The sequence below is a fragment of the Haemaphysalis longicornis genome, unplaced genomic scaffold (assembly GCF_048455015.1).
Source record: "Haemaphysalis longicornis isolate Haplotype H1 unplaced genomic scaffold, Haemaphysalis longicornis Haplotype H1 scaffold_2, whole genome shotgun sequence".
NCBI lineage: Eukaryota > Metazoa > Arthropoda > Arachnida > Ixodida > Ixodidae > Haemaphysalis > Haemaphysalis longicornis.
Window position 1 is genome coordinate 155,828,524 of NW_027526295.1, and position 72,089 is coordinate 155,900,612.

At 48.8% G+C, this 72,089-nt stretch overlaps 1 protein-coding gene across 1 annotated transcript; it reads right to left on the bottom strand.

Moving 5' to 3' along the window:
* Nucleotides 1-18,828: 18,828 nt before the first annotated feature.
* LOC144168377 (uncharacterized) lies at nt 18,829-31,355 on the bottom strand. The gene is made up of 3 exons (XM_077697377.1): nt 31,061-31,355; nt 28,496-30,202; nt 18,829-19,625 (listed from the first exon to the last, which is right to left on the bottom strand). The coding sequence occupies exons 1-3, from the start codon at nt 31,353-31,355 to the stop codon at nt 18,916-18,918; spliced, it is 2,712 nt and encodes a 903-aa protein (XP_077553503.1). The 3' UTR covers nt 18,829-18,915.
* Nucleotides 31,356-72,089: the final 40,734 nt, after the last annotated feature.

Sequence of the window (72,089 nt, forward strand, 5' to 3'; positions counted from 1 at the left end):
TGTAAAGGCTTAGCTTGTTCTTAGGAGATGGAGATAGGAGCTCGGTGAGGATGTGATTGCATCCCCTCTGTGGAGTGACATGATTAACAGCAGATATAGTGCTACGAATAAGCGTGAGCGTTGAGTAGTTGTCTGAGGAACCGTAGGCGATGTATCCTGGGAGTTTCATATGACTGTTCGTTTCCTGCAGGGCAATGACCGCTGGTTTCGAATCAAGGGTGGTGAGGAATTGAGTAAGGGATGCAGCTTTTTGTTTGATGCCTCTACAATTCCATTGGAGGATCGTCGTAGAAGTTGAATTAAGTTGCTTCCGGTTCATCAGGTAACGAGGCAGAGATGGTGTTGTCTGTGTTTCGGGCGTATGGGACGGCACGGGTGTGGTTCCTTAAGGAGCCTTTTGAAGCTCTGTCTTGTCGGATGGGGCCGAGGTCATTGCTGTGGTCGAGGGAAGTGGGTGAAGTGTTCACAGAGATTGCTTCCTGCCTGAATGTGTGATACTCCGTGCGGAGGGACTGAATATCTTGTTGTAGTTTCTGGTTTTCTTGCCGAATATTCTGGAGGTCTTGGTTTATGGAAGCAAGCTGCTTAGCTAGGTTAGTAAACATTTCTTCGATCTGCGGTGGGGGCGACGGCGGCTGGGTCTGTTTCTGCGGCGTCCAATTAGGCAGTTCGGGTGTCTGAGCGGGGGGGTTAGGTTTTTTGCGTTTTTCGCCGGCTGTAGATTGGTTGTGCTCTAGTGCATCGAGACGAGCATTGAGTGATGCTATTAGAGCATTTTGTTGTTCCAGAATTCGGGTAAGATGCTTACATTCCATGCAGGGAGTTGTATTCTGGGACTGTTGTGGGGGCGGGGGCGGAAGGGAATTAGTTTGAGCTGCCGGAGAGACCCTTTGGGCCCAGCTTACTTGTTTTGGCTGGATGTCGGGTGACAGCTGTGGATCCTGCGGATCCTGGGACTGCGTTGGTGGTTTGCTTCGAGAATGGCTGCGTTTTCTTGACGAAGGAGTCATTGAACGGTCCCGTCCACGCCCACGAACCGGTATGGAGACCCGGGCTGTTTCAGGAGTGCTTGCCCGGGCTTGTCTGAGCCGCCTTTGCCGGAGAATAAACGGTTCGACATAACGCTTTGAGCATCCTGGTGCTCCCGAAAGGTGGGAACCACCGCAGAGGTCACAGGTGGGCGAGCACGTGTGGTTTAGTTGAGGTTGCTTGATCCCACATTCATGGCAGACCGGAGTGGTAGGGTTCGGGCAAGCCGTGGACCTGTGACCTACGGTATGACATGTAGCACACACGGGAACGGTTTTCTTGTAGATTGAGCATGGATATTCTGCGCCGTAAAGTCGGACTGTGTAAGGTACCTTGGGTCCCGCGAAAGTCAGAACTACTGTAGATGACGTGCCAAGTCTTCTAGCTGTGTACACTTCATCCGTAGTCTGATCAATGTTGTTGAGAATGTCTGCTTCAGACAGTCTAGCTGGGACACCACTGATGACGCCTTTAACAGAGTCGTCGGGTGCCAGGCCGTAAAGTTGGACGGGGTACTGCTTGTTATGAAGTGTTACGTATTGGACTTGACCCAGAGCTCGTGCGGCCTCGGAGGATGGAGTACTGACAGTGGCCGTGTTTTGTGTTACATCAACTCTGAGGCGCAGATTTGCTTGACGCCACGTGACCTTGATGGCGTTCAGTAGCGCCAGGGACAGCTCAGCGTACTCAATGTTGCCGAGCGCCAGCCCGCCCTGGGGACGCAATACTAGTTTAAAGTCGTCCCTCGGCAGGGGCTTAGGCCTGAGGAATGGTTTACAAATTAAAGAAAGCTGACATCAACGCATGGCATCTCACTTCTCCGTTTCTGCCGTCGATCTCGTCGCCTCCATCGGCGGCGGCAGAGACGCAGAAGCGATATCGTCTAACACCACGTTTGAGCTTCCTTTAAAGGAGCCATGAAGACAAAATACAAGTTGGGTTTATTAGAAAGACTGCTTAGTCCCGATAACAATGATACCAATATCATCGCAATCTTCGAACAAATAACGGAGATACCGAAGAAAACGCGTGAAGCAGTCGCGACCCCCTAGCCAATTTCCCGCAACTTTTCTATGACGTCACGGAACCTTGTTTGTGCGATTGGCAGCCGCCTAACTGACCTATCACGACGACACATGACTGGACGTCTGTAATGGGGCCTCTAGTTCCATTTGACCGCATCACTTGAATGCTATAACGTGCAGTTAACGCACTGACAATTATGTTTTATTGTTGGTCCGTGTGACGTCATTCTTGCTCATAACACGTCACTGTGGCGCAAAATTTGAAAGTTTTTAAATACTTCTTGCTTTTTTTTAATTAGAAACATCTTTTGTGGCTGTAATGGAGCTGAGTGAGATACTGCATTCGAGTTCTTTCAAATTAAACAAAGTTGTTTTTTCTCTTCATGGCTCCTTTAATTTTATAAAAAAGAGTTTCCAATCATGTGCTTCACCAGTACAACTACACTAACCGCCGTTCATGATTTATGCATTGATTTAACATTAGCCAATAATACCTCTTTGAAGGAATAAAGGGTGTGGTTAACTGCATTTCACTTGTTTCCGGTTTCACTTTTTTAGAGCCACGTGTGTGAGTTCGAGTGACGTTGCATGGGTAATCGCTGTGGGCGTCGTTTGCAGCTTTGCTTTCCAACCACCTTCACAGGGTGGATTGGTCCGCATTTTTTTAAAAAACAAGTTTTTTAAAAAATCGCGCGCATTCACATATCCGGTGCGGGGTTGAATCATCGCTAGTGATAATTCCAACATAGTAAGCACAGTTTTACGTGCAGGAGCACGCCATCGAATTTCATCGCGAAGCGAACGCGACTACAACATACAACTTCGGCCGCCGGCCTGGGTTCAAAACTTTGTTAGGGCAGACAGCGCTACGTGAGGGAGCAGAAAACGTTTTATGAGAAGCAAATTACTGTCCACAGAAGAGCGGAACCGTGGAACATAGAGTTTTTTACTGTATACTTACTAACAAACTCTATGCCGGGGAAGGTTGAGGAGCTACTTGCGGCCATGATGTAAAGAGGGAGATAACTGACATGCGACTACGCCGAACCTGCAGTAACCATCGCAACCGCCACCGGCGCCGTGGCTTGGCAGCTCGCGAATGTCGGCACGAGTTGAATTATGCCTGTACATTTAAAATTGTTTACAAACGACTTATGAAAGTTAACGAACAAAAAAAGATTTTATGTATTTCTTTGAGAGCTTGTGTGCGTGGTTCTCGTTCTGTTGTTCGTCACGTGACTCTTGGCACATTCGCTCAGTCGCCGTTGACGTCATCTCTGCTGAGCGACTGATAGCTTTATTTTTTTTGTTTATTTACTCGATTATTGTCAAGCTGCAGCCCCAGAGACTAGTATATTCGTTTTCTGCGGATGCCAATCTATCTATCGAGACCAACTTCGGTTTTGTCTTCAGTGTTTCTTTAAACTAAACCGACCAAAAATGTTACGTGGCAACATACAACATAACGGCCTTCAGCAGTAGGAGCTCAAAGCTAGCCGCACTGGAGGTGCCGACCACCCGGGTCCTGGAAGTCGCGGAGGCCCGGTGAAATTCCGCCACCGCCCCCTTTCTGAGCCCTTTGGTTTTAACGAAGTGTTTTCCTCCTCCAGCAGCGACCGGAGCGCCACGGGTTCGTCGTGTCGAAGAATACGACGAAAAAGGCGGGAGCTCATCATTTGGCGGAAGCCCACGCACGAGTCTGGGCGACGCCGGGCGCGCCTCTCGAGGCGCAGGGTCACGTGCACCCGGTATTTTTTTCTTTAGCCACTGTTCGAAGGCCGTGCCGAGCTCCTTTTTTTCTTGGTATTTTTTTGCTAACGCCAACAGTCCAAGATCAAGCTCAAACAGCTCTGCTGTTAAAAGCGATTCTTGATGTTTCTGGTCAAGTGACGGCTACCCATCTCATTGTAATGACGCAGAAAATAGACAGAGAAGGTTCAATTTGCGGTTCTTTGCACTTGATGATGATCATGGGGAATATTGGGCCAAAGCGGAAGGCAAAAATCATCAATTTCTTCTCCAACAAATTAGAGCGACCCACAACCGGCACACATTTTGAAAGCGCCCATAGACTAGGCAAATATGTAGAAGGATAAAATATTCACCTAAAAGCGAAATTTACATTCTTCAAAAGGGTCGAAAGTTGGGCGAGTTGGTATTGACGCATCTTAAAATTCAACTGCGCGCAAATTAACGAGGACGTGAACACACTGAAGACACCACAAGCGCAGACTCACAACTGGTTTATTGTTACAAAAATCAGAACATTAAATACCCAGGCGCCCCACATACGTCACATTCTCAGCGCTATCGGCTGCACACACAAAAAAAATAAAAATAAAAATAAAAAAATAAAAACTCAGAAGCACACGAATGACAGATAATTCCGCGACGATAACACCATCACACATGAAATATCCTCCCCCTCTTCACCACGCATGCCCTGAAGAGGCTTCAAATTCATGTTTAGTGCCCATCTATGTAGGCGACTTCACGACTAAGCAAGGCAATAGATGGGTGACTAATACAATCTGAACCAGCTTTTAAAATGTGTCTGGCTTCGACAATTTCTCTTGTCTGCTGATTCTTATGCCTGAATAAAATGGATGTGCGCTCAAACACAGGGGTACATTCAGGGGTACATTCAGGAACGCATGCGCGGCAATGGGAAGACATGTGGCTCAGGTCCCGTTTCTCTTTCGAATAGTTATGTTCCTTAAGTCTTGTATTTAAACAACGCCCGGTTTGGCCAATGTATACCTTACCACATACAAGCGGTATGGAATAAACAACCCCCGTAGCACATTGGACGAACTTCTTTTTGTGATTAATACCACATGCTCCTTGACGTTTTCCTGCCCTTTTGTTCACTTTTGGGCAGATCTTACTTAACTTATTAGGAGCTGAAAACACTATTTTTACGTCATACCGCCCAGCCACTCGTTTTATACCGTGTGACATCTTGTGAACATAGGGCACCACGGCAAAGTTTTTCGGCTTTTCTTTTGGTGGTATGGCCTGCGCCATACCACCAGTTGTGAGTCTGCGCTTGTGGTGTCTTCAGTGTGTTCACGTCCTCGTTAATTTGCGCGCAGTTGAATTTTAAGTTACATTCTTCAAATACAAACAGGAAGTACTCACTTCAGCGTGAAAACTAAAAGAAGCATAATTTGCTATCAGTGGCGATTTCTCTTGAGCTACTGGACAAAACGAAGTTGTACGAATTTGCCAAGCGCCCAAACGCCGAATTCTACCCAGCTGTGGACATCCTATGCGTGGACAAAAAGAAAAACCTATGTCGTCGATAGTGTTAGGAACCAAGTGGTAATGTCGGCGAGATAGCGCTTGCATGCCCCGTTTCTTGAAGATCATGCGATACTTTCGATAAACGCTTCAACTCTTTCAACTTGGGGTCTGAAAGCATTGTAAAATCTATTGGTATCGCCAGCATGGAGCGGCCCTGCGTGGTTGGCTCGTCGCACCAGAACTATCCGCCTTGTGTTTCTGCCTTGGTTTGTGGCTTTTTCTTACGTGGCTATCGGATGCGTTTATTGCTGCCACAGAAAGGAAGCGGCCAATAGCCGTTACATTGCTGTAATGACGTATTTAGAGCGCTCGAAAAAACGCCAAGACTCGGGAAAGAGACGGACAGAATAACTTTAGGTAGTGTATATTATATAATTAGATAGTGTGTATTTAGGTAGTGTATATTAGTGTTGACTCTAAATAAATTTGAATTGAACGTCAGAAAAACAAAATTGTTATTTTTAAACCCAGAAATAAGCTCGATGATTATGGCCCTTTGGTAGAATTTCGGAACACTTCTATCGAATGGGTGCCCGTTTTTAAATTTCTAGGAATTCTTTTTGATGAAAACCTCAGTTGGACTCTTCATATTAGTAAGGTACACACCGTTGTGTCACGGTCTGTTGGTTTGCTTTATAATATTAGATGTCTGGTCCCGACCTGGCTCATGCGCCAAATGTACTTTGCGCTAGTGCAGTCTCATCTTCATTACTGTCTTTTAGTATGGGGAAGCACGACGGTAACTAATCTAAACAGACTTCTAGTACTACAAAAAAGAGCTCTTCGCTGCATTGAGAATGTATCAAGTACGTACCACTCTGTCCCGTTATTTTTGCAGCACGGCGTTCTTACAATACATCAGTTGTTTGACCTTGGGCTTAGTCTTTATATTCGTAGGGAAATATCGAAGAACTCATTATTTTTAGAGCAATATATACCAGTGAATGTGCATTACGATCTTCGCCCGAGTTGTTTTAGGACGCCAATGATCCGAACAAACTATGGTATGCAAACATTAGGCCACCAAATTCCCACCTATTTAAATAAGCACCCCGCTGTTGCAGAATTACTGCAACACACCACATCTTGGCTCGCGCTAAAGAAAAAAATTAAACATTACTTAATGTATGGAATTCTGTAGCGCTACTCCATGTAGTTTGTATAGCGCTACTCTGTGTAGTTTGTTATAATTTTTGCTGTGCGCCTGTTGTGCTTACTGCTATATTACTTTTGATAAATATACAATTTTGTTTTTTTCTGTATTTTATTTGAATTAAGTGTGGAATTGTGTAGCCTTACGCTGTGTAGTTTGTAATTATTTGTGTTGTGCGCCTATTGTAATTGCTACAATATTATTACAAAAAATGTATAATCTTGTTTTTTCTACATCACCTTTGTATAGCTAGTTGTGTTTTGTTTCTACCATTTTTGTGCAATGTTGCAATGTTACATGTCCGGGGTCGATGGCCGCCGTAAGGCAGAGTTAATCTGCCTTTTGCCTCTCTTCCCGAGACATGGTTTGTTTAAATAAATAAATAAATCACGGCAACCGTGAGAATTGCCGTCAGAAATTTCTCCTGGCGGTCGCCTCTCATTGGCTAAGCACGCTACTCGGAGATTCTATGGGGTAAATATTACCTAAAAAGCCGTTTTTGCAGCTGCCCCTGTTGCGCTGTGGTAAAGTACTTGCTTTTAAACGAGATGGCTCAGGTTCGAGTCCAACATTGCGATATTTTTTTTTAGATGCGGAGCATCTTATGGTCGGGGCTATGTCTCTCCCTCTTCCGTGCGGCGTCCACACCCCCACTGCGAATGCCTGGCCAGGCACCGCTGATGATGATTGCGGCAGGATGCCCCCAGGAATTGGCCAACCAAATAATCCATCACGAGATACTTTGCGTTCAACCACCGTCGTCATCTTCCCGTAGGGGAACTCTGAGTTCCACACCCCCACTGCGCATGCCTGGCCAGGCCCCGCTGATGATGATTGTGGCAGGATGCCCCTAGGGATTGGCCAACTAAGGAATCCATCGCGAGATAGCTTCGCGTTCAACCACCGTCGTCATCTTCCCGTATGGTAACGCTGAGTAGTTCCCGCTGATGATGATTGTGGCAGGATGCCCCTAGGAATTGGCCAACCAGAGAATCCATCACGAGATAGCTTCGCGTTCAACAACCATCGTCATCTTCCTGTAAGGGAACCTTGAGTAGTATGCGAGGCATTCCTCCGCTCCTTTCCGACGCTCCCCTCCTCTTCGGCATTCCTCCTCTCCTCTCCGAAGCTCCTCTCCTCTCCGGGATAACACAACGAATGGCAACACCTTCGGTAGCCGCTGCATACCCCGCTGGGGGCACCACTGTAGCTCCGCGGTATGAATGACTCATTCCGCACCCCTCATTCTCCTCCCGCAACGCCGCGATGAGTCAGCGTCAACACCAGTGTCAGCCCCGCGCACAGCGCCGCGGAGAAGAGTGCTCGAGCTGCTCCCACGGAACGGCAGCGGCGACAGGCCGATCCCGAACTTCGGGCTCGCGAAGCCGAAAGGAAACGTCAACGCCGCCAAGAAGCTGATTGATTGATTATAGGGTTTAACGGGCCGACGCAACGCAGGCGATGAGGCGCGCCGTAATGGAGGGCTCCGGATTATTTTGACCACCTGGGGATCTTTAACGTGCACCGAAATCTCGTACACACGGGCATTTTAAGAGCGAATGCTCTTTATAAGCGACCCCAAACCATCCACCGCCGGCGGCGGCGGCGGCGTCGGCGGCGTCCGCAGTCCTCCTCTACATTTAAAAAAGAAACAGCATCCGGGGCCAGGTTTCGATCCGAGGACTTTGCGGCCGCAGCGCGACGCGCTACCGACTAAGCCACGGAAGCCACGCTGATATCAGTGTGAGTAACGCGCCTTATATCTTTAACGCATTCAAACTACGTCGTCAGCGGCGTGCGTTGGCGACTCAGCGGCGTTATAGCGGCTTGATAACTGCGTGGTGTACACGTGATACTACAAACCCGATGGAAGAGATGGAAGAGAAGGCGGCGAGGCGGTGGGCTGCGGGGGCCGAGCGCAAGCGCCGCAAGCGGGCCGACAACCGTGCATTCACACTTTCACATGCTCCCCCTCGGGGAAATGCGGGGGAATTTTTTTGCTTTTCGCCTCCATCAGAAAAGCGACCGCCGCGGCCGGGAATCGAACCCGCGACCTCGTGCTCAGCAGCGCAACGCCTTAGCCACTGAGCCACCGCGGCGGGTGCCAAGAAGCTGCTACTGATTCAACGAGGGCTCGCGCAGCTGAACTAATACGAACTTGAGTCAACCCCATGGCTGCTTCGCATACTACTCAGGGTTCCCCTACGGGAAGATGGTGAATTTTTTTTTTAACTTCCGCAATTTTTTGGACATCGTGATTTTGTTAATGCCTTTTTGTAGCGTGAGCTACACTGGCCGAGGTTAAGCAGTTTCGCGTGGCTCCTGGAGAGCCATGCTGCGCTTGCGTGAGGAGCAGTGACGTCACACGGCGCACAGAACGTTGCTCGCTGCCCAGCGTCTCTCACACACCCCACGCGCCCAGCGTCTTCGTCGGCCTCCGTTCCGCACGTGGCGGCCCGATCCACTTCATGATCATGTGAGAGGTGGCCGGCTGTGGAACCGATGGCTCGTGCGTCGCAGCATTACGGTGTGCGCCTGTGGAACCAGCTTAGCTCTGGGGCCATTGTTGACGCTGCGCCGGAGCAGCTTGATAAATATACATGTGTCACATAATACGTATACCGTGCGTGTGTCATTGAAGCAGCAGTAAGCATGATAATCAAGCTAATCCAAGACAACCAGGAAAGCTAAGAACAACGAGCTGAACCTTAGTTCACGCTACGTATATCCTGGCATAGCCGAGCTAAGCCACTGCTAATTTTTTACTCTGGTTTTTACTATATCAAGAGATCGACGGGCAGGACTTCTAGAATGGGTTGAATTACGGTTAATATAGGTTGTGTTCTGTGTCGGTGGGCTGGATTAGATTAGGTTTGTTGCAGTTTGGCTGGCTTTGGGTAGGTTACGACGCGTTCGGTGAGGTTATGTTATGTTACGTTGGGACGTAATATTATTCAGGAAAGTTTAGAACATCCAGTTTTCATGGAAACTGACGTGAGAATTTCCAGGAGGAAATTTTCAAAATTGCCGTGAGATTAGACGCAGCCATAACTTCAATATGCCACAGCCGGGGGGATTAGGCCGGCGATGTCTTTGCCGTCGTCCGTCGGGCAGCGGGGCCCCTTTTGGGCACTGGTCCGATGCCGTCGGCCTTGGACTTTGGGGTTTGGGTCACGCAGGTCGGCCTCCTAGCCCTGCTCGCTGGTGATGGTAAGGAGAATGGGATGGGATCTGTGCCCGGGTAGTTGGGTGCAATCACAGGTCTATATATAACGTGGGATAGCGATGCGCGAGGGGCAGAACAATACGGACATGCGAAATCTTCTCAGCAGGTTTTCAACTTATCTTATGGTTTTCAACATATTCAATTTATTTTATGGGCACGGAGCAGTAATTTTGGGATGAGGCGCTTTGGGACCCCCTATTCTAGGTACTGAATGTGTTTGTTGGCTACGTTGTGAAAGTATTTGTGATCTAAAAAAAGTTGAAAAAGTGTTGCAGGATGCCTTTGAGAATCGTGATGTCAAAAGCGGTAGCAACAAGTGCCCTCAAGAATGTTTCAAGGTAACCCCTTTTCTAACAAAACTTCATTATCTTTTGCATTTACTAACACGCGTAGCCTATTGCCTGAGTGAGAAGAAATAGGTTACCTTCTTGACGACAACGAATCTGACGACCTCGCGCTTACTGAGACGTGGCTGCCCGCTGATATTATCGATAACGCACTTTTGCCAAATATTAACGCTTTGAACTTTCTCGAAAAGACCTCGCTGACAGTAGAGGCGGTAGTGTTCTTTTCGGTATGAGAAAAACAGCACGTTTTTACGTTCTCGACGCAAAATGGGCCCTTGCGATAATTTGGGTAGCATGTAACACAAACCCTACGAATGTGTTTCTTATAGGAAATTGTTACCGCCCCTTGATGCCAATAGCAGTTTTACAAGTGAACTGCCACAAAGTATTACCAATACCTTGAAGTTGAGTTCCACTGACAATGTCTTACTTCTTGGGGAGTTTAACCTTCAGAAGATTAACTAGAACCGTTTATAATCCCTTTGTAATTTTATCAGCATAACACTTGAGTTTAATCTTGTAGAGGTCGTCACTCGTCCCTAAACCCACCCGTAGAAATGATTTCTAACACTTGATACTGATCTCGGTTCCTGAAGCTGTCGCGGAGGTTCTACAGCTAGAAGGGCTTAGTGACTGACGACTTCTTCAAAATAACCCTTGACATTCCTTTAACTTTTGAGGCAAAACTACCAAAAAAAAAATCCGAGACGCTAAAAAAAGCTAACTATTCTGATATCAACAATGAACTTGAAATATTGCTTAACGCGGGTGTTGTTGCAAACTTTTCATAACCCGCTGGTTCACAACTGGGTACTTTCCGTGACGAAGTGGCTGCCGTGATTAACTAGTACACCGCAATAATTTACTTATTAAACGGCAGAACTAATTCCTGGTTCACTAAGCTACTCAGCCAGCTAAAAAATAATTAGAAACGTTTCTACCGAAAAGCTGAACGCCTCCGCACAACCAGAGCTTGGGAGAAGTATAAAGAGTGTTTAGATGCGTGCTCATCTGCTGTACGTTCCGATAAATTTAAATATTTTGTAGTGTGAGTTACACTGGCCGAGGTTGAGCAGCTTCGCGTTGTTCCTGGAGAGCCGTGCTGCGCATGCGTGAGGAGCAGTGACGTCACACGGCGCACAGAACGTTGCTCGCTGCCCGGCGTCTCTCACACACCCCACGCGCCCAGCGTCTTCGCCAACCTCCGTTCCGTACGTGGCGACCCGGTCCACTTGATGATCATGCGAGGGGTGGCCGGGTGTGGAACCGATGGCTCGTGCGTCGCAGCAACACCGGCGTGCGACTGTGGAACCAGCTTAGCTCTGGGGCGATTGGTGATGCTGCGCCGAATCTGCTTGATAAATATACATGTGTCACATAATGCGTATACCGTGTGTGTGTCGTTGAAGCAGCAGTAAGCACGATAATCAAGCTAATCCGAAACAACCAGGAAAGCTAAGAATAACCAGGTGAACCTTAGCTCACGCTAGGTATATCCTGGCGTAGCCGAGATAAGCAACTGCTAATATTTCATCAGAGCGGGGTTCCAACCTAAATACTAGTCCGACTAAATTCTGGCGCGAAATACCTCGCAATCGGGGTGCTAACCGATTGCGAGATAGCTTTATACAATGAGAATCATGAACCTCTTTCTAACAGGCAGGGTTGTTCTGCATTTAATGCATTTTTTCCTCAGTGTTTACTCGCGAAGACCAATCCACTATAGCTAGCGGGCCGGATTAGGATTACCAGTACATGCAACCCATTAAAACTAAGGCCGAAGGTATAAGATGCCTTATTAGCAAGCTGCAGATGTCCAGCTCAGCTGGCGCTGACAATATTAATTTTAAAGCATTAAAACGCCACTTCTACAACAAGTAAAATTCTGTGCTACATGTTTTAACAATCATTCAAGTATGGTAATACACCCTATGACTGGAAAATTGCCCAACTTACTCCGGTTTAAATCAGGGGGTGCAAACATCTACCGCAAAATTATCGCCCAATCTCACATACGCCCAGCTAACATTTCACCAAATATTCCCCTGTTTGCAGATGACTGCGCCATGTACCGCCCAATAAAAAACCCCACTGATATCGCTACACTTCAATACGACCTTAACCTCATTGTATCCTGGTAAAACGACTGGCTAATGTCTTTAAACGTACATAAGACATCGCTAATATCATTCCGCCGTAGGCAACACTATCAGCATGCGACTTACACCATTTCTGGCTCCATAATCTTAACAAAAGAATCATATAAATACCTCGGCGTAATATTCTCAAGCAACTTCACCTGGTCCACTCCCGCTAACAATGTATCATCCTCTGCTAATAGTACGCTGGGTTTACTTCGTAGGAATTTAAAACTTGCTCCCTCATCAGTGAAGTTGTTAGCTTATACCACATTTTTTTCGCCCTAAATTAGAGTACGCATGCTTGGTTTGGGACCCTCATCAATCTAATCTATATAACTTCCTCGAATCTGTACAAAATCGCGCAGCCCGGTTCATATACTCTGAGTACTCTTATCATTCCAACGTTTCCGAACTTAAAGCTCGTGGCCACCTTCAACAACCTAGAATCACGTCATCATATATCTAGACTCTGTCTTTTTCACAATTTTTATCACGCTCCTTTTAACGTTCCAGCCATGTTGCCTGCTCATCAATTATCCAGCCGAACAAACCATCACCGAGCCGTTTATACACCGCCAGCACATACTACGGCTCATCTTCGCTCCTTTTATGTTGCAACCGCCTGGGACATGAACAACTTGCCTGACTTCGCCATGCACCCACATCTGCGACCCACATCTATTTAAGACCGTTGTTGAATCGCTAATCTGTTGCTAATTATGCCCATTCCTCATGTAATACCCCGACTGGGGCCTTTGAGGTATAATTAATAATAAATAAATAAATTTGCTGCAAACTTTTAGAACACATTATCGCTTACCACATGGGTTCAGAAAAGGTCCGTTATGTGAGACGCGTTTGCTTGAATTAACGACTGAACTTCACTTTAACATGAATAACAACCTTCAAAAAGATGGCATCTTTCTTGACTTTTAAAAGCACCCCATTGCCGCCTAATCTCTGCGCTTCATTTAGACTCACTAACATTATCCTGGCTCCAAAATTTTCTTTCCCTACGGCAACAGTTAACAATAATCTAAAATGATTCATCGCTCATGTGTGATGTGATATCCGGGGTGCCGCAAGGCAGCGTGCTCGCCCCGCTCCTGTTTCTTATCTATATTAATGATTTCACACGTAGAGTTACACCATGCATATTAATATTTAATGACGACTGCATAATCTACCAATCTCTTAAAAATGTTAACGATCATTATGAACTGCAGAAAAATGTAGACGTAATTATCAAATAGTGCAAAACGTGGCAAATGGTAATAAACGCTCCGAAATGTAAAACATTCTGATTTGGTCGTAAGCTGGACCCCTACATTTTTTCATACCATATAAATAACGATGTGCTCTCGCATGTTTCCACATACAAGTATGTAGGCGTACACTTCACGTGAAACCTTTCATTGTTTTCTCACATTACTAATATCTGCTCAAATGCCTCGAGGTCACTGGGATATCTACGCCGTAATCTACCTTCTTCCCCGCTACCGTCCGCAAACTGGCTTGCGAAACATTTGTTCCTCCCAAACTCGAATTAGCCTCACTAATCTGATCCCCCCCCCCCCCCACACAACCACGTAACCAACGTTACCTCGGTTGTTCAAAATAAGGAAGTTCGATTCGTTTCTCGTAACTATGATTTCTACTGCAGCGTAACACAACTTAAAAATTATGATTCACTTTATTGCTAGACACTCACCGAAATATTTCTTTCATCACTCTTTCATAAATACGTAAAGAGCACAAAATTGACCAGACTTCCTATTGAACGACCCTAATACTTGTTAACTAGGTTACACAACCGGTTCAGTTTCTAGCGTATGTACGGTAGGACAAATTCTTTTACCGCATCCGCATTGCCTCGTGCCATCAGGCTGTGGAACGATCTTCCACATAACTTAGCATCTGACACCGACCCAGCCTTCTTCCATAATCATTTACTCTTGATTACTTGATAACTTTATGTTTCGATACATTGTTCTCGTATGTATAGGGCATATACATATAACGTGTCGAAAAATACTTTGCAAATAATTTTGCCCAGTGATGTTTTTTTTTTTTTGCGCTTCGTTTCGCTTTGTTTTGCGCAGTCTGAATGAACTGGGTTCAGACTTCCTGCAAGTGCTGTTACGGCATCCCCTGTTTCTATGCCAAATTCCTATGCCAAATTCCTATACCTGCCAATTTTCGGTTACGCATTTTGTACGGTTTTCAAAGTGCCCTGTGCTGGGAACTGCATCTTTTTTGTTGTTCGGTCATGAAGTATTATGATCGTTTATATATACAATGGAACCCCGCTCGTACATTCCCCGGACTTACGACGACCCGCTTCTTACGACGGATCACCGCTGTTTAGGCAAACTCCCCATAGAAACAATGCATTAAAAACCCCGATGATATGACGCTCGGGCGCACGCGATCCGCTTTATACGACGAAACCTGGGGCGGATAAACCAACGTTTTTCCAATATTTACACCACTTCGCCGCGTCATCCCGACCTTTTTTCATTCTGAACTCCCGTTTGACGCTGCTTGATGTGCAGAGGCCCGAAGGCGGGCCAGGCCACTTGCTGAACATACGCAAGCAAGCAGGCCGGTACTCGTGAGCGGGAGTTTACCTTCGATGGCCCAACGTGGCAGCAGTACGCCAACACGCCAACCGCGGAAGTCGAAGTTCATGTGCCAGGCGGACCATCAATTTGAAGCTCCCATCGATCCGCCGACGAATGCGAAAACATACGACGCAACCCCACGGCGATGACCGAACGCGCGCTTTCCCCGTCCGCTCGAACAAAGTTTATTTCTTTCACGACACTCTCTCCCCCTATATCTCTGCTCTCTGCTTATCAGTGTCTTCCAAAGCCGCGTTCTCACTCCACTCCTTTCTTTGCTAGGGTGCTTGTACTAACGCGAGTCCGCCGCAAGGGTGGAAACGTGTATACCCTGGCGCCGCCATTCCGGGTCACTCGCTGGTTTCCGCAAGTCGCTGTAGCAAGATCGCGCTATCATTTTCGCCGCAAAGCGATTTACTCGCGAGGTTTGAATCATCTTATCTATTTCGCGTTGCTGAGTCTTGTGCGAAACGAAAATAAGTATGCGTTGAGCACTTTGACCCAGTAGCGGCAGCACGGGACCGTTCAAAGGGTGTCTCCACCCTGTACGGGAATGTTTTTGTTTATATCTCCACGTAGTACTTTCGTTCGTTTAGCTTAGCCTTGGCAGTTTTACATTCGTTTTTCCGCCTCTCGATTTGCTGGCCCACTTCGGACTTATCTTGCTGGACAACTTCGGCTGGCGGGGTATCGCCGGACGGCACGGGGGGCGCAGCGCGCAGCGCTTGGCTGGCGGGTTAGTTCGGACTGTTTGGATTGGTAGGAGGCACAACATAGGCGTTTTTTTTTTAAACTTGGGATCTCAGCTAAAGGTTCGCAAATCACGCGAGAACGCAAAAATATAGTAGTTTAAATAAGTTCTTAGCCCACCTGTCGCATGACACCGCCTGCTGGCCGGCATTTACCCACACCCCGATCGTACGACATCCCGGTAATACGACGCTTTCTCGCGGTCCCTTGAAAGTCGTATTATCGGGGTTCCACTGTATTTAGTTTTTCTCTCTATGTAATTTGTGTTCATCGCTTATTTTTATATTACACCTTTCACATTACTTGCTGTATGCGTAAAACTTGTACGCGTGCCTTTTGTTATCCCACCTTACTTATTGCTCATCCCAAGGGCCCGTAAGGTACATGAAAATAAATAAATAAATAAATAAATAAATAAATAAATAAATAAATAAATAAACTTGCGTCAACTAGACACACTCACTGTTGTTACGATTCAGCCGCCGCTACCTTGTGCGCACGTGCTACAAGCTTGTGCAGTGCGGGGAAGCTTCGTGCGCTTCCCTGTGCCGCTTCGTCGGAAGCGAAACGCAGGAGCGTGTCCGCCGCGCGGGCCCTTGCTGGGGATAATCACTCCCGCGGCAATTGAAAAACAAACTGGCCTACCGGGGATCGTGTTGAGACTTAATTTTGCGATCGGATGCCGCCTGCGGAGATCCCTTCTTTCCCCCCTCCCTCAGACTCGGCGTGCGCCGGCTATCACGAAACCGGGAAGAGAGTTATTGTGGGTGTGCACTTCGTTCGGGCCGTGTGCAAAGCACTGGCAAGGTGGTGGAGCCGTTGACGCTTCTGTGTAAAAATTCAGCACTTTTAGTGATAGATGTGAAATCGCTTCCGGCCTCCGTAAGGGCGATTCGCTCTGCCCGGTACCTGCTGCTGAGCTCGCCCGGAGGGTTGCTGTATCGTCGCTGTTCATCTCTCGCCCTGCAGTAAACCAGTTAAGTTTTGCTTGCGGCTCTTTGTCGTAAACACCAAGGCAGCACTTATGCTCGCCGATCATCCACCACGCTACCGTTACATGACAGCGGTGACGTAGCTCGGTACGGGGATGCCTTCGCCAATGTAACACAGCTCAGAAACGAAAAAAGTACGCTTTGCAATTTGAAACCTAGAATGACTGCACCTTGGCTGCGGCGGGTTCATCCAGTGTTTGTTTTCCACCTATAGTTCTGATAGGATGAAGCTAAACGCACTTTGCGAAGTACAAACCCTGCACATAGGCTTTGAAACGAGTGTGAGACAAAGCGTCCATTTTTAAAGAGCTTGTCTTCTCTTGTCTGGTTGGCGAAATTAGAAAAATTGGCATCAAGGCTGCTCATTTTTGAAACAAAAGTTCATATTTCTGCTTGCTGAGGGACTGCAAAGTTTTTTCAAAGCTCAGCATATTGACAAAGGCGCCTCACACCTCGCTCACAAAATGTCGTCACTTAATAGGTAAGACAGTAGTTGAGGGCCGACACTCCAGTGGTTCGTCGCTAAACCGTCCTCACCAAGCCTTTTCAAAAACACACCAGCGTTACAGAAGGTCAGTCGCCTTCGAACCTCAAGGTCTTAATGGATTTCGACGAGTGCTTAGACAGGCCGGAGTCCGATCGCATCAGCGCACTAGCATCGGTGGTTGACGGCTTTCTGTCAAGCTTATGTAACGAAGACACTCTTTCTTGGCGTGTCTTGCTCGTTCTGGTGCTAGCAACCGGCGGCCAGGAAGCCGGGTCGTCCTCCAGATTACCGGGAAATTCGCAAAGCTCCGGCACGGAACCCAAGCCCGGAACTCGGCTCACTGTCCGCGTCGGCGAAGGAAGCCGGCGCCCCGGGCGGGACGCGGCACGGTAACAGAAGGTCGGCGCAGCGGCCGACGAGGGACACGTGGACATCGGCCGTGGTCGCCGGAGATCGCTGCTCACCAGCTCCTCCGTCGTAGTTGCTCCGCGGGCCGGGGGCGTTGCTTTCGGGGCTCCGGCCCTGGCCGTGCAGGCTGTACCGTCGAGCATGGCGGTGCTGAGCCCTCGGATCCTGATGGGGCTGGGATAGGATATGCTGGTTCCTCCGACGCAGCTGGGCGATTTTGACGGGACGCGAACGAACGACGCTGAGGATGGCCTCGATGACGAACGGGGCGTGCTTGTCGCCATGCTGGCGGCTGAGCGGTGCGTGTCTAATAGATGAATTTCGTTTCTGTCTTGCCGCTATATGGTGAATTTGAGGTTCGTTGCGTTTCCGAATTGAAATGGTTCACCGGATGCTTGTGACGATGGGTGCAGAATGGGGGATTGGTCCTTCGGCGGTTGTAACTTTATATAAAGTGAGTACTTGCAGAACCGTAAGATTCTTAAACGTCAGCAGCTTTTTCTTTACCCCGCGCCGTTTCTTTCCTGCTCTTATTTTTTTTTCCGCAGTAGTTTACAACGACCTGTTTTATTACCTGGTTTTTGAGCTTAACATAGAACAATTCCTGTTTGCAGGCATGCGGCAATTTCAATTATAAGAAGAAAAGAAACAAAAAATGTTGTGGAGAAGAGGAAGCAAGAGTAGGAAGTCTGGGAGCCCTTTCCAAGAGTTACTGCCCTTGCTTCGTTCCCTTGCCTATAGAAATAAATTGCTGCTGATTTTTATACAGTTGATACGCCTGTAAAAAACGTCCTAGGAAGCTTCACCTCTTGAACCTGTTTTTTTTTTGTTTTAGTTTTTGCTTCTTCCCTCTTTGTCTTGTAGGGGAATCATTGGCATTGTGCAGGTCATAACCATCCACGTCATCAGATGCGCGTGACCTGCATGTCATGTTGAGCTATGTGCACTTGCAGGTTATGTTTGCTTATGTTTAAGCCTAATTTTGGAAGGAGCAGATGCAAGTCTACGGGATAGGCCATCGTCAGTCAGTAAACTCTGTTGCTGCGAGGGGGGAGGCCATCGTTCTGCAGTGCACATAAATAGGTTGACGACGACGATCAGTTATGTGATTCAGCCATAAATCTTTCCTTGGCCCTTGTTTCCACTACTTTTGAGCTCTGCCTTCAGTGAGAACCCATCCTCGAAATTACAGTGCACTCCCTAAATCATGGTGGTGCGTGTGCAGCTTAGTTTGCCGTGCAGGAAGAGAAGGAAACACTCCTCGAGAAATATCGCAGTGAGTTTATTTTGCGTCTAATTTAGGGCGGATCGAATCGCTGACCAGTCTGGCCATCCCCGCGTCTGATCACGGGCCATCGGGGCGGCGAAAACGTTTTTAAATCCTCGCAATGATGGCGCTAAGTTGCGAGGCAGGTGAGCAGCCGAGCTTAGACCGAGGTGAGGCACACAATCCTCCCGTAGCTGTGCACGGGCTCTCTCTTGGTGTACACCATGCTCCAGGGCTTGAGCTCGCGAGCGTTGACCTTGTCCAGGATGGGCCGCGTGGCCACCGAGCGCAGGAAGAAGGTCGCCAAAACGCCGATGTCGTCCTCCTTGCTGCACGAGGCTACCAGGCAGGACAGCAGCGACTCGGCCGTCTCGCCGTCGTCCGCAAACAGCCAGCGCAGCACCAGACGCCCCGCGTCGTCGCGCTGAATGCCGCCGTAGCCGCACACGTTGCGCTCGTTGCGCGTGGCCACGCAGATGTAGAAGCCCGCCTCGTGCACCGAGGCCGCCAGGAGGCGCCGGCGGCTGAAGCCGAACACGTGCTTGTCGTAAGAGACGAGCGCCTCGAAGTACTTGTCCTTGTAGTCCAGGACGAGCACTTTGCGCTCGAGCGCCGTCCACGACACCCGGATCGGCCCGGACAGGATGCCCGTGGCAGTGGACGAAGGCAGGTGGTACAGGCTGAGTAGCTGCTCGCTCTCGGGCAGCGGCATCAGGGTGAAGAGGTTCTTGCCGCTGGTGGCATGCAGCACCTGGTTCCACAGCAAGGCGCCCACGTCCTGGAACGAGTAGTCCTTGTGGAGGAAGAAGAAGCCGCATGAGGCGACCTCCTCGTCGAAGAAGATGATGCTTGCCGCGCCGCAGATATGTCCTGTTTGGGAGAGAGAGATGCAGCGTTAGAATTGCGAGAGAAAATCTTGTTCTTTTTTTACACTTTTTCATGGCCAATAACAGGGTGCTACGAGCGTATTTAACCAGCGTACAAGAGCGGGCTACCTCACAAGGTAGCTAGGCGTTCCGGGCCAATAACCGCTAAGTCAGTGACGAGGTACCACTCGACAGAATAGCGTTACTACTGTACCTGCTTATCTGATGTGGCGCCTTTCCGATTGCAGTTCTGACAAGGCCTTAAACGAGAAGTGAGCATCTCGAAGCCTACTTGGAACAACTGTTTGTACCGCCAAAGGAAAGTTATTGATTGCATATTAATCCGGTCAGTTACTTATGAGAAACATCATCCTTGGCATTTTGTGCGCGAATCACCTGAAGTAGTGACGGTAGCCTGAAGTTCTTTTCGGACTATTGAACCATTGGTATTGGCGCACTGATAAAACACCGCTAAATTAGGCATGCTTCAGTGAGGACACTCCATTCCCTCCGACGAGGTAGCGAGGCCACGGCACTACTATCATAGATTATCTTAACAAGCATGTTCACATTTGGGAGGCCGGTCACGACAGAACGATTCAGTGTCAGAAGAAACATTGCGTATATAGGAACGTATTCCGGCGGCATGGATGCTTACTGGGTATCTTGCGCGTACTGTGAAGCGTCAAATTGAAGTTGCTTAATAGAGGAGATATCGCACGTTACGGCAGAAAAATGGGAAGTGTCAGTTCGATAGTCAGAGAACATTCGCTTACTCCTGTGGGCGCGGTTAGCTTCGCGCTGCACTCCACTATGTCGAATTCCAAAACAGTTGAAACAGTATGTTAAAGAGACTCTGCAAGACTGCCGATAAAACGCTTTCCCTCTTCCCCTCGCGTCTGGAAGCATTGTGAAAGCTATAGTTACCGCCAGCCCGGAGCGGCACTGTGTGATTTGCTCGTCGGAGCAGATGCGCCTTCCATTCCTTCTTTGCTTTTGTCACATTTTTTTTAAAGTGGCCATGGGATGCGTTTATTTCTGCAACTGAAAGAAAGCCGGCCAATAACCGATACACCGCTGTAATGACGTCATTCGAGCGCTTGAACAAGGACAAAACAGGGAAAGAGGGAAAATGCTTTTGAGCAAGTTGCTAAGTTATCTGAAGGGCATGGAGCCGTAATTTGTTCCAGAAGTACTTTGTGACCCAAATTACTAATACTGATAGTTTTTGTTGACTATGTTCTCAAGGCATCTAGGATATCAATAAAAGTAAAAAAGAAGTTGTAAGGTCCACTTATGCGGTCAGTGGCCAGGCGCGCAGGCTGCGCGTGGGAACCCGCCGCTCTGTCTGGCGACGTAGCACTGCCAACACTGCGCTGCAGCCGTCGTCAATTCGTCACGGCGTGCACGGGAGACGGATTGTCTGGCCCACCGCATACCACAGGGATAATCCCCCATTGAGAGAGCAGACAGCGCTGCCGGATTCCGGGAACGTCTCCTTAGCCCCGTGTACATGGACGCGACGGGGGCGGGGTTAGTTGAGTGGCGGGTTCAGCTTACCTCGACGCGTCCGAGTTTATATGAACCCCTTCCAAAGAATCGAGGTGAGAGGAGCGGCGGGGTTCACGGAAAAGGGGCTACCGTATTTTCACGATTCTAACGCGCACCCTCTTTTGCTAAAAGGTAGCCTTAATATTTGTGTGCGCGTTACAATCGGGCTCAAAACCGAAATAGGCTTTAAAGCGACCAGCAGCATTGCCATGCGCAACGGACACGAAGTACCCGCAAAATACAACTCAATCCAATAAAAACAATCCGTCAACACCACGTGAGTGAATTTCGGCGCACTGATTCCTCAATGGCATGCCGCATACCCTGGTCAGCTGTTGCACATGTTTTTGTGCTTCTGCTTAGCCCCTAACGCTTAGAATTATGAAGATCAAGGCACTTGAAATCGCAAGCAACTTCAGTGTTCCCCGCTATAACTTTTTTTCCAGCAGCAGCTGGATAAGCAACCTTGTGAAGCACAATTCATTTTCGGCTTCCAGAGCTGCATGCCAAATAAAATCTCCCTCTTCCAGGTACGTGGTGTCATGTCTTTTCCATCTGCGCAGTACCGTCAGTGTCATTTTTTTTTTATTTTCCTGCGCGAAGTTACCCGCGCGTTACGATTGGGGGCGCGTTAGAACCGCGCAAATACGGTATTCTGCTCCCCGCGGCCCGCCGACTCAGCCCGACGAGCGAGCTAACCCACCCCCTGCCTCCGAGTTGACTGGACTCGCCGCGACGGCTCTCTGACCCACCCCGTCCGCTTATACATGGAGGTGTCGAGTCCAAAAAACCTGTTTATTTCGACTCAACGAGCCCCCGTCGGGTCAATGTAAACGGGGCTCTTGACGCGCGGAGGTGGTGGGATTACCGGCGTCGGGACGAGCGCCGCACGAGTCTCCATTGTTAACGCGCTCTGGTCAGCAAGACGCACTAGCCCCGTTTACATTGACCCGACGAGGGCGCGTTGAGTCGAAATAAACAGGTTTTTTGGACTCAACCCCCCCATGTATAAGCGGACGGGGTGGGTCAGAGAGCCGTCGCGACGAGTCCAGTCAACTCGGAGGCAGGGGGTGGGTTAGCTTTCTCGTCGGGCTGAGTCGGCGGGCCGCGGGGAGCAGAATACCGTATCTGCGCGGTTCTAACGCGTCCCCAATCGTAAGGCCCGTGTAACTTCGCGCAGGAAAATTCGAAAAAAAAAATGTGACACTGACGGTACTGCGCAGATGGAAAAGACACAACACCACGTACCTGGAAGAGGGAGATTTTATTTGGCGTATGCAGCTCTGGAAGCCAATAATGAATTGTGCTTCACAAGGTTGCTTATCCAGCTGCTGCTGGAAATAAAGTTATAGCGGGGAACACTGAAGCTGCCTGCGATTTCAAGTGCCTTGATCTTCATAATTCTAAGCATTAGGGGCTAAGCAGAAGCACAAAAAAATGTGCAACAGCTGACCAGGGTATGTGGCATACCATTGAGGAATCAGTGCGCCGAAATTCACTCACGTGGTGTTGACGGATTGTTTTTATTGGATTGAGTTGGATTTTGCGGGTACTTAGTGTCCGTTGCGCATGGGAATGCTGCTGGCCGCTTTAAAGCCTATTTCGGTTTTGAGCCCGATTTTAACGCGCACACAAATATTAAGCTACCTTTTAGCAAGAGAGGGTGCGCGTTAGAATCCTGAAAATACGGTAGCCCCTTTTCCGGGAATTCCCCCGCTCCCCTCACCTCGATTCTTTGGACGGGGTTCATATAAACTCGGACGCGTTGAGGTAAGCTGAACCCGCCACTCAACTCACCCCGCCCCCGTCGCGTCCATGTACACGGGGCTACTGTCGCCGTCTTTCGCTTTCACCCCGCGGGGTCGCCCGCACCTGCTCGACTGCGAGCGTGCCGTTGACCCAAAGGTGGCGGCACCTCATTGAATATTCCGTGGCGTGCTGAGTGACAGCTGTCTACGTGAATTTGGGCACTCCCTTCCGCGTGTACGAACGCTACAGTGGCGTTCCCGAGAGAGGGTGATCTCGAGGTTTTATAAGGCCGAACTTGGCCGTTTGAAATCGTTCTTGTCTGAGCGCCGAGCTGGGCAGTTCCCGGCGGGACAAGCAGTCTCGACCATTGAAGCTAGGTTGGGATTTGTGAGCCCCCTAGGTTAGAGGTTAAGATCGCGTCGGAGGTTAAGGGTACAGCGCCGTACCGGGCAACTAGACGGATCTTGCAGCGAGACAGGGTCTCGGCCGTTGTTTCTCGAGCGGTTTGTGTGCGCTCCGAGAATAGGAGAGTTACACGAAGTTGAGGAGCTCGAGTGATTTGGGCGCACTCGGAGCTAGCGTCTAGCTGAAGTTCGAAGTTTTTCTTTTCATTACTCATGTACCAAGTTTTCCTACTGTAAATAGCTGTATATAAACTCTTCGTTTCATTTAATCAACCCCAACGCCTTGAGTTCGTCAATTCGACCGCCGTCTTCAAGAACTTCAACACCATCGCCCTGTCAGCCTCCTGCCAAATCAACCGGAGCCCGGGCGATTGGGTTCCTGATCGACACCGGACTTCGGGGAAACAATCTTTACTGAAGTGTTGCAAAGTACCTTTAAAGGGAGGTTGTGGGGCACCCAAAGCCTCCTTATGAGTTCAAGCATCGCCGATGGGGGTTCTGGCGTTCAGGCTGCGTTAAAGGAACCCTGCAACACTTTCTTCAACTTTTTTTTAAATCTTAAATGCTAGCAGAACGTAGTCGCCCAACACACCCAGTACTTAGATTAGGGGGTCGCCAAAAATTACCTCAGCTAAAAATTACTGCTCTATGCCAATCAGATTGCGTGGAACGCAGTGTCTAGAGTGGCGTCTGACGATTCTTTAGCGGGGCCTTGCAGTGCCGTCCGACGGCGCTGCAAGCGTATGCTCCCGTGCCGTCCGGCCGGTCCGTCGCTTGAGCGGCTTGAGCCCTTGGGCGGCTCCTGCACAGAGCTTCAGCACACGGCCAGCACGAAAGAAAAGTTTTTTTATGACGCATCAGCCAGCTCAAGATCGGGCGCTCGCGGGTGGTTAAATAAGCCGTTGTGTTAATGTATCCCTGTGAGCAAGAGAGCCAAAACCAAAGTGCAATGTGCGCTCTCTCTCCCACTGGCGACTTAGCACGTCGCGCGATGTCGCAAAGCCGTCGCTTTTCGTCGCTTTCCGACTGCGGAGCTGATCGCTCTCGGACCGAAGCACGTCGCGCGAAGTCGCTTTCCGACGGCGGAGCCGATCGCTCGCGGACCGAGGTCCCTCGTCGCGCGGCGACATTGCAAAACCCGACAGCCGATCATGGCTGTGGAGTCGACTGACGGAACCGGTAACAAAACGTTTGTTTACATCAAGGAGGTAAATACAACCTCCTTGGTTTACATCCGGCATGCCAAACGGCGGCGAGCCGCCGCCCGTCCAAAGTTGGCACGGCCCGCCGAGGCGGGCCCGCTGGGCCGGTAAGCAGTGCCAGTGCAATTCGGCTCCTTGTTCAGTGGCTTCAGAGTACACATGTACGAATATACGAACAACGCGAGACTCAGTGTAGAGAAACGTGTTTGAATTGCAAAAGCAAGTAATTTTATACTTGGAGCCTTTTCGTACCTCTATCGGCGAGTAGTGAACTCCGATAGAGTTTCATTGCCCAGAGGGGAAAAAAAAAAAGCTTTTTTTTTTTTTTTTTTTTTCATGTATGAAACTCTGTAGTAAACATCGTGGAATTCGAAGCTGTGAGAACTTCTGCATCTGTGAAAAGAAGCGAACATTGCGGTCTGGTATACAAGTGTTGTAGCGTGAAATCAAACGCCTGTATTTCTTCCTGCAATAATATTGTAACGTAGTATTTTGGTTACATACTGCCGCTACTGTAGCATGAAGATCGGAAGGAAAAAGTCGAGACGTCGAAGAGGTTTTAAAGGTTAACTTGTTTACTTTACTGATGACATTGGTGACATTTAGCACATAAGAACTTGAAACAATTACACTTATTACATAGATGAAAAAGACAGTCAAAAGATTAAGAGTGCTTAACGAAACATGGTTGGCGGGCGAAGGGCTCCCGGCGTCTGGCCCCGACGATCGGCAGCAAGCGGCTCTCCTGGTGTTGCTCTCCCTCTCCATCGCCAGAGGGGCCGCGTTATATTTGCTTTGGGGGGACGCATTGGGGGAAAAAGCGCATCCTAGCGTGTGCGGACTATCGGGAGCAAGTCTTAGGCACACCCGCAGCCAATCAGGAAGACGCTTCTCAGCTCCAATCAGACATGTCCCCGCCAAAGTGAAAAGGACCAAAAACACAGACACAAGGTTTCGACTCGAAAACGCGCGCTTGGAGAATTACGGGCGTAGAGCAAGTAGTTAGACAAAACGCACTAAAGTAAACAGGGTGAAAGGGAAAGTCGTCGGAAGAACACTGGAGACACGGAGCCCGAACGCGACCAGCGCACACGCCACGGGGGGGCATGGAACGCCGCGGCCGAGGTAACAGAAGCCGAGGCGCCTGCTCGCTCCCCGTCGTCTCCTGGTCGGCCGACGGGCCAACACACACTCGGCAACACGTTTCTTAGAAAAGCGGGGCCTCGGTGGCCGAAGAGGGATGCTAAAAAATTGAAAAAAGCAAATGGAACCGGGGCTTCGCGACAATATGTTGAAAAGTGTCTGCCTGAGTTCGTTATTTCAGATTCCTCCCGCAACCCGGAAGGCTTTCGGCAATATTCCAGGTTAGTAGCATGTGTTTCGGCGCGCTTCCTCACAGGGGTACATTAACACAACGTCTTATATAACCACCCGTGAGCGCGGGATCTTGAGCTGGCTAGTGCGTCGTAAAAAACTTTTCTTTCGTATGGGTATCTTAAGACGACTGAAGCTCGAAGGCGCCGTGCTGGCCGTAGGCTGAAAGCTCCGTGCAGGAGCTGCTCAAGCGCCGGACCGGCCGGACGGCACGGGAGCCTACACGGACGGCACTGCAAGGACCCGCTACTAGATATACTGTGCGAACTTGGAAACTCGCTCAAAAGATTTTTCTCTCTTTCCCGGTCTTGACGTTCTCCGACCACCCGAATTACGTCACTGAGGCCATGTAGCGGCTGTTGGCCAGTTTTCCTTCCGTTGCAGCAAAGAACGCTTTTCCGTAGCAACTTTAAAAATAAAGCTACAAAAACAAAGCACAAACGGAAGGCATATCTGGTGCGACGAGCAAATCACGCAGTGCCGGTCCGTGCTGGCGATAACTGTAGTTTTCACAGCGCTTCCATTTGATTGATTGTGGGGTTTAACGCGCCGACGCAACGCGGGCGATGAGGCGCGCCGTAGTGGAGGGCTCCGGATTAATTTTGACCACCTGGGGATCTTTAACGTGCGCCGAAATCTCGTACACACGGGCGTTTTTGCTTTTCGCCTCCATCAGAAAAGCGGCCGCCGCGGCCGGGAATCGAACCCGCGACGTCGTGCTCAGCAGCGCAACGCCTTAGCCACTGAGCCACCTCACAGCGCTTCCAGACGCGAAGGAAAGAGTGAAAGGGTTTATCAAAAGTGTTGCAGGGTCCCTTTAAGTTAAAATGGTCGTAGAAGGCATATTTGCAAAGCAAGGTTATGTTTGCCTAGTATTTTGCTGCGGTTCGTGTACATATGCGAATGTTTGTTTAAACATGGTGTCTACAGGGCACGACAGCATGTAAACTAGGTGTGTATACGTCTCCCTGCACTTTTAGTTATTGCGGTATTTCTTTAGTTATTGCTGTAGTACATGGGTGAGACCGTGGTTCCAGTGCTTGCATTAATGCTACATGTCTGCACGACTTCCTCTAAGGGGGCCTCTCAAGCAAAGAAAAAACAAGTGTCCACTGTTTTAGCTGAAATTCCGATAGCTACGCGAAACGCGATTGTAGTCATGCCATAAAATTGCGGCCTAATTCCATCTCTTGCGCAGTTTTGCGCGGCCATGTGCATGGGTTTTTAACATCAATGAGTATAGTCATGTGTGCCACACACTAAAGTGATGCGGTGGTGTATGTAGAGTTTGGGTATATTTGAAAGTTATCGCGTGAGCGTCGACTGATCAAGACGACAGTACCTTAGTCTGGCACTTTTCAGCAATCAGTACGAGGTTAAATCAAGCACGCTCACGCTTTGGCTGTTGCGTAACCGGCCAGCACACCTGTCAGCAATGGTTGCCCACGTATATAATGGTGGTCCTATAGGCCGTGGCATGTGCATTTTCGCGTGAATTCCTTTTTTAACACGAAAGTGTTTTATGCCTAGATACACAGAGATCTCACTGACGTCATATCCGTCACGGAAATGATGCCAGTACGACGAAGCAAGCGGCCTGTAAATGGTGCACCCCTGCACATAGGGTCGTCTTGCGGGGAAGCAACCTTTAGTACTATAAAGTATATCATACTTAGGGTTGTTCGTTTTCTGGGTTTATATTTTAACACGACAGTGCTTCATGCCGGGATACTCCAAGATTTCACTGACGTCATATCCGTCACGGAAATGACGCCAGTACACCTTTCCCGAAGCGACCCGCCAGTAGGACGTCGCTCGCCAAGCATACCCACAAGGCCGCCACCTACCCGCAAATCATGCTCATTTCCCTGCAGATTTCGCTGCACATTTCACTTTCATATTTTACCGATTCAAATGACAGAGGAACCAACCATTGTTTTTGTCTCTCATTGTTCCTCATTTCTCCTTCAAGTGCGCTCGTTAATGCCAAAGGATAAATGGCTCATTTAACGACAGGCCAGCGGCGTCGGCCTCGCATGTGACAGTGAAATGGTACCGAAATTACCATTGGCTGTGAAAGAGCACCCGCCCTTGCTGAGGCAGCGCCTGGACATGCGCAGAGCCATGGGAAAAAGCGGCGAGGGCGAGGACTACGTCGGCAGCAGGCTTTTCGGCTGCCGCTCCCCATAACCCTTCTGTTCAAACCAGTTTATTTCAGCACGCCCTCGTACGAACTCCTCAATTCAGCCGCATCTACTCCTCTAAAACACACTGCGGCGTAAAACACACTGCGGCATTGAAATAGACCAATTGCTTTCGCATTAACAATTAAGTGCTTAGGTGTCCTCGGATGTTTTAATTTAGCTGGCAACGCCGGCATCAATAGCTTATGCCGATCGTGAAACGAACTCTTTTTCCGCCCTTCAGGCACAAAGTACTTCCGCTCCCCCGTCATGCAATCATCTAAATCACGGGCAGTCAAGATCACCAGGCGTAATTAGGTCGATTGCTCCGACCACAGGAGGATACGCCGCCCGTACAAAAAACGTTATCCGAAGTATACAAACTCGTAATAACGAATAAATGCAGCTCACCTTTCGCCGTGTCGACGGCGACGTAGAACCCATTGGGACAGACAACCTGCCTCGTAGCCACCTCAGCGGCAAGTGCGTGGGTCCACTGCGGTTCTTTCCACGGTAGTGACACGACGTCCCTGACGTCATTGTCGGTGGCAATTCTCAACTTGATAACGTCCCTCACTTCTGGGGGGATAGGCACTAGGTTTGGTGACAAATCGTGCATTCCGAGGCATATGAATGCTTCGAACGACTCTTCGGCACGGATCCGGTTGTCGCACAATCCACACGTTTTCGAACTGGCGTCTTTTACCAACTGAGCCTGAGGTTTAATCCCGTCTTGTTCCGTCTGCGCCCCCGCCATTTCTGTGGCCCTGGAGGACTCCGACCTTGACACGGAGGTTCTACCTTTGGCTACTGTTTCTTTGGTGGTCGTTATTTTCGTCTCGGCAACAGTAGATGTGGCCGCCGGGGCCTTCGCCTGAAACACCTTCCATCCAGCTCCTCGTGGAGCAGCCGTTGGTTTCGAGACTACCACTTCCTGCTCTGATTCCGTAGTTTCTTCATCTTGGTCTGCTGGTGACGGAGGTGGGACAGCAGCAGTGTTTGCCTCCCCTACATTGGACAATGCATCCGTTGGCTCCGTCCGTCGAGGGAAAGCATTCTCTTGCTTCAACCCCCTTCCCGAGAATTTGTCTGCCCTTTTCCTGCGTAGCTCGGACGCCAGCATGCTATGCACGATATAGTCTTCGACAGATGCATGGCTGCGCAGCGACAATGATGACGCGCTCCTGCGCGCGCGCTGCGCTGCCTCCAGAAACTTCTCTTTCTGCGCTTGTTGGCGAACGCCCTCGGGGACAACGGGAGAAGCCAGACCCAAGACGCGCGCTGAGACAGCTGCTGCGACAGCTGCTGCGTAAGCATTCCTGATGCCGCTGAGACTTTCGGAAGACTTCGCAGCGCTGGCTGCTCTAGCTTCGTTGAGCGCGAGCGCAGTCGACAAGGCGCGGGGAGAAGGTGCCGTCAAGTGCTCAAAGATTTCGCTGACCAGCAACTGCTCTTCGGCCATGACCATGTCCGACTGTGTCTCCTCAGCCTTCTCTGAGGGAGCGACTTCGACGAGGTACGTGAGCACACCGGGCTCTATTTTTCGTATGCTGCACCTCGCGCCGCGGCCTGACGTGCTCGAGGATGACAGTGGCTGCTCCATTTGCGAAGTGATCTCCAACTGTGACTGTTCAACGCGCGTTTCGCTCTTCCGCACACCCGCGAGCGGAGAGCCCCGGAAGTCGTGGGTGACTTCGCCAACGAATCGGGGCGCCGTAGAAGCCGTTTGGTAGAACACAGCCACTTCCCTTGGTTGTCTCAGCTCCGGCCGATGTTCTGCCGGTAGAGAACTTGGTGTACCGGGCGCGGAGCCCACCTTTTTTTGTACCAAGTCCAAGCATGTGCGGGCGTCGTTTCCGCGGACGTTCTGGTTGATCATTTCTTCGATCAGTTCGGTGATTGATTTGGACGCTAAATGCTGGGGCATGGATCCCTCTTTCTCCTGCTGCAATTTCAGTTTTGCGACATCAGTCTCCTTGCTTAGCGAAGACTCTGACGAAGAGGAATCAGTATTTCCGAAGGAGTACTCCTGGTACCTTTTCACCGTCCGGCTTTCTCTCCGCGCCGCCGCTTCTTCGATGGCAGCCGCTATGAAGCGCCTCACGGTGTTTTCGGGAACTGCGCCAGTTTCGTGTTTCTTGACGTATACCTTGCTTTCGGTGGATTTCTTTTCTTCAGGCCAAGGAGCAAAAGGGGACCGCAGTGCCTCTTTATTTGCTTCGTCCTGTGCCCCAGTGCCAAGGGGCCCGTATTTCGGCTGCCCCTTCTCTACTGCTTCGTGCCTTTTATTTCGTCCAAGCGCGTCAAGCGACTTTACCGGGCGAGCTTTGCCGATTTCATTTTTATTTACTGGCTGAACTGCGTGCTCCTCCTGCTTTATCTCCACCCTGGCGGCCTCTTGCGTTTCTTCATGGCCGGCATACGTGTTATCTTCGACGTTCACTTCAGTGCCTCCTCTGGCTTTCGCGACGGCCTGTTCACTATGGCCTTCGCGCTGCTTGTATTGCACATCCTGCTGTTCTTCAAGAATTTTTCGAGCTTTGTCGATGTCTTGAACCTTCATTTCCCTGTCTTCGCACCACGTGCGTGTCATTTCAAACTTTCCGCCCGTTTCCTGTGCCTCGTCACCTTCAGTAGTAATGGGCGCTTCCGTCCGCGTCGCGGTTTCTTTGCTTAATAAAACACTGGCCTGCTCAGACGGACTAACAGACTTCTCCTGTTGACGTTCTCGATCTTTTTCTTGGGCTTCGGCATAAAGTTCCTTAAGGACGCCTGCGTATGCTCCTTCGTGACTGGCTACAACATCCTGTTCATCGCGGCTTGCCGGCTGGCGCTCAGAAACAGTCGGAGCTTCTGGCATCGGCCTACCTAACAAGTTTCCCTTACTTTCTCGCAGAAGGAGCCCTTCTGCGTATGTTCCACACTTAAGGCTACCGAGAGACTCGATACCTTTGGAAGAGCGGACCGGGAACGTACCGTCCTGGAGAGGTTCAAAGTTCTTACCAGAGCTTGCCAAGATTTTCTTTTCAACTTCCCGAACTATTTTCTCGAGAACATCATCAGCGCCGGCGTACTGTATTAGGCTGCTGTCCATGTGTACGCGTAAGAGCCCATCTTCGCCAAGCGGCTTCTCCTGCTTGAGGGGCCCGGGTTCCTTATCGACGCCAGCTGGAGTAAGAGGCGAGGTATCGTTCTGCGTTGAGGAAGTGAATCGGCCCTCCGAGTAGGAAGGCGGCTCCAGCGAAGGTGCGAGCAAGGAGCCGGCGCCCATCTCGGCCTGTTTGACTTCTACGGTACCTTCCTTGCTATGCGAAAGTTCTGTGTTGATGGATGATGCGTCAGCTTGCGGGGTGCTAAAATACGGTTCGAACAGTGCGGCAGCGGATCCTAAGTAGGTGTGAGTCTTCTCCGTTCTCTCCACAACCGGCGACTGCCACGAACCATGCTCTTCAATTGTGGACGAAGACTCTTTCTTGACGGTTGAATGGAGCTCTTCGGACGACACTTTCGGAGAAGCGATCGTCGGAAGCTCGGGAAGAGGGGTGAGAGCAATGCCTGTAGCGCTTGCACACTTCTCTGCCTTCGTAGCTTCCTTCTGACTTGTGTACGTGCTGGTGCGGTCTGGTGTCAGTTCGAGTCGACCCTTGACAATGCCTGTGCTCTTCTCGGTAGGAGCTTGCGTGGGTCCGCTGCTCGAGGTAATGTGAAACGTCTGAAATTCGCTAGTCCCACCGCCGGACGCCTGGTCGCTGCGTAGCAGTGAGCTGTCAAATGTTTTCTGGTAATTAGAGCCTTCAATTTTGTTAAAGTGCGATTGCTGGACAGGAGTGTTGTTTTTCCATCGCGAGGTGCTTTTTTGTGTCACGGTCACCTGTGCCCCTGAGGAGTACGAATAGCTGCTTGCGTCGGTTAATGTGGGTGCTTCGGGTTTGCCAGCAACTTTTCGTTGGGAAACCTCCAGTTGTGCTGAACCCTTCTCCTGGTTAACATCTGGCTCTAGCGCGACGACCTTGTACCGACTTTTTTCTGAAGGAGAAATCGTGGAGCGTTCCGACTTTACTAGCACAGGTTCAGAAATTGCCGCTTTTTCTTCTTTCGGTGCTTGAGCCAGAGTAGTAATTTTGTCTTCTGTTACAGTGCTGACTTTCTGGTGCCCCAAGCCACCTGAAGTGACCTCATGTGACGGGGTAGGTCCAGTACATAACTGGTCTTTAATCATGGAAATTGGCATATCTTCCTCGGCCTGCTTCATGCGCTCATATTTACCACATGCAAAGAGGTTATTCTCCCTACCGGTACTTCTTTCCCCTGTGGTACTTGCTGACAACGGGGTTTTAAGAGCTCCAAAGAAGTCATGCGAAGGGAAACCTGACATCTCAAATTTGTTCGGAACGTTTGCGTCAGGCACCGTAGCTGTGCAAAGTCCTGTCGTCCGTGTGAAACTCGTACCGTGTGTAGCAGTCCCAATATGCTGCTCGATACCAGGTGTGGTGGGCTTATCGATTTCAGTTTCTGTACCGCCATCTTTTGCAGGACTCGCTGTTTCTTCTGGAACGGAAACGACAGTGTCTTGCTGTCGCTTGGAAAGAGCGTCGTCGGCAACAGTTGAGGAGAACCCTTTCTCTTGAATGCGGCCCTCGGATTGGCTCCCAAATGTGTGTTTGGTCGTGCTGGAAGATGAGGTTACTTTTGTAGCTGTCATGGCGCCTAAGATTCCAGACCCAGTCTTAACAGGAGCAGCGGTATCAGTGCCTTGTTTTTCCTCGGAGCTTCCAATGCCCCTAAAGAAAAGGCCTTGTTGCTTTCCTTTCAGGCCATCATCTTTATGAAATAAGGAACCTCCAAATGTAGTTCGCGTGAAACTCGTGCCATGTGGGGAAGTACCAATACTCTGTTCGATACCAGTTGTGCTGGGCTTATCGGTTTCAGTTTCTGTACCACCGACTTTTACAGGGCTCGCAATTTCTTGTGCACCGGAAACGACCGTATCTTGCTGTCCCTTGTGGAGAGCGCCGTTGGTAACAGTTGAGGAGAACCCTTTCTCTTGAATGCTGTCCTCGGCTTGGTTCCCAAATGTGTTTTTGGGCGTGCTGGAAGATGAGGTTACTTTTGTAGCCGTCGTGGCGCCTAGGCTTCCAGACCCAGTCTTAACAGGAGTGGCGGTATCGGTGCCTTGTTTTTCCTCGGAGCTCCCAATGCCCGTAAAGAAAAGTCCTTGTTGTCTTGCTTTCGGGCCATCATTGTGAAATAAGGAACCTCCAAAAGGCTTAGTCGTGTTGTCTGGGCATTCACACCCAGATTTAACAGGAGCATCGGTATCGGTGCCTTGTTTTTCCCCGGAGCTCCCAAAGCCCGTAAAGAAGAGGCCTTGTCTTCCTTTCAGGCCATCGTCGTTGTTAAATAAGGAACCTCCAATAGCTGTTGTCCGTGTGAAACTCGTGCCATGTGTGGAAGTTCCAATATTCTGTTCGATACCAGTTGTGCTGGGCTTATCGGTTTCAGTTTCTGCACCACGAAATTTTGCAGGGATCGCTATTTCTTGTGCACGGGAAACGACCGTATCTTGCTGTCCCGTGTAGAGAGCGCCGTCGGTAACAGTTGAGGACAACCCTTTCTCTGTAATGCGGCCGTCGGCTTGGTTCCCAAGTGTGCATTTGGTCGTGCTGGAAGATGAGGTTACTTTTGTAGTAGTCGTGGCACCTAGGCTTCCAGGCTTAGTTTTAACAGGAGCGGTGGTATCGGTGCCTTGTTTTTCCTCGGAGCTCCCTATGCCCGTAAAGAAAAGTCCTTGTTGAATTGCTCTCAGGCCATCATTGTGAAATAAGGAACCTCCAAATGGTTTAGTCGTGGCGTCTGGGAATTTTTCCTCGGAGCTCCCAATGCCCGTAAAGAAAAGGCCTTGTTGTTTTCCTTTCAGGCCATCATCTTTGTGAAATAAGGACCCTCCAAGAGCTGTAGTCCGTGTGAAACTCGTGCCATGTGTGGAAGTTCCAATATTCTGTTCGATACCAGTTGTACTGGGCTTATCGGTTTCAGTTTCTGTACCACCGACTTTTACAGGGCTCGCTATTTCTTGTTCACCGGAAACGACCTTATCTTGCTGTCCCGTGTGGAGAGCGCCGTTGGTAACATTTGAGGAGAACCCTTTCTCTTGAATGCGGCCCTCGCCTTGGTTCCCAAATGTGCATTTGGTCGTGCTGGAAGATGAGGTTACTCTTGCAGCCGTCCCTTCATTGAGGCTCCCAACGAGAGTTTTAAAAGGTATGGTGATATCGGTGTGTTGTTTTTCCTCCAAGCTCGCAATGCGGCTAACGAGAAGGCCATCTTGTTGCCCTTTGAGGCCATTATTTGCCGCCAACAGAGGACTATCTGCTTGATCCGCCTCCTGATTGTTGAAGTTTTCCTCCGCCTTGCTGGCGGGTGAAGTAGTAAATCCGACAGACGCTTTTTCCAGAGAAAGATTGGTTTTGTCGCGCGACTCTTCCGCGCGTCTAGCCCCGTGAATATTTTCTTCCATGGTCAACGAAGAACCCTGCCGTTCGGATTCATGGCTCTCCTTCGTGGATCCATGAATTCTCTCACGATTTAGACCTTCCGCCTGTTTCCCAATTGTGTGTTTAGTTGTGCTAGCAGACGAGGTTATTTTTTCAGCCTCGACGTTCTCCAGACTGCCCCACTCTGTCCTAAAAGGAGAGGTGGTTCCGGAGCACTGTTCTTCCCCGAAGCTCGCAACACGTGAGGCGGAAAAGCTGTTCTGCTGCCCTTTGAGGCCTTCATCTGATCTCAACAGAGAGCCTTCGTTAAATGCCCGCTTCGAGGATTTGTGCTCAACCTTGCTCGCGCGCGAGGTTACCTTGTCCCTAGAGGATCTCGTACCAGCCGACGCTCCCTCTGAGGAAAGAGCTGCTTTGCCGCTTGACTCTTCAGCGGCGCCAGCAGATTGCGTGAATTTCCACACGCTCGACGAGGAACCCACCCGTTCGTGCCTTGCCTCACTTGAACCGCGAGAGCTCTTCGATGTTATTTTCGTTCCGGGTAGCAGACTGGACATATCTTCCCCGGACGTCGCGTCTGAGATATCCGTTCGAGCGAGGTCGTGCAGGGCCTCGTCTCCTTCCTGGTTGCAAACGTACGACTGAGACTGCACCTGGCGTATATGCGGGCCCGAACGACGGTGTGCGGTCCTCGAGGCGACCGCGCTGTTATGTTCCAACTGCTGCAGTATGGCGGCCGCCTCTCGGCTTCGCGGCCGCAGGTGTCCAGAGTCGTCGTCAAACAGAGATCGGACTCCGGCACTCACCGGCGTTATGTGAATGGGTTCGAAGGCAACCAGGCCCGTGCCGGACACGCCGCTCGTCGCGCTTTGGCTTATGGTTGACGGAGAGAGGCCGCTGATGATGGAGTCGCTGCGCGATAACTGTGTACTCAAACCAGCCTGCATGGGGCTGCCTGCCGTTGTCCCTTGTCCTGGAAATGCAATAGGCAACCGAGGCAAATTACATTTCAGAAAAAACCTTCTCTTGGAATGCGTTCGAAATTACTCGTTATAGGCCCCCTTTACAGCAGGCGATCGCGAAGATGTGCCCTGGCAGACAATAAATAGTAAAGCACGAAAAACGCCCCCCATAAAAACAAACGTGTGCGCCGTCCCAAAAACAGGGCATAACGCATCAAACGAGTCTGCACGCACTGCAATCGCGGGCGACGGCTCTAACTTTGGGGTCTTAGTTTTTTGCTGTAACGTCACTTTAGTACTCAACATGAAGGAGGCCTATATATGTGAAAAGTTGCTGTCCAAGCATATTACGCCTTTAGTGGAACTGCTGCTTTAAATTTTGTGCGTGAATTGGCTGTCCTGAAAATAAACTATCACCACTACCCCCCATCATCACGATCACCAGCACCATCACCAGCACCAGCAGCAGCCTGTCTGTGTCCGCTGCAGGAAGATGGCATCTACAAGACATTTCTAAAACATTTAAACATTATTATCATTATTATCATCATCATCATAGATCCGAGGGGCAGCGGTAGTATTGTAGTAGCGGTAGTGGCAACAGAGTAAATGCGTGTGCGTATTTTTGGTAAAGATGACCATCGATCAAAACAATAAATGAGTGCGTACTTAAGTCTAAAATTCTGTCACTTTAGCTATTCCGGTCATCCACCTTCACACAGTGGCATTGGTCCTGATTTTTTACTGTTAATAACAGTACTGTACAAACACCCCGGGGTGATTGTGCGGCGTACATCAACAGCTGTTGCCAAAATTCATATCACTCTGGCATTACAATCGACATGCGCGCATTTGGAGTCGAAACTAACAAGATGCGACAAGTCAGGAAACTAACAAGTCAGGCGCTCCGTCCATGTTACAGTGCCCTGCGTGTAGGGATTTTTCAGCTCCGCCGTATCGTAGCCACAAGCTCTGCCGCTCAACTTCTATCAGTTTTGAACGTGGAGTTTAGGGGGTTACATTTCAAAGTGAGAAACTAAACCCAGTTCTACTCAGTGTGAAATATGCTGAAGCAGCGAAGCTGTTGTCCTCTTGTGTCGGCTGAAACGTCGACCAATGGCAGCGTCGTCGCTGCGCAAATCCTACATTCTACAAATTGTACATTCTACAAAGGAATCTTTAGCCAAACATCAGCGGCGGGAGGCTCCCACCTTACACTCCCCCCTAGCAGGAGCGAGAGGAGCTTGCTCTGCAAAACCACTGCGCCCCCTATCAGTGGGTCTGGAACCGGTTTCTGCGAGCCTGGAACCTGCTCCTACCCCTGCGTGACGCAAGACCTTCAGCAGACGGACGGAAGGCTCGACCTACAACAGCTCCACTCTTAAAATTGGACGCAGACCGCTTACGTGTAAGAATAAGAAATTTGGGCACCAGAGCGCCCCCACGCTCCTCCACTGCGTGGTTTTCTGTTCGGTGCATGCTCGCGCTGTACGCATGCTGTATCACATGCAAACACCCGCACGCCGAGCTGCAATCACCATTTACGATAGCTGAGCACCGGCTACGGCGTACCACTGCACTCCTCCACCGCGCAGTTCTCGCCGCTGTGGTAACGTACACCTTTTGGTACCACTCGTGTTGACGCCGCCGACAACTAGGAAAGTCGTTGACTTCTCGCGTTTGATGACACCCTTTGCCTTAATAAAAAGGTTTTATGTCAGATAATACCGGAGGCCTGCAACACTGAATTGCTTGAGGAAAGCGCTTAGATCATATGCGTCACCATGACACCTGAAAACAGTGAACATTTGCTGCTTCGCTATTAACCACAAACTAAACAGTTGGGCTGTCGCGCTAGCTGGTGTTGCATATCAGATGGGAAAACGCGCTTAATACACGGGGCGGTGCGGAAGACGGCAAGGGCGCAGGCTCGAACAACTTTTATATTTTCCTTGCCAATAAAGCCAGTGTGCGCCCGTACTATCTTTAACTGTGCACCATCGATACATATTCATATGGAGCTTAACATCTGCTCCTCGTCATCCTCCTATAGCGATTTCTGTTGCAGCCTAAAGGGTAACGCACCCTGACTGCCATCCGTTATTTACATAATGGTAACGATTCTCAACACTGTCTGTTTCTTTTCGATGGTGTTTCTTGTTCATGCTAAGCATTATTAAACAATTTCCATTGGTATCGGCTGGGCTGCTAACAAAAGGAGCTAAAGTACGCTGTGCGCGCACGGAAAAGCGGAAGTAGACACTGATTCACATTTTGCACCGTGGGTATGAAGCAACTATTCGAAGTGATTCCGAAGTGGCCCGCTGCAGTAGTGTTGACATCGGTCATTGCACCTTAAACCGTGAACAAAGCCAAACGGGAGGCTTCCACGTCGTCAGTTTAGATGGGGCCTCATAAGCGACCACCTAGGAAGGCGAGGTGAGACTCTAAAGGATTCGGAAAGTTAGGCGTCGTCATAGGCCTGGATACCCAGCCGATGCCTCCTTTGCGCAACACTTCATGAAAGACGAGTTTGAAATGTCGGGCATTGTGCTTGATAGACTGCAGCAGCCTTCGGACAAGCGCTGCGCTGCAACTATCTCGTATTGGAACAAAATGAGGCTTGTTCGTGCAGGTTCCGCTGTGAAACTCCACACACAATGCTTCGCATATCGTACAACCAGCGTTACGGTTGCTGCAACATATTTACTCTAAGTACTTTGGAGCCAGCAATGACAACACGGCCACACGTTGCGCAGCATTCTAAAACAGTCACGTGGCTCAGCTTCACCACAATGCACACGATTGGCCGATCGACGCACCAAACGATGAAATTTCGTCGAATGACGATGTCGAGCATAATATTTGACTCAGAAGGTCGGTCCACGCAGCGGCTTCACGCATTGCCACGTCCTGCATTATTGCACTCTGCCACAGCATCGAGCATCGGATGGTATGCTCACAGTCGTCGCTCGCAGCTTTGTTGTTTGAATTTGCCTTTTGCTTTACTTTGTTTGCTTTGTTCTTGCTTTGCTTGCTTTGTTGGCGGCATGGACTGCTTACTCGAGTTTAGTATGGTAAAGTTGAACCACGGGAGCGCCTTAGAGAGGGTTAATAAGTAGCAATGTTCCTCCATCGATCTCACGACACCAGCTGCAAAATTGCAGCTGCTTGCAATTACAAACTTGTAGAAGAGGTGACAGTGAACGGCGCTCACCGGTCAGGCTTCTCGGCATCGCCGATGGGAGCGTGAGCCCTTCAGTTATGGGCTGCGAAGATCCGCGCTTCACGGCCGTGGTGCTACTCGTGCTGGAGCCGAATGTGAGCGCGTTTCGGCTTCCGCTGGCCTGGCGGCTCGATGTGGACTGCCAGGCCGTCGTTGCTCCCACGCAGGAGGACAGTGACGCACTGCCCGACGCTCCGGCGGAGCCCGTGCGCGATTGCTTGCGGTTCATCTCCGGCGTGGGACGTCACCGCCGAGCCCTGGCTTACCCGCTACCTGCCAAGCATTTGTGCCCAGCAGCCACTCGGGTCGATGACGCGACGGTGAGTCCCACCACCGCAGCACGGTCGGCCCCGCCTGGCACAGTGGCTTGGCGCTTCTTCTTTCTTCTTTTTTGCTTCTCCGCAAGGCCAGGTGGTTGATGGCCCGAATGCAGCCATTCCGAAAGTAGCTTACCATGCCACTACAATGATCGAAAAGGGAGATGAAACAATGGTGGATTTCAGCGAGAGTTTTCCTTCCGGAATGGTACCGTTGTTTAACGGTATTGCGTGCGTGGGTGGTTTGGTTTCGTTTTAGATGACGGTTTCACTAATACCAAGCTTACAGCGCATGGTTGACCCAAAATTCGAGTACAAAATGTTTTTTTCATGCGAAAGTATTATGATAGCCCCTTAAGCGAAAACCCCGCGTCCGACTTAGGCGTGATGGGTCGAAAAATTGGCGACCCAGCGAACAGAATAAAAGCAAAGAAAACAAAATGCATGCATCTGCACGAAGTGAGTAATGACGAGTGGGCGAGGCACTGGGGATCATTCTTACCGTAAATCGCCCGTGAGAGTGCTTACTGCTGCTAAAACGATTTCCAATCCAACACAATTCAATTTAATCCAATACAATACAATACAATACAATACAATACAATACAATTCATTTTAATCCAATCCAATCCAATTCAATCCAATCAAATCCAACGCTCCTCGCGCATGCGCAGCACGGCTCTCCAGTAGCTCTCTCTCTCTCTCTCTCTCTCTCTCTCTCTCTCTCTCTCTCTCTCTCTCTCTCTCTCTCTCTCTCTCTCTCTCTCTCTCTCTCTCTCTCTCTCTCTCTCTCTATCTATCTATCTATCTATCTCTCTCTCTCTCTCTCTCTCTCTCTCTCTCTCTCTCTCTCTCTCTCTCTCTCTATCTCTCTCTCTCTAACATTTTGTGAACCTTTTTTGTTCTTCTAAACCATTTGTGAACCTTTTTTTCACAGATGTTTCCATTTACACGGGGCTGTGCATCTCTCTCTCTCTCCCTCGCTCAAACCTTTTGTGAACCTTTTGTTCACAGATGTTTCGATTTACAGTGTGCTGTGCCGTGAGCACGGACGCCGGACGCCGGACGGACAAGTCTCGGCCTTAAGGTGCTTCGCCCCAAATAAGTGGATCTGGGATCCGAACCCCGGTACAGGGCATGTGTTGTGGCCTTAGACTTGAAAAGTTTGTCAGGGACATGTATTGAGACCTGTGGTAGTAACATGAGCATGCTAATTATGAACGTAACAAAGCGTGTGTGCGCAGACCAGGGCGGATGCCAAGCCAAGCTGTCACAGCAACAGAGCGACGAAGGAAATGACACTAAGAGAAAAGGGACCACAATGGTGATGATAGGAGCACACAATGCCGCCACTGAAAGCCTACATGAGTGATTCAGAATGTAAATTAGAAAGTAGCAAAGCATGTGCACCCATAGCGTAAATGGGTGGAGGCTAAAAAGCGCGATTGGCCATGATTATTAGTCACACTACCACAGAGAACATGACGGAACTTTAAAAGGCTAATGGCGATAGTAATGGGAGGGCAATCGCACAGTAGACACGTGTCTGTATGTCTGTACTGACTCCAATGCGATGGACTCTGAAGCAACTGCCTCGGCGGTAGGTGTGAAACGTGGTCGCCCACGAAAGTACGCCTCAGAAGAAGATGCAAGGGATTGCAGAAATGCTGCACTGCGAGAAATGAAATAACTTTTTGAAGCTAGAATCACCACCAGCCGTCGCTACCACAACCGTTATCGCGTGAAGATTACACATCAGAGATGTATTCTTCTTGTGAAGAAGACCTTTTCGCAACAAAAGAGGAAAACAAATTACCCGGGCACTTGCCTTCACTTACGTGCATCGAGGGCGACAGCCCGGCGATTGTTATTAACAACTTCCTTGCAGCAACATCACATTCGCATAGATTTATTCACTTTTGTTTATTTGTCTTTGGTGCGAATTATTACAGCGAAGCAGTTAGCCTCTCGTTGGTCCGAAAATTTCGTGTCGTTGCTGTAAGAAAAAAACCCCAAGCGAACAATTGAAGCCAAAGGGCATATGTTTCTTCGCAATCAGGCATACAGCATTAGCTCAGTATTCGTTAAAAAACACAAAACAAACATGGAACCTGCATGATGGATGATAAGGTGCCTGTGAACAACGGGGAACCCCTCCACCATGGGTTCCTGCTAAAAATCAGGTTTGCAGCTGCTCTTGAAAAAGGGAGTTGACGTAATTTGAAGCCCTCGTGTGAGGTACAACTAGCAACTCACTTCAGTTCATTCTAAAGCTGCCATGGCTAGACCACGTAATGACTCCCGAAGAGAGGGGCGAATGCAAGGAGCGACGAAGGAAGAAAAATCGTCTTGCTCAACACCGTCGTAGGCAAAACCCAGCAGCTCTCATCCAAGACACCGAGCGCATGCGTCAGGCTTCAGCATGTGAAGCGGATTACAAAGGCTTCGCTGGACATCCACTCTAGCAGGGCGGGATGGCGGCCATTTTTAAAGACAATAGCCTTTCTTGGGCGACTTGAACGGGAAAATTTTGGTCTGTCTGTCTGTATGTCTTCCTGTCCTTCACTCGGTTCAGCCAGCCCGCCAAAGCAACACAGATGCTGCGCAATAGTCTTATATACTTACAGCCAAACCTAAACGTTCATATTTGTCAACATCGTTGAACGAGAAGAAGACATTGCGCAATATAAGGCATAAAATCAATACATGAATGATATTTGCAGTGTTCCTTTATTTAAAAATTTACGCATGCCTGCTTTTCGCGATATCAAATAAAATACTACATCAACTGCAAAAACATTCACCTGCTGTTGCCCGCGCTACCTGGCGGAAGCCTAAAAAATCAAACCAAACAGCAACAGCAATTAAAGGTTCCACTAGATAGGTTCCGCGTTCCGCTTGGAACGCTGGAGGAGTGGGGGCAACGTGGTTCTATAAATGTTTAGTAGGGTGCTTCGATTCACGCGCGTCTCCGCCGTACGGCAGCGCTGGCATCGAGGCACCCGACTTGGAGCAGTAGAACGCGGCAAATTTAAATTGACTTGAGCAAACCTCTAGCGTGTTATCTTGGAAGGAACGAAATGGGAGAGGTGATGAGAGATGAGCGAGAAAGAGAAGGGATGCATTTACTTGCTAGGGGCGCCAGCCGACCGTCGTCTTGATTCCACATTTGCAACGAAAGGAGCAGACACGCGGCCAATTTTTTTTTTTCAAACGCCTTCTTTTCTGCTACACCGTGCATGAGTCTTCGTTTCTTCGTCTTACGGCGCGAACTACGTCGGCAGGCAGACTGGCACGTGCCACAGTTTCCCTAGATTGAGGGTTCTGTGCGGCTGGTGCACACCTGCTCTGCTGAGGTTCTATCACGTTGAGGTGTCACGCAGGACAGACTATTCTCACAACTTTTACGTTTCCAATTCATATTTGAATTTTGTGAAGCGGGCGCAAATGCCCTTCCAAGCTCCCGATTCCTGGCCAATCACCCAAGTGGATAGGTGCCACGAAAGGGAACAACAACGAAAAGTTTTGATCAGTCGATGGCAACGGGCGGAGATACCGCAATCAATGAAAAAGGTAGATAGCACAATGTTAGTGCATTAGGCTGCTATATTGCGGATACCCGGGTGCAAACCCCATCGGACGAAAAGTGTGTTTTTACTATATTTACTCTTAACAGTGGCGGCAATTTTCTTGAACGGACAACAACAACCACAACGTCGGTTTTTCGCAGAGTGGAGTGCTGAAGGCTTTCGTCTGAAAACGTTTAGCCACAAGAATAGTTTTCGGTGAGGTTAATGTGCTGGGTGGGGGATGGCGCCGTTTGGCACGGTTGAGCTTGCGGTGTAAAGACATTTCTCTTGATATCCATGAATTGTTTGGGTTAGTACGGACAAGCCTGCTAGGAACATACCAGTCGATGCAAAAGTGAACGGTGTATTTCAAAGTATTTGACAAATTTTGAACGAAACTTGAAAGGTTGTCACAAAAACCCCAAAGTTTGTCTACAACGGAATGGTCATCGGCACTATAATAATTTTGTCTACATGATGCGGTGTTCTTCGACACCACATAAATGGAAAGAACAGCAGCGCACTTTTGTGGAGAGATGTTTTAGGACAGAATGCTGGGAACGGTAAAAATGGGTCTCAGGGAAATGTTCACTGCAGCCAAGATTTCCCTTCCGTAGTTAACTATGCCGAATGGAGTAGAACGCGTTGGGAATTCTTCACTTTTGAATAACCTCGCTACACCGCAAGGGGTAATGGGATGAATTTGCTCCCGGTCACTCCCTAGTTGGGAAAATGCGCTGATACGTCATCTTCTGATGGGGTGAAACGAAGATGGGCAAATGCCTTGTCGTCTACTAATAGGGTGACATGAGGATGGAAACGCGAAAAAAGGCGCTCGACCACTTAGGAAATCTGTCTCGAAAAAGTACCTTTAAGTGCAAAAGGACTATATACTAGGCTAACACACTGGATTTTGCCGTGGTCTGTGTGAAACTTCTTCCGAGACAGTAAAAAGACAAAACGCAACCGGTGCTAATATAGAACCTAGGTCCTCTCGGTTACAAAGCCAATTAACTCCTCAACTTCTCAAATAAAACCGATCATGTCCGGAGTACCGCAAGGAAGCAAATTGTGACCGTTTTTGTTCAATATCTACATTAGTGATGTAGTTACTCCTACCCCGCAGCCCAAGCCTATTTATTTATGCCGACGACACCACCCTTCTATTCTATGGACCAAACTACGCTAATTTAGTAACTATTGTGAATCAAACATTGCTGGCGCTGGATAAATGGTCCGACAACAATAAATTAGCAGTTAATGCGTCTAAAATACAGGCTATGTTCTTTTTCGCTAAAATAAGCAACTACCGGACAACTGTACGCTTTCCTATAAGTCACAAGTCACAAACTAATGTTTAGCTTCATCTGTCGAGTCCATCCAAAACCGCACTGCTCGCTTCATCCTTTCTAAATATCATCGCACAGCTAGTGTAACAACCATAAAATCACAGTTACTACTACCTGATCTGTCTTTACGCCGCCAGATACAACGTTCGTGTTATTTCATAAAATTTATTATCACGATACGATTGATGATTTGCTCTCATCAAGTCCCTCTTTCATATCTCGTCACTTAGATCATCGCCATAAAATTGAACCTATTCATTGTCATGCAAGTTTGTTCTATTACTCTTTTCTACTCCAAGCAATCACCCATCGGAACCGCCTTCACGAACCGCTTGTATTAATACGTAACAATAAGTGTTTAGATAAGCTTTGATCAGATAATACTTGATTCTGAAATTTTCTTTAGCGCTGTTGTGCCTTGTCCTCATTTTGTCGTTGGTTTCGAACTGTTCACCGACCTCGCCATTTCTGCCACTGAATATAAGTAGCCAAACCTTTGCCATATATGTATCGCATCATGAACACTTTTGTTGCGCCTTTTCCCTTTTATGTCCCTGAGGTATCGTTTTTCAAATGCTATCTCGCTATTCTACACAGGCTACATTATTGTGATTTTTTGTGCCTTTAGTCTTGATTTTGTTGTTTTGTTGTTCCTTTTTTATTTTGACTCGTACTCTTAACTTGTATGCTTATTATTTTGTTGTATATCTGTACCTGTTATACGCACTCCCCTTTGTAATGCCCTACCCTGGTCTTGAGGGTAACAATAACTGACTAACTAACTAACTAACTAACTAACGAAATAAATAAATAAATAAACTATTCAGGTAGTGAGCGACTTTAAAATTTTAGGAGTACATTTCTCTAATTCACTTCAAGGAGCACTGACACTAAATTTCTCGCTTTCAGTTTCTATGCTGTAAAGAATACCTATTGGCCCAGTAATTACCAAAATCGAACCGAAAGCCGTCAGCCGCCTACACAGAATTAATTATAGCACGTTTATTGCAACCAGTTTCAAATTCGGTCGCCGCGCGGGAAAATGACCGTGCCAGCCTGCAAGCGGGCCAGTCTGACGTCACGGTTTCACCCGTGACGTCGGGGACGTTCGCCGCATTGTCTGCTACGATTGCACACGGCCCGCACTCGCCCGAGCAGTCGACATGTCGTCTGAATCGTCAGACTCGGATGAGTCACTGCCACCCGACAGACAGAGCAACTTTATTTGGCCAGGCGATTAGGCCGGCGATGCCTTCGCCGTCGTCCGTTTTTAATATCACTGCGGCTCGAACCGGCGCAGACCGTGATAGCAGCAGCTTGGCGCCACTCTTATAAGCAATCTCATCGCGAAAAAGAAGTTCCACATGCGAGAAAGTAGATGTTAGTGTGGTGAAAAATTGTGCTATGGGTTGTTATCAGCGCTGAATTTAAAAGCGCCGTTCAGATATTTGCCGCGATGGTAAGCCTACGCTGACCGGAAGCGGAGGTTCGGTGCTCCGACCCAGCACTGCCTAGAGTTCCTGTATATAGCTCCCGCAGGGAGCTATATACAGGAACTCTATATATACAGGAACTCTAGCACTGCCGGCACCGCGGTGCGGCGAGCGGCCGAAAGATGGCGTCACCTGCGCGCTAGAATCAAAACAGGCCACGGCAGATGTCTTGGTCACCGATCGCCAAAATAAAGCTCAGTATGCGAAAAAGGGGATGATAGTGTGGGGAAAAGTTGTGTAAAGGATGGTCATTCGCAGTTGTACAAATAGCGGCGATCAAATATTCGCCACGATACTAAGCCTGAAGTTCGCAACACCCAAGGTGACCCGAGCAACGCCGAGCCCGCTGGCTTGGGCTGCTTGGGCGACAGTTCTTGAGGCCACCGCCACGCACGAACTCAGTCCACGTTTAGCGCTGCATGTCGTGCATCTTGGCGTCGTCGTCGATTTACTCGGACAGGCTTCCACGAGCAGTACTTCGCATTCCGCGAGCTTGCCATAGCCCAACCACCGCCGCGTCGCCGCGGTGCGCGTCGCGCGGTGCCGGCACCGCGCAGTTTTCGGCACCAGTGTAAGGGAACACCATGCGCCGGCCACGAACTGAAGAGCAAGACGTCGAACACGCAAAGTGCGCATAGTTTACAAGCATTGTTCACACAGCTATACCCGTACGTCTCCTGCCCAAACGAATACCACCGACAACAGCAGCGCAGGATATCGTTTCCAGTTCCGAAAACGACTACATGACGTCACCCTGAACCGGCCGGACACGCCGGCCGATGTTTCGTCACGCCGAAATCGACTTCGCTAGTGCTGCCGATTTGTGGAAGCTCGCGGCCGGGACAATCAAAATCGATTTTAGATGTGATTCCGGCCTCGGATCACTGCAAAAATTTCTGTGAGGCATCTGTACAATCTAATGAAGCCAATTATATCACTTTTTAGGAGTCAAAATTTGGTGTCAGTACTCCTTTAATTGGAACATTCACGTTTACCATGTGATAAATAAGCTATTCAAAATTTGGTGTGAGTACTCCTTTAATTGGAACATTCACGTAAACCATGTGATAAATAAGCTATCTTCTGTTGTGGGCGCGTTATCAAAACTGAGATTCGTAATACCAACTAAAGTAAAAACACTAATATACCACTCTCTTTTTCTGTCTCATCTAAATTATTGTCAGCTTGTCTGGGGCTTGACAACCCAGACAAATAAACAAAAAATATTTATTTTGCAAAAAAGAGCTTTGAGAGCAATCTTCAATATTCAAATAGACTAGTCCACGGAATCCGCCTTGAATACCTTAAATAAATTCAGTACTCTAACTCTATACGAAATCCGTTTATTCACAGCCTATAGAAAAGCTTCCCGTTACCACCAGCAAAACAGTATTCTTCAATTAGCAAACCTTACCGAGCGAAATCTACCTTATCCTACACGACAACCTGAAAAATGGGTTGTAACGTGCCCCAGAACAAATTATGGCTTACAGATGTTGTCTTTTATTCTACCCTCATTGCTAAACCGGTTGTGTAAACATAACGTGGATACCATGTATTCCAATTTAAAAGATATTATTAGTTTGCTGAGAAGTTGACTACAGACTCATTAACATTTTTTGGTTGTGCAGTAATGCGGCCCATTTTTGTTGTTTGTTGATTTTTTTTGTCTTGTCTATTTGTTGTCTGGAGTGCTGACCACCTTGTCTTTGCTTTGTACCTGTCGGGGCCAAGGGCTAGTAAAGCTGTCTGGTACAGCTTTTTTCCTTGGCCCCGCCACTTTATACGAAAATATCTTTGTACATAAGTGGAAATAAAGAATTCATTCATTCATTCATTCATTCATTCATTCATTCATTCATTCATTCATTCATTCATTCATGCCATTCCGATTACCGACAATGCCACGCCGTCTGATAGTACTTCACGGCGAAAGTGTTGTACATGTCGCTACATACGCTGCTACTACAGCGCGCAACGACTCCCGCTTGAACATATGAAATGCATAGAAAAGGGAACCGGGATGCGTGTATTCGTTTCCTAGTCAGTACGGCCAGCCGTCATCGGAGCTTGCTGTGGTGGTTATATCGCAGCATAAACGTACGTAAAGCATGCAAAACCACCCGAGCAGAAATAAATAACAGCCAAAACGGACTTACAATGGTTAAAAACCGCGGTGTTGAAAACAATTCAACAGAAGTAGCCGAAACTGACCTAGAAGGGGCAAACCCACAAAAGCGTACAAGAAGCAGTAGCTGAAACTGACCAAAAGGCAACAAAAATACCCGAAATCCCACTTATAATGCATAAAGATGTCATAACTATTTTACATGCATGATAACGAATGTTAATATTCAAATATGAGAAACCATTGAAAATGAAAAAAAAAAATCTGTACCGGGATTTGAACCCGGGTTAGGATGTTTGCTTCGCATGAGCGGAACAACTACACTACGAGAGCTTTTTTTTCTGACAAACACCGCTTTTTTTTTCTTTATTTCCAGACAAACACCACTGTTACAAACATAATACACAACAACAAAACAAACCCATTACACTAAGACATAAAATCATTGTTCCACCCTAGGATACAGTGCTGACTGCTAAAATATTTTCATTTTTGTTAACTTCTCCACTTGTGACAACCAGTCTGGAACACATTGGCGTGCCTTTTGAACTTCAAGAAAAGAGAATATGGCCTCTCGGAAATACTCATTTACTTGCCGCGCATCAATGTCCGAGTGGCGGACTGTTGCAAACATAATACACAACAACGAAACAAACCCACTGGACTAAGACATAAAATCACTGTTCCACTCTAGGCCACAGGGCTGACCGCTAAAATATTTTCATTTTTGTTAACTTCTCCACTTGTGACAACCAGTCTGGAACACATTGGCGCGCCTTTTGAACTTCAAGAAAAGAGAATATGGCCTCTCGGAAATACTCATTTACTGGCCGCGCATCAATGTCCGAGTGGCGGACTGTTGCAAACATAATACACAACAACGAAACAAACCCATTGGACTAAGACATAAAATCACTGTTCCACTCTAGGATACAGGGCTGACCGCTAAAATATTTTCATTTTTGTTAACTTCTCCACTTGTGACAACCAGTCTGGAACACATTGGCGTGCCTTTTGAACTTCAAGAAAATAGAATATGGCCTCTCGGAAATACTCATTTACTGGCCGCGCATCAATGTCCGAGTGGCGGACTGTTGCAAACATAATACACAACAACGAAACAAACCCACTGGACTAAGACATAAAATCACTGTTCCACTCTAGGATACAGGGCTGACCGCTAAAATATTTTCATTTTTGTTAACTTCTCCACTTGTGACAACCAGTCTGGAACACATTGGCGTGCCTTTTGAACTTCAAGAAAAGAGAATATGGCCTCTCGGAAATACTCATTTACTGGCCGCGCATCAATGTCCGAGTGGCGGACTGCCATTCGGCATCCCCACATACTGTGCAGACCTAAGGTCTCTTCGATTTGGCCTGCACTTTCTGCATGAGTTCAGGATGAGTTCAGCCAGTTCAGCGCAGGCGCCGCCACTGCAGAACCGGTCCTGCACTTTTGTCGTCTGCTTCTGCCCCTCCTCCCTGGGAGGTGCAGGGAAAGCGTGAACTCATCCTGCACTCTCTGCACCGTCGGTAAATCGAAGAGAAAAGTGCAGGCGCCGCGCGCTGCACTCGAAAATCGAAGAGACGAGTGCTGCACTACCTGAATGAGTGCAGCGAGCGCAGTAAAATCGAAGACACCTCTAGTAACATTACTAGACCTAGAGGAACGCCATCATCATCATGCTCAACGGATAAATACCGAATACCATGGGCATCGATTGGCAGATGTTTTTTCAGCGTACGTTGCAGGACATCCCAGAAGAAGACCCCGTCCCAACAGTCAATGAAAACATGTTCAATGGTTTTCGGTTTGTTGCACAACCAACCCTGTTCACCCCACGGAATAAAAAGGCCCTTTTCTTGCATTCATGTTTTAACAAGGAGTGTCCCGGTGTGTAGTTGAAAGAAAAATGTTTTACATCCCGGTGCAACTGGCATTCTTTTAAACCGTTTTAACACAGCTCGACCTGTGCCAGTCGAGTGAGCAATTCTGTAATAGGAATGGGAAAAACAGTGTCGCAGAGATCGTTATACAGTCTCTTCCTAGTGACTATGCTCAAATACTCTAACGAAAACCGTGCGCATATATAAACCGTAACGAGTCCACAACTTAGATAGCCACGGATACCTCCTGGTAAACACAATGTCGTAACAGACAACTAGGCAAAACCCTGCCTAATCTCACTTGGCAAACGGTGCGCAAAAAGGGATCCTTTACATCCCGCCAAAACAGAAAGAGGTTTGCCAACTGACGTAATAAGAACCTAACCCCCCTTGCCGTACACGTCGAAAGAGATTTGTACGACTCATCTTCTCCCAGGTTGAACCCCAAACAAAAACTACGAAAACACGATGTAACTTTTGGATGTTTGCCCGTTAACAGTGAAGTACCTGTAACACATACCAAAGTTTGCTTGCCATAAAAAAGGTTGCAAATTGTTGCGCGAGCGAAGATGGATAATTCGCGCCCTTCCACTTCTCTACCTTTTCACTAAGCTCTACGGCTTGTCTCCTCCAGTAAGGGTCACTTTCGGAATAATACTCTAGGGGAACACCAATGTACTTCACCGGTGTCGCCACCCACTTGACATTTTGAAATACCACTGGTGTTGAACTCCACTCTCCGTGCCAGATACCCAGGTACTTTTCCCAGTTTACAGCACATCCACTAACATAACAAAACCATTTAACTGTATTAATGACCCTAGAAATGCTTTGTTGGTCTACGCAGAAGATAGCTATACCGTCCGCGTATGCTAAAACTTTAATTTCAGCTGCATGAAGTTGAAATTCCTTGACCGTGTCGTTTTTTGTTATGCTTAAACATAATGATTTAATATTCAAAAGGAGAGGGGAAAGAGAACACCCCTGACTCACTCACTTTTATACGCCTTCCAACCACTTTGTTAACAATCAGTCTAGTTCTACAGTTGCCATGCGCACACCATCTAGAATGACTGACCCAATGTTACTATGTTCCAAATTCCATCGTGGGGAACACGATCAAACGCCTTTTCTAGGTCTGCCTGTAGCATTGCGACACCTGTATATGTGTCACGTCGCAAATCTCAAGTACACTCCGTGCCTTGTGTATGTTCGTAAAAATTCACCTGCCTTTAAAGGGGCACTGACACAAAATTTTGAAGGCGAGATAACTTCGGAGATAGATTGGTGGGAACACATATACATCATCTGCAAAATATTAGCGGCGAATACAGCCTAGAACATATTTAAAATCAATTTTAAAGTATGCGAAACGCAACCGACCTGCCAGCAGAGGACCACGCGCAATCGATGCCCCGAGGATATCGTGTAAATAAACAACATCCAACACGTCACGAGTTTGTGTTTGCCGCTTCCGCACTGCCGGCGTTTTTCGTCGGTTCGCCCGGCTCGCCGCTCCAATCGGAGGGCCGGAGGGCGGAGCTTCTGCTCTCGAGAACGAACGACCCGATCGTTGGCGGCGGAGGCGCCGTGATTTGCTCGCTCGCAAACGCAGGCGATGAGGCGCGCCGTAGTGGAGGGCTCCGGATTAATTTTGACCACCTGGGGATCTTTAACGTGCGCCGAAATCTCGTACATACGGGCGTTTTTGCTTTTCGCCTCCATCAGAAAAGCGGCCGCCGCCATCGGGAATCGAACCCGCGACCTCGTGCTCAGCAGCGCCACGTCTTATATTGACGCGAGATATTGTACAAATTTGGGGGACGCTTACTGCACGAGCTCTATACAACAAATAGTCACCTAAGCTGCTTGAAATGCTAAAAAGTGTAAAATGGTTATACATTATATACCTTATATTTCCCTCGCTGGCAGCGCTGGCTTGTGGCCGAGTGGTCTGGGGGATAGTTACGTTATTTTGCAATTCGCAAGTTCGAATCCCCTAAGGTAGGTTTTCTTTTTTGTAAGTTGATATTTTCATTTTGGGCCGATGTTTTCTGTACTGAGTTCACCATTTTTGGGCCGTAACGTTCACTGCTCCACGAGCGAGTTCGCAGAACGCGCGCCGACTGACACTGACGCGCTAGCGAGTTCTCGTTGGAGTGCTATTGCCATAAGCACCGACTGCTTGCGGGCAGGGGGCATAGGCCGGAATCAACAGACCCTTGGCCTGGTGCGAACACTCTTTCTACTATGCAGGCATGAGCGAGGCAAGCTCCAAATATGAGGGAAAAGCGCTTGGCATTTGAGCGTCTGCGGTGACGTGGAGGGCGTTCATCCACTGCGTAGGCCTCGGCTAATGATTGCTACGATTCCAAGCCGTCCTGGGAGGCTTATCTTAGGCACTTTACAGCCGGCAACATGGCAGAAGCGCGGCATGACGATTATTGAGACATCGAGAATGCCCATCCAACAATAACGGCGGATGTCAAACATGTTTTACAGAACCGAAACCGAAACTTGTTTGAAGACATCGTCCAATCACGGTGCACCTCATCCCGACGTCACAGCCTTTAGTTGATGCGGCCGCCGCAGACCACGCATATTAGTTTTTCTTTTTTCGGACTTTATAATATAAATTACCAACTTATCAAGCGGATAAACGATGAAAAGTGTGTTAAATTGAGCCAGTCTACTCAGTGCAAGCAAAAACATGAGCTTGACAAATTCACTTCAGTCTCCCTTCAACAGACATGTTCCCGCGGAGTTTGACTCACTTTAATCAGGGTCCTCTCAATAAATCAATTTCATTTGATGTTTACTTGGGTCAGTAACGTTCGGTATACACAAAAACCAGTATGAATGTGACACATTGAACAATAATCGGGTCACCTTTTACTTACAACGAGATTTTCCAATTCTAGCTCGCTCTTACAGCTCCCTTCCAAGTTACTGATAGAGCGAGAACTATATAAAAAAACCTGTTACATGGCGACTAACTCCCTGAAACCAGAAAACGCGCCCTATGACTTCCATTCGAATTCTCGAAGCACACGGAGCAAATGAAACAGCGCCCAAACAACGTCGGCATTTCAATTTAAATTTTCGCTTGAGTCTTCCTGCCAAAATAAATGCTATGTACCTCTCTCAAATAATTCGTTCCTCATGCGCGTGCAAAAATACAAGCGTAACAGCTAACCAACTACAGACCCCCCCCCCCCCCCCCCCTCCCGCAAAAAAAAAAAAAAAAAACCCTACCCGAAAACGGAGGAATGGGATGCCGCGTGTGTTTCACAAGTTACCGAACAGGGAAAGCAGTTTAGACTTCCTCGTTTGGCGGAATTTCATCACTGCGGTTGGGTCTGAAGACGTACATATTTCAGCTTGCTTTCTGCTCATATCGGCTTGCCGGCAGGGCTGATTTGCATAATTAGGAAATGGATGCAGTAAAATAGACGGGTACCATATTAGTTCACTCCTCTCGCAGCAGAATTTTATTGCGCCGAACACGATAGATAGTTGAGGCCTAAGTTATATGTAAGTTAGACTGACGATCTTGTCGTATCGTAGGAAAGGTTCCCTCCTGGTATAGAGCAGCGCCCACGGCTCCACGCTCTTGTGGTCCACGTTGTTCAGAATGGAGCCCGTCGCCTGCGAGGCCGTGTAGAAGGCGCCCACGAGGCCGACCTCACGGATCCTGGGGCACGCCTCAACCATGGCGTGCATGAGCGCCTGCGCGGCTTCGTCGTTATCGACCAACATCCACCGAAGAGCGGGCCTACCACGCTGGTCGCTCTGGACCCCCGCGTATCCCAATAGCTTGCCGCCCGGCGACGTCCCGGCGGTGGCCACCTTCACCGTCTGGTCCTCTTCTGCCAGCGCCATTCGTAGGTAGTACGCTCTGTCGAAGCCGAACAGGTTGTGGTCGTACTTCACCACGGCCTCCACGTCCCGCTTCTTGTTGAAGTCCCTGACGTGTACGCCGCTGCCGGCTGCGGGTGCCGGGAACGAGTCACCGCGGAGCGTGATGTGCGCGTACGCAATGTCGCCCCAGCCGGACACGTGGAAGTGGAAGCGGTCCAGGAACAGCTGCGCGTGCTGCTGAGCCATGACGGTGCATACGTTCTTGCCCTGGCAGGCCTTGAGCATCTGGTTCCAGAGCATTCGGCTGAGGCCCGTGCCGCCGCGCTCGCGGGAGCTGTGGAAGAAGCCGCAGAAGGACACCTCTTCGCCGAAGGTGATGATGCACGATGACGCGCACACCTCGCCACCTGCGCGATGGACCGCGATGCGAGAAGGAAATACTGGTGAGCCGAGTAGAGATGAAGATGTAGAAGAGTTGAAAGGCTCTTGACCGCGACGGTGGTGTGCCAGATAGGCCTTTTTTGATTTCGTTTGTGCCTTTTTTAAAGCGAAGCTGTGGCGCTCTCAGTGAGCTTCTGTAAAGCAAAAATGCCCTGCAGGAGATCCAACTTTTTCTGACGATGATGAATGATCGTGGGTGAAGTGAAAGAAAAAAAGCTTACCCCATCCGAACCTTCCCAAGACCGACGAGTGCATCTTACGGCAGCTGCAAACCAACACCTTTCCCCATGGCACACGCCTTCATGCTATTTATCCTGCACAGTACCCTCCCAAATGCAAACACTGCCCATCCCCATGCCCCCTATACCCCATGGTGTGGGAGTGCCATGGCCTAACCCCAACTCTACTCCCCATTCCCAACCCAACCCCTGAGCAGTGGGAGGGCCAGCTGGCTAGCGGCGACCTGGGTGACCAGCAAGAGCTGATATCCCGGGCGCAACTGACCGCTCGTGCCCAGGGCCTCCTGGACTGAGGACGCCCCCCGCAAGAGAGGAACGGCTTAACTAACTCCGTTCCAGCTCAATATAACGTTGTCACCACCAGCACCCGTGGCCGGAAAACGAACCTGGGTCACTCGCGTTGTGAAGCCGGCGTCTATTCGTCTGCTCCATTTCGAAATGGCAGAAACTCACCCCCCAACTCAGATGACAAGCAAAGAATTCGTCACGAGAAAGCTTCGCGTTCGACCATCGTTGTTAGACGGAGGGGTGCATGATTTTATTCGTTGTTTCTTTTTTTTTTTTAACAGGGAAGCTCTTCTTGGTCGACGCTATGATGGGACGAGGCGTGGTAACGCGAGCGCAGCGTTGTGGAGAGGGCACAGCCTAGCGAAGGGGAGGGCAAGCGCAATCACAGGTCTGTGCAACAGAAGCGGGAAACGCAGTGGACGCTACGCAAGTAGTCCCCTGGAAAAAAAACTATCACACCGCTTCGCGTTGTGACTCGGATGCGGGCGCCGGGGAATAGCACACGGCCGAAGGAACAAGGCTCGAAACGCAGCCTGGGATCTCTTTTTCAGAAGGAACTTTTTAAAAAGATTAATAAAGGTAATGAAAATAATAAGCACGGACAAAGTGTGCAACGAAAAATTTGACATCCACCTAGATGCGAACGCCAAACAGGCGAGAAGCAGGCAGGTATTCCTTCCGTAATAATAAAAATTCGTTTTTCTTGCGCACTCTTTTAGCCTTTGTTACCAGCAATAGTTCTTATTTTAGTGATCTGGCCACATCGTTATGGCATTTCGCTTAACTCGAAACACCTCCTATGTCGAAATTTTTGCCGGAATTTACGACTTCATCTTAAAACGAAAGACTGCTGTATGTGTCTAAGTATGCATGTATTATGTATGTATGTACAGCCGCCAGCAAAAGTTTGCCGGATGAGCAGCGCGTGGCCGAATGGCGCAGAACTAAGGTCCCAGGACCTTACGCAGAACGGCATTGCTGCGCCATCTGCAGCCAGCGAGCGACGGTTCGAGGCTCAAGGAATTGGCGTGCTAGGCGCGCTTTGCGCATGCCTGCTTTTTATTTGTTACTGTAGTAGTATGTGGGTGTTTATGGCGCATGGGCAGCAAGGTCAAAGAGCGCTAAGATAATATTTAGCGGTCCTTCGCTGTCATTTTAGTGTCTAAAATGTGTATGGTATGAGTGTGATCCTAATATATAAAAGAGCTTAACATATGGGTGTAAGGGGCCCTGCGATTAAAAATATGAAGATGGTCATAATGATGGATGAGGGTGACCATGATGGGTGCATAACCCTCGGTAGCTCTCTTAATGGTGAGAGATCCGAAAGTTACATATGGTACGAGATGAGATTTAAAAAATCGGCTTCAGCGAGATATGATAATACACGTTTGTTCGTAACTACTGGTTCGTCACCTAAAAATAAAGAGGGATGAAGTGGAATTCTGTACTTGTATAAATCAGGGAAGTGTCGCTGTCTCACATCGTTTAAGGATTTGCATTCGATTAATATGTGTAGTACTGAAAGCCGCTCGGCACATCTGCTGCAGACTGGGGGTAATGAACCAGTTAGGAGATATGAATGTGTGCCATGTGTATGGCCTATTCGAAGCCTGCACATGGATGTTTCATTGAAACTATTTTGTTTGTCTGTCATGTATTTGCCTATCTGTGGTTTTATTGTGTGTAGTTTATTGTGTGTTTGTTCATCCCAGTGTTGTTGCCAGCGTTCGCGGAGACGTCTTCGTATTACTGGTTTCATGTCCTCGTATGGTACCTGTGAGATTTCGACATCATTGCGCAAAGCGGCCAGCGCAGCATTTTTGTCAGCGATCCCTCGTATACCACAGTGCCCTGGAACCCAGCATATTATTATCTTCAGCCCTAGAGCATGTGCTGTCACCATTTCCTGACTGACTCTGTTCATGATAACATTGCGACTATGCTTTCGTGAGTGTAGTGAGCTGACGACGCTCAGAGAATCTGTAAAAATAATTGATTGCTGTGTTTTTGTTCGTGCAATGTGCTGTTAGAAGAATTCCATGTGCTTCTGCCATAAAAATTCCAGAATTTACATTCATCCTTTTTACACAGCAAAAGTTAGGGCCATGTGCAGCACATGAAACAGCAGTAGCACTTTTCGAGCCATCTGTATAGAAAGCATTGTACTGGTGGTACTTGTGTTGTATGTGTAGAAAATGTTGTACAATTAGCTCTCTTGGTGCATTCCTCTTAACGATTTCTCTAAAGGAAAGGTCGCAGGCAAATGATGACACATCCCAGGGTGCAGTGAGGTCTGTTACACTGGTTTCATGGAGTTCATTGAAGGATATCCCTAGTTCTTCAGCTTGTCTTCTCACTCGCAAAGCGAAAGGCGGAGAAAGTGAAGGACGGTTTGAAAACATTCTCACAGTGGATGTGTCTTTGATAATAGTGTTACACGGATTCCTTATATTTGAAGACATCTTAAGAGCATACGTTAGGGCCGTAAACATGCGCTGGTACTCCAAACACCACCAGTCACACTCTACATACAAACTCTCAGCGGGGCTTGTACGGAAAGCGCCAGACGCAAGACGGAGCCCAAGGTGTAGAATTGGGTCTAACATTTTTAAAGCAGTTTTGCTGGCTGAGCCATACACCACGCTCCATAGTCCATGCGGGACCTAACCAAGCTGGTAAAAAGATGCAAGAGGCACTCCTTATCTGCACCATAGGACTGATGAGACAGGACTTTCAGTATGTTTAATGTTTTTAAGCATTTTAGTTTGGTCTTCTTTAAATGTCATATAAACATCAGTCTTTCATCAAGGACAAGGGCCAGAAACTCGTGTTCTTTTGTGACAGCTAGTGGTAGTCCATTTAAAGTAAGGTCAGTTTCAAGACAGAGCCCACGATGTTTTGAGAACAGGATACAGGTACTTTTCTGTGGGTTTAATTTAAAGCCATTCTCTTCAGTCCATTTAGAGAGTTTATTTATACCTACTTGAATCTGCCTTTCACACAGTGAGAGGTTGCACGACTTGTAACTAATCTGTACATCGTCAACGTACATGGAGCATTATATTGAAGGTGGTAACGACTTTCTGAGCGTGTTCATTTTGATAATAAATAAAGTACAGCTCAATACTCCACCCTGAGGAACCCCATTTTCTTCTACAGACACTCTGGAGAGTGCCGTCCCAACCCTTACACGAAATGTCCGTTCTGACAAGTATCCTTCTGTTGTGTTAAGCATATTTCCTGATATACCAATAGATTTGAGGTCACGAAGAATGCCGTAGCGCTAAGTAGTATCGTATGCCTTCTCAAGGTCAAAAAATACAGAGAGACAATATTGTTTATGTATGAAGGCATCTTTAACATATGACTCAAACGCTACCAACTGGTCTGTTGTGCATCTACCTGACCGAAATCCTGCCTGGCAGTTATCCAGGATGCCATTATACTCAAGGAAATATGTCAGTCTTCTATTTATCATTTTCTCAAATACCTTACTTAGACAACTGGCAAGGGCAATTGGCCGGTAGCTTGTTGGGAACGAGGCATCTTTCCCTTCGGCATCTCTGATCACTCGCTTGCCGTGATATGCTTTCGATATTCGCGGCAGCCGCTGTGGCGCCGCTTGACCGTCGCCGTCATTCTGCCATCACTGGTGCTACAAAATACGTATCCCGCGGCCGCCGTTTACGCGGTATTGAGCGCTGAGCGTGAAACTATGACGGCTCTGTACGAGTCAATGCCGCAGAGAATAGCCGAAGTGATTTTTGAAGAAGGCAACTTCACTGGTTATTAATTTTCACGTAAGGTTGTCAGCCTAATAAATTTGTTTGAGCAAGGACCTCATTGTAAACATATCTTTTTCTTCATCATGTGTTCTTTGCTTCTTGTTTACATCTCCTAATGCTTCGGTAATGCTCCACCTGCAAAATCACCCTTGGGAGCGGAATCTACCGCTTGGCGCCGCCATGGACGCCCGATGGCGTGTACATTCTGCATTCAACAGACAAACACGATGGCACAATAAATTACAGTGGTTTCGGTCGCGTTTTTCTGATGGCCGAACGTGAAAAGGAACCACGTTCAGTACGGTGAGAGCAAGTGGCAATAAATTACAGACCCAGATGAATGCGAAGCATTTTTACGGGCCTTTGTCATAACAGGAAACAAACTCATAACTGTTGAGTGCAGAGCAAATACTCCAGTTCGTACGCAGTTTTTCCTCTGAGGACCAGGAGGCGCAACGGTTGTAAGAGGCGGGACACACACCTATGTTCAATTTGAAAATAAATGCGAAAATATCAGGGCCGTTCCAGTCTGTCATGAAAAATGACCAACCCAGCTGGGCGGTATCCGATAAGGTCACGAAAAAAGCAGGTTGTGGGTAAGAGTTTCGCTTACTTCCTAGTTATTCAGCTGAATGGAAGTTATACGGACTAACGTTTTATTCTGTAGGACAAAAACGGCGCTGAAACTGGATTGGAAAACGTTGTAGTCGTCACAGCGGCTAATTATCGCAGAATTTGTTTTGAGGTAGTTCCCACAAAACACGATCGAGTTACAGCCGTTTTCTGCAACCATACCTCCTCCTTAGACTGTCATGTTTTGACAGCACACGGGAATTCCGTATCGTTTAAAGCTTCCCTGTAAACTAACTATGGCAAGTAAATGTGATTCGGCGTAATGCTAACATCGTCCTTGCGGCCAATTTCAGTTTGGTAATCTTACATGATACCTACATTAGACTGAGCGCTAGATCATTAACCGGAAAGTTTGCTTTGCCGCAAGATTAAATTTGGTGACGCGAATGTTTTCTACGCATCCCATTGATGGACGCAGTTTCCGACAGGTAGTTTAAATAGCTCCAGTAAAACAAATTTTGTCGTCGACCGTTACATCACTTGGAAGATAACATTTATTCAACGTTGCCAGCGGCCGCCGGCGGCCGCCGGCTACGTATTTTGTAGCACCAGTGATAGCAGAACGACAACGATGGCCTCGCGGCGCCACAGTGGCTGCCGCGAATATCGAAAGCATATCACGGGCAAGCGAGTGATCCGAGATGCCCGGTAATAAGTAAAGGACAGGCATGCGCAAAGCGATCCTAGCACGCCAGTTCCTTGAGCCTCGATTCGGCGCTCGCTGGCTGCAGATGGCGCGGCAGTGCAGTTTTGCGCCGCTCGGCCATGCGCTGCACATCCTGCAAACTTTTGCTGGCGACTGTACCTATGTACGATGTATGCATGTTTGGTGTGTGATGTATGTATATGCATGTACGTACGTATGTATGTATGTATGTATGTATGTATGTATGTATGTATGTATGTATGTATGTACAGTGGGGTCCACTGTTAAAGGGAAACGGCAAGCGCGTGACCACTGCGCTCCGCGAAGCGCCGGTGCCGAGAAGTGGCGAGAATCGGAGACAGCCGGTACATGCCACGGCCGGGCTAGAGAGGGAGCGGCGCGCGCTGTCATATGAAAGCGCGCGCCGCTCGCTCTCTAGCCCGGCCGTGTACATGCGCACTGACCGCACCAGGCGGCAGAAGCCGCTCTGTCGTCTGCTACGGCGTTCCGCTGCGCCGTTCAGCTTGCAACAGCTGAGGGATTTCGCACTCAAAGGATGTGAGCGGGCGGGCGAAGCGCCGTAGCAGACGACAGAGCGGCTTCTCCCGCCTGGTGTCGTCTGTGCGCATGTGCCGGCTGTCTCCGATTCTCGCCACTCCTCGGCACCGGCGCTTCGCGGAGCGCAGTGGTCACGCGCTCGCCGTTTCCCTTTAACAGTGGACCCCACTGTACGTACGTACGTACGTATATATGTATGTATGTATGTATGTATGTATGTATGTATGTATGTATGTATGTATGTATGTATGTATGTGTGTGTGTGTGTGTGTATGTATGTATGTATGTATGTATGTATGTATGTATGTATGTATGTATGTATGTATGTATGTATGTATGTATGTATGTGCGTACGACGTATGTGTGTGTGTATGTATGTATGTACGTATGTTTGTATGTATGTATGTACGTACGACGTATGTGTGTGTATGTATGTATGTATGTATGTATGCATGTATGTATGTAGCGAATCAGAATGGGAAATGAGGGGCTCGTTGAATTACGACAGAAATGAGGGTTGGCAGTTATCGGGTCCTGACTTATTAATTAAAACCGCCCGGCAACTAGATATCTTTCGCCTGGGATAGCTTGTATACCTGTATGTGTTTGCTATCACGCAAACACATACAGCTGTCACGTTGGAAATAAAGTCTCCGAAGAGCGTACTTTTAGTTTGTCCGTATATATATATATATATATATATATATATATATATATATATATATATATATATATATATATATATATATATATATATATATATATATATATATATATATATATATATATATATATATATATATATATATATATATATATATATATATATATATATATATATATATATATATATATATATATATATATATATATATATATATATATATATATATATATATATATATATATATATACGGACAAACTAAAAGTACGCTCTTCGGAGACTTTATTTCCAACGTGTCGACCTGCGACAGGTCTTCTTCAGGAATGAAAGCTTTGGCAAAACATTAGGGACTCAGGGTGGGGGCGGCGCCCCGAAGCACAAGCCACACTCGAAACAAACACACAAATGACCACACACCATACAGAGCTTATTCCCGCACGCGTAGACCCCTGGGCTTATTCCGCGAAATATGGCGGAGCGCGGCAATTAGTAAAAAAATGAAAACAAGAAGAGAGAGGTGACAGTCGGTGTGTGCCGTGACTCCGGGCAACCAAAAAATAGAAAAGAAAAGAAAAAGAAGGAAAAAAGCGAAAAGAGAAGCAAAGCAAAACATGAGCGAAAATACAGGAAGGACGCGCGCACCACGTGAGCACTAGCATGGCGTATGGCGTGAATTACGTCATCAAGCAGACTGGCACATGCCACGGCCTATAGAATCTGGGTTCCGCGGGGCTGGTGTGCACGTGCAGAACTCACGAGCCATCACATTCGGGAGCGACGCGGCATGCCCGCACTATTCTTGAACATCTACGTTTGCAATGCACAGTTTTGGGAATTTTGGGAAACGTGCACATCATCCCCTCAAAGCTTTGATTCCGGACCAATCCCCCAAGTGTGCAAGTTCTACAAAGACAGGAACAACAAGAACGACCATTCTTTTGCCGGTCTCAACATCCTTGAACAGCACAGTCACTAGAACATCTGGCTGCTAATTCCCAGGCCTTAGTTCAAACCCCAATGAATCGCACAAGTGTTCATCTTTTTCGCGGCAGCCATTTTCTCAATCGGAAAACGACGCTTTTTCGCAGATTGTGGCACTGACGGCTTTCGCACCAATAAAATCAGTTGGTTGAAATGAAAGACTTTAAAACACAAATAAGATGGCTGGTGTACAGGGTAAACTAAAACTATCAGCGGTATGAAATCTATGCCTACCGAATGGAGTGCCCGACTGATATCCATCAACGCTCAGTTGAAACTGCTGGACCTAGAGACTTCAAGCTTCCGGGGTATATTTCTCTTGCTGCGGAGAGGCCCACTTGCATAATTTCCGGAAATTACGCTTTTAAGAGAAGGAAAGGGGGAAATTTTGTTTTCCTAAATTTGTTATTACCTCACACGCTCTTCCAGATATCGAAGTGCTTTTTGCAGATATATGCAACGAAGTAGATATATGACAACTAAGTAATACATCAGTACATGTTATGCCCATCAGTGTCATTAGTAATAGTATAGTGGCTCAGCAGGGCAGCGTATTCCCAAACCCTATCTCGCAGAGGCCCAGGCCGACCCCCCCCCCCCCCCCCCCCCAAGCAGCGTCGCAGCACCGTGACGTCACTTCCTCTATGTGCGCGACTTCATGCGATGTGGATTTTTTCTTCCCTCTCCCCCCCTTCCCCTCGTTTCGGCCACTTTGCGGGCTGCCGATGGTTTCGCTCCGTGCGCGGGGCTGGCCTGCGTGGGTGTAGGTAAAATGGTTCCGGAAAAAATGGTCCTGGAAAAAATGGTCCAGGAAAAAATGGTCCCAAATCCAACGTAGGAAAAAATGGTCCCGGAAAAATTGGTCCCGAAGCCAAGGCAGGAAAAATGGCAGCATCTCCACTCCATGGATCAGGGCAAGGGTGCGGAGTACGGGGACTCGAAATGACATCCAAGTTGCACCCCGAGTCACATCCGATTTGCGCCTCGACCATCAATCAATTTGCTCCGTGAGTTGCACCTCGATTATTCCCGAAATGAAACTGCAACTCACTGCTCAAATCGAATTTTGCTTGATTTTCGCTTGATGGTTGTGTGCGCACGGATGGACGCGGACTGACAGTGGGAGGTCCTAAGGTACTCCGCACCGTTACAGGCGAGGGAGTAAGCCGTTCGGCTTCCGGGTACTCTCTCACGGTGGTAGCCCAATGGGTAAGACGACTGACACTAACTCTGTCTGGTGTATCAGACACAGGCTCGAATCCTGCCGGTTCCTGTGATTTTTTGCGATTGTAAACGCTAGGCGTACGGCGCGGGCGGACATTCTGCGTTCCTAAGGTACTCCGCACCTAAAAGTAGTCTTGTTCGAGTAAAGCCGGTTAATCGAACCAAGAACGTTCGTTTTAACAAAATTCAGGTTGTGTTCCTTTCATGGCCTCTCCCATACTTATTTTCTCAAAGTTCAGTTTCTAAAAGTACCTGGCAAAAATCGAACACAGCATTAATTTAAAATGCAATCGCTGCTCTAGGTTGTTGTCCATAACCTATGTTAAGAGAGAATAAAAATATAACGCGGATTCAAACATCAAGCACCCGCTAATTCGGTCGCCAAAATGTTTGTGCGCGGAAATGTCCGTCCACCGAAAGGTACGCGCACTGAAAATCTCGTACACCGATATGTCCGTACACCGAAATATGCGTACACCGAAATGTTTGTATACCGAAATTTCCCCACCGAAACATCCTGCACCGAAGTGCCCTGCACCGAAATGTCCTAGACCCGGGACGACGCTGTGCGCTTCTTTGGTGAGCTTCTACGGCTTGTGCAATTTTCACCGATACTGATGAAACCTTGCAGTGTAGAGCTTCTATGACCTTCCAGACACTGAGATGGCTGTGTCCGACTAAGCTACTAAACCGACGGTTCCAGGCCTCGCAGTTGTTTGTGCGGTTTTCATCCCATTATTTGCATTAAAATTTTTAATCGATGTTGAGCCCTACCATCCATCCATCCATTTATCTGTACATACATCGCCCAACCATTCATCCATCAAACCGTCCATCCGTCCGCCTGTCTGTCTGTCTACCCAATTTGCTTTGATAGAGTTTAGCCTCCAGAGGCGTTAATTTCTGCCCCTTATAGGAATATTAAAGCATTCCATATCTTTCTCAACCTTTTAGCTAAAATACAAAGGGATAAAATCAAAACCGCAAGAAAGTTCAGGTCTTACTGACTTGAAGGGAAACACGTCGACTGGAGCATGAGACCATTTTTTCTTAGATGGTCACTGGGACCATTTTTTCCGGGACCATTTTTCCGTGTCCGGCCTGCGCCGCTGGAGAAGCTGACGCACATGTGGTAGAAGTTAACCTTTTGTACCTGAACCCCTGAGCTCTCCGCGCTCTTCTTGCACGCCTGCAAGTTGACGCTGACCTCCCATCGTGTTCCTAGATAAGAGCTCGGCTCGGTGTTCTAAATGCGCGCGCGCGGATGGACCCTTTAAAGCACATGTAGCTATTATATATATTCCGGAAAGCAAACACTCTCATTGAAAGGCCATTCTACAACACCCAGAAGGGTATGCAATTGAGTTGGGGTCTCTTTTCAAAACACGATTCGGTGCTGCAGGTAAGGATTACAAGAAAGGCAGCCACTTAACCATGACTACATTTACAAACTGTCCTGCCCTTGCGAAATATTACAGCTTCATGAGCTGCTACATTTTGGCACTTCCATAAGCACTATTACATTGAATTTCGTTAACATTAGCTTCATCACATTAATTCTTTATCAGGAACAGTGCCACTAAGGAAAACATTGAAATTTTGTTAACAGCAATGGAAGATGTGAATCGTTCTTGCAAGGGTGATACGTTGATAAGAAAGACACTAGCTCAAACGTACACGTTTTACACTTGATCATGAATGCTGCATAATTTGCACTGCTGGTAATAACAATTTAGGGAAACAATATCGAAAATATAGACAAACCAAGCGCTAAGTAATAGTTGGATTGTACAGCTTTTGAAGTACTCGAGGAATTTTATATGTCTTCTTTACAGGGCTATTGACCACAGTCTCTGCACTGAAGCTATCAGGGCGAGGTTTAATATCAGTAATCATGCATGCTACTACTCACACTGTTCCCGATGTCGATTAGTTATTTTTAACAATTTGTGCTTCATGCACACACAGATTTTGCTGCATAAGATACGTATATTCTTTTTGATGGGACTTATGAGTAGCTGCGCGTGAGCTTGAGGCCACGGTAGTCGTAGCAGAGATAAAACTAAGTAAAAAAATTCCCCCGCATTTCCCCGAGGGGGAGAATGTGAAAGTGCGAATGCACGGTTGTCGGCCCGCTTGCGGCGCTTGCGCTCGGCCCCCGCAGCCCACCGCCTCGCCGCCTTCTCTTCCATCTCTTCCATCGGGTTTGTAGTATCACGTGTACACCACGCAGTTATCAAGCCGCTATAACGCCGCTGAGTCGCCAACGCACGCCGCTGACGACGTAGTTTCAATGCGTTAAAGATATAAGGCGCGTCACTAACACTGATATCAGCGTCGCGTCCGTGGCTTGGTCGGTAGAGCGTCACGCTGCGGCCGCAAAGTCCTCGGATCGAAACCTGGCGCCGGATGCTGTTTCTTTTTTAAATATATTGGAGCACTGCGGACGCCGCCGGCGGTGGATGGTTTGGGGTCGCTTATAAAGTGCATTCGCACTTAAAAAAAACAGTTATCTCCTGAGCGCATTTTTGGGGGGATAGTGATCTGGGAGTCCAAATAGCGGCAATTAAACGTCACTTTTCGAGATTCACTTATGGGGATAGATGAGCAGTTTGTGTCCGTTTCCTGCGACGCATTTTTGAGCTACCACATATAGATGTGGTGTGTGGCCTTTTAATGCGCGCGCATTGCGTCACAGTTCGCGCCTCAACTGTAAGCGACACACGCACAAAAAAAGCATACAAATGTATAAACAGAAATAGCGAGAATAAAGATATAAATAGTGCCACACAAGTTGCAAAACGCCGCTTCATGTACTACAACGCTTCGTATCGAAAAACATACCTTTCGCCCCGTTTCTGGGCCTTTTGTACAATCCAGGTAGTGTTGGTCACCCGCTCAACGTGTCCATGAAAGCGTTGACTGCTGCTACTTCGTCAGGCAGGTTCGCGCGGAACACAGACTCATGATTTGTTGACGGGAGGTCATCTCTGACGAGCTCGAGCGGCTGCTCGTGCTTATCCATAAATCAGAAGTTATGAGCTTCGTGACCATCGTGTGAATGCGCGGGGAACGCAGGTGGCGCGCACAATTATGAGAACGGACCTTGTAATGGGCAGTTCTGCGCGAGTGCGAGGCACAGACGAGTATGGCGAATAACATGCTCGCTGATGTTCGCAGCAGACGAGCGACCGACGTACGCGTGTGCTTTCGACCGAATGAGAGCAAACGTTCTGCGCTTCGGTACGGAATCCAAAGGACCACCCAAGACCAAAAAAAAAATCATTTTTGTCTTCACTTTAATGGGAGTGCTTGCTTTCCGGAACGTAAACAATAACTACATGTACAGGTGCCGTCAGAAGTAATTGGAGCACGGGAGCTGTGGCCAAACTGCACAGGAGCGCCGTGTAGCTGCGCCGGCGGTAAACGAAAGAAGCTGAACACGCATGCGCCCCTGCCGACGGTGATAGCCCATATATACTTCTCACCCCACTTCTTTTAACACGGCTTCGATCAAATTATTCGCAGCATACTGGTCTCAGCGATGGCGCTGATAGCGTACCCACCTAAAAATATTAGAAAAGAAAAATTGTCACTTCAGATCCCTGCGATTACGACGCTCTCCAGCAGCTCGCGTGCGCAGAAAAACGGTGCGAGAGACGCTGCCAGATACCGACTCTGCTATCAGCGCCATCGCCGAGACCAGTATGCTGCGAATAATTTGCTCGAAGCCGCGTCAAGGGAATGGGTTGATGAGTGTTCATGAGTATGAATGGGCTATCACCGTCGGCAGGCGCGCATGCGTGTTCTGCTTCTTTCGTTTTCGGTCGGTGCTGCTACACGGCGCTCCTATGCAGTTCGGCCACAGCTCCCGTGCTCCTCCAATTACTTCTGACGGTACCTGTACGTGCAAAAGCATCCATCCGCGCGCGCACTTTGAGCAACGCCCTAGCGCTAGCTTAACTATAGTTCATCTCACAAGCTAGCTGCAGCACTGTGGAGGGTACATTGTTGTCCCCCTCAGGGCGCCTAACTCACCGCGAAGGAAGCGACAAAAGGCGCCGGGGCCGTGCGGTGCCACTTGCCGAGAGGGGAGAAGGGACTGTCCTTTCAGGACCCCCTTCACGGCGGATTAGGCGCCCTCGGTGGGCGCACTATTGATAACAATGTAGCCTCCACAGTGCTGCAGCTAGCTTGTGAGATGAACTATAGGAACAGCATGGGCGACGAGCGACTGCAGGCGCGTAACAGAGCGCGGAGAGCGAGCTTCAGCTTCGTAGCGCGTACGCCAGGCTCACGCTCAGAGCGAACCCATCGGCCGCCGCGAAGCAGCGCGACCACAAAAGACCGAAACAAATTTTTGTCTTCACTTTAATGAGAGTGTTTGCTTTCCGGAACGCATATAATAGCCACATGTACGTGAAAGCGTCCATCTGAGTGCGCGCACTTATAGCACCGAGCCGAGCGCTTATCTAGGAACACAATGGGAGGTCAGCGTCAACTTGCAGGCGCGCAACAAGAGCGCGCAGAGCTCAGGGGCTCAGGTACAAAAGGTTAACTTCTACCACATGTGCGTCAACTTCTCCAGCTGCGCAGGCCAGCCCCGCGCACAGAGCGAAACCATCGGCCGCCCTCAAAGCAGCCGAAACGAGGGGGGGGGGGGAGAAAAATCCACGTCGCATGAAGTCGCGCACATAGAGAAAGTGACGTCACGGTGCTGCGTAGCTGCTTGGGGGGTGTGGTTGGCATGGGCCCCTATGGGATATGGTTTGGGAATACCCAGCCGGGCATTGCCGGTTACTAGAGCTGGTGAGGTAAACTACAGGATCGCTGTCAAAAGTTTAAAAACACGCTCAATGGAAAACAAAGGGTTGTCGGATAAAAGTACGATGGGTGTTGTGCAATATATCGTCTGTAAACTTCTGGGAAGTGTTCGTGCCGTGTAGCATCGAGTAGAATGAGGATGGGGATAGGCCCTCTCCACACCTGCTACATAGGAGACTTGTAGGTCCAGTGAGCAGGTGTGAGTGTGTTACTTGAGTGTGGCTTATCTGCATCCTTCGTAAGGCAACTTCCGTGTGCCTCTTGTGCGAGACAGTTGTGTGTTGCCCCAAGTGTGGTTTTATTACGTGCAGTTTGCCGTCTGTCTGTTCACTACAGTCTGCTTGCCGTTGTTTAATGTGTGGCTTCAGGTCAGTGTTATGTACACCGTATTTCTGAGAGCAGCAGCACTGGCCCTTCCATCTGTAACCTCATTTCCGGCATTCCAAAAGCGACCTGACAGTCAACATACATTCAGTTCGTGACTGGAGGCATATGCGTGAATAATGGTCTTAAAAAGAGAATTGATCACGTAGCTTTTGGATCACTTTGCGGATGACAGTGTACGCACCAATAATGAAGTCATCGAACACCGGCCAATCTCAACAGACAGACAGGGTTTTTACGTGCCCGCGGGCAGGGGTCATTTCTTTGGTGGAAAAAGAGATTTGCATGTATTTACACATTAAACATGCATTTTGAATTTGTCGTGAATAAAACTATTAAGTAATGCCCCAAACAATTTGAAGAGCCCCTCAGCAGCTGCTTAGAGCTCAGACGAGTGAACCGATGCATCATGCGCCTACGCGTGTAACGCCAAATCAAGCAAAGAAAGACTCACGTGATGTTGCTCGTCTCTCTTTCTCCCTGATGACGTAGAAAAAGTTGGGCACGCATCGATACAGTGACCACACTGCGGAAGGGAGAATCGCTGTTCCTTCTTCTCTCCAGACTTGTCGCAGAACGTCGCTAACGTCATCTTCGTCCACAATACTAAGTACGTATCTACCGGGGCTGTCTGGACTAGATGGGGTGTCGGTTCCTTTGGGACGCTCTTCCTTGTGATATCCTTTGCAGATTTCAGCGTGCATTGGGTTGCTTCGAAAGAACGACTCTCCACAGGTCTTGCAGACAAGAAGAGACTGCACTTCTGGGGAATGACATGGAGGACTTACTACGGAAGCCTGCTGGTCGGCCGTGCTAGGAGGGTCTTCGGGCGAATCATTGATACTAGGCCCACCGGTGCTTTCACTGAGTCCCTGTGAAGCCCTCAAATTCCAACTGTCAGCGCTAAAGTCGGGAGAACCAGTGGGTTGTTTTTTATGAACAGGTATTTTTTTACCGAAGTGCTTGTCTTCATTGTCTGGCTCAGTAGAAGCGGCAGCCAAATGTCCAGCTGACATAAATTGGTCACGTGGCTCATTTGGTTGCTTTGATAAAACTCCTGATGGTTTGGGCGAGCTTACAGAACTTTCAAGCGTAGCGTCCCAGTCGCTTACAGTGCCAGATACCGGACCAAATTCATCTTTAGATTTTTCTTTCCTCTCGCCACCGGGATAATTTTCAAGTTCCCTTTTAGTATCCACAGTTGGCATGGTACCTACATCGGAACTTAGAAAGGGCACACTCTCAACATCAAAGCTACTGTCAGTTGTTCCCTCATGGTCTTCACATGGCAAACCACCCAAGCGTTCAATGTCTAATGTATTCTCACTTGGCTGTTTAACTGTAGGACGCGCTTCCGCCTTTCCGTCGCTAGTTTCTCCAGGTTCCTCACGAATGGCAGATTTAGGAATATCGTCTGCAAATTCTTGAGCTATTCCGGTGACCTGAGGTGTCTTATCTTTGACCGACAATGAATTAACCGATTCCATGGATGAGGTTGACTTCAGTTGGTTTACAATTTCAACAAAGCCCTCACTTTTCTCTTCCACTTCCTCTGTTCGTGGTTCCTTGGCTGCTCTACTTGAACCCGACCTAGCACCGGCCATTAGACGAACGGCTGTCCCTACTGCTTCACCATGTGTAGTGGAAAGAATCGCAGCAGATTGAATATCAGGCGGCTCTATCGTTTGTTCGCGAGGCTTGATCTCATCTTTCGCTGCAGTCACCCGTTCCTCTGGCACATGAATCACCATGGAAGGCTGAATGCTCGGTAGCACTAGCCCTGTTTCCGCGAGCTGTGCGGCTTGTTCTGAAGACCAGGCCTCATCCTGTGCTTCCCTTTCTAAAGGCGCAGGAACTTCCCCTTCTGCAGTACCAGTACCTTTAGCAGGAGCCTGACTGTTCATTGACACTGATTTGGCTTCAACGGGCTGTGCAGCTTCTTTTGCAGCCTTGGCATCCGCATGTGCTTCACCGTCAGCAGACGCAGGTGCTTCCCCCTCTGCAGGAGCAGTACCTTTAGTAGAAGCCTGAATGCTCGTTGGCACTGCATCTGCTTCAGCCGGCACAACGGCTTGTTCGGGAGCCTCAGCACCCTCGTCTGCTCCGCTTTCAGCAGACCCAGGTGCTTCTTCCTCAGTAGGAGCAGTAACTTCAATGGGAGCCTCAATCGTGGGTGCCACTGCTGCTTCAGCGAGCTGTGCTACTTCTTCCGAAGCCTTGGCCTCGTCATGTGCTTCCCCACCAGCAGACGCTGGTGCTTCTCCCTCAGTAGGAGCAGTACCTTCAATGGGAGCCTCAATCGTGGGAGTCACTGCTTCTGCTTCAGCGAGCTGTGCTGCTTCTTCCGAAGCCTTGGCCTCGTCATGTGCTTCCCCTCCAGCAGGCGCCGGTGCTTCTCCCTCAGTAGGAGCGGTACCTTCAATGGGAGCCTCAATCGTGGGTGGCACTGCTTCTGCTTCAGTGAGCTTTGCTGCTGCTTCCAAAGCCTTGGCCTCGTCATGTGCTTCACCTCCAGCAGGAGCAGGTGCCTCTCCCTCAGTAGGAGCAGTACCTTCAATGGGGGCCTCAATGCTGGGAAGCACCGCCTCTGCTTCAGCAAGCTGTGCTGCTTCTTCCGAAGCCTTGGCCTCGTCATGTGCTTCCCCTCCAGCAGGCGCCGGTGCTTCTCCCTCAGTAGGAACGGTACCTTCAATGGGAGCCTCAATCGTGGGTGGCACTGCTTCTGCTTCAGTGAGCTTTGCTGCTGCTTCCAAAGCCTTGGCCTCGTCATGTGCTTCACCTCCAGCAGGAGCAGGTGCCTCTCCCTCAGTAGGAGCAGTACCTTCAATGGGGGCCTCAATGCTGGGAAGCACCGCCTCTGCTTCAGCAAGCTGTGCTGCTTCTTCGCACGCCTTGGCCTCGTCATGGGCTTCTGCTCCAGGCACGGGTGCTTCTTCATCTGCAGGAGCACTGCCTTCAGTGTGAGCCTCAATGCTCGGTCGCAGTGTCTCCATTTGCGCGGGCTGTGCGGCTTGTTCTGAAGCCTTGACCTCGTCATGTGCTTCACCTCCAAGAGGCGCACGTGCTTCTCTTTGAGTAGGAGCAGTAACTTCAATAGGAGCCTCAATGCTGGGTGGCAGTGCTTCTGCTTCAGTGAGCTGTGCTGCTTCCTCCGAAACCTTGGCCTTACCTAGTGCTTCACCTCCAGCAGGAACAGGTGCTTCTCGCTCAGTAGGAGCCGTACCTTCAATGGGACCCTCAAGGCTGGGTGGCACTGCTTCTGCTTCAGCGAGTTGGGCTGCTTCTTCCGAAGCCTCGGCCTCGTCATGTGCTTCTCCTCTAGCAGGCGCCAGTGCTTCTCCCTCAGTAGGAGCAGTACCTTCAATGGGAGCGTCAATGCTGGGTGGCACTCCTTCTGCTTCAGCGAGCTGTGCTGCTTCTTCCGAAGCCTTGGCCTCATCATGTGCTTCCCCTCCGGCAGGCGCAGGTGATTCTTTCTCAGTAGGAGCAGTATCTTCATTTGGAGCCTCAGTGCTGGGTGGCACTCCTGCTTCAGCGAGCTGTGCTGCTTCATCCAAAGCCTTGGACTCGTCGTGCGCTTCATCTCCAGCAGGCGCAGGTGCTCCTCCCTCAGTAGGAACAGTACCTTCAATGGGAGCCTCAATGCTGGGTGGCGCTGCTTCTGCTTCAGCGAGCTGTGCTGCTTCTTCTGAAGCCTTGGCCTCGTCATGTGATTCCCTTCCGCCAGGCGCAGGTGCTTCTTTCTTAGTAGGAGCAGTATCTTGAATGGGAGCCTCAGTGCTGGGTGGCACTCCTTCTGCTTCAGCGAACTGTGCTGCTTCTTCCGAAGCCTTGGCCTCGTCATGTGCTTCTCCTCCAGGCGAGGGTGCTTCTTCATCTGCAGGAGCACTGCCTTCAGTGTGAGCCTCAATGCTCGGTCGCAGTATCTCCATTTGCTCGGGCTGTGCTGCTTGCTCTGAAGCCTTTACCTCGTCATGTGCTTCACCTCCAGCAGGCGCAGGTGCTTCTCCCTCAGTAGGAGCAGTAACTTCAATGGGAGCCTCAAT

What these genes read in the sequence shown, in the direction of transcription:
- LOC144168377 (XM_077697377.1), bottom strand. Translation starts at nt 31,355, where the DNA reads ATGGGCGCCGGCTCCTTGCTCGCACCTTCGCTGGAGCCGCCTTCCTAC. An exon ending in CTTTGAACCTCTCCAGGACG is followed by an intron (nt 30,203 to 31,060) that starts GTACGTTCCCGG and finishes AAACTGGCGCAG; the next exon opens with TTCCCGAAAACACCGTGAGG. An exon ending in CGCCGTCGACACGGCGAAAG is followed by an intron (nt 19,626 to 28,495) that starts GTGAGCTGCATT and finishes TCTCCCAAACAG; the next exon opens with GACATATCTGCGGCGCGGCA.